The sequence below is a fragment of the Bufo bufo genome, chromosome 2 (assembly GCF_905171765.1).
Source record: "Bufo bufo chromosome 2, aBufBuf1.1, whole genome shotgun sequence".
In the NCBI taxonomy this organism is placed as follows: Eukaryota; Metazoa; Chordata; class Amphibia; order Anura; family Bufonidae; genus Bufo; species Bufo bufo.
Window position 1 is genome coordinate 452,506,446 of NC_053390.1, and position 72,089 is coordinate 452,578,534.

The following is a 72,089-nucleotide window of genomic DNA, read 5'->3' on the forward strand; positions in this document are numbered from 1 at the left end:
CGAACGGGAAGGAGCGGTCTATGACTTCTAACGATTCCCGAAGCAGCGGGGTTACCCTTGCTGGACCTGCCTGGGACTTACCACTTGGTCCTACCTGTGCACTAAGAGTAGGCCATTAGTTTTAAGCGTCCGTATTAAGGCAGTCCGTATAAAGGAAGGAGAGAATAAGAGTATACAAGAGTAAGTTGCTACATTTTTGGTTAAGTGCAATGTTAAGTGCAATTGTCACAAACAGTGCAGGAAGATCACATTGCGGCACCTGGAAAAGAATACACACAATGGGCATGTTATCTTAAACGTTGCATAACCTGTAAACTGGTAAAGAAATTAGTGCAAAAACATTATGCAAATATCAATGCAATAATACACTCAAATATGACTTGAGTCCTTTTCCTTGAAGTGCTTGACTGTGGACAGGAACAATAAGTCCATAAGTCACTTGTAATCCACAGGAACAATAAAAGTGAATTGTAATCCAATGGAACAATAAAGTTAATAATAATTCACGCAAGGTAGTGGGTAATTGCTACAGTGGGTAGTTTTTCTCACAGGAAAGTCTAGAAAACATCCTCCTGGGTCCCATATTTGAGGACGCAAAAGTTCTTTCAACTGTATGCTGTCAGCAGCTGTAATTCCTGCAGAAGCTTTATCTGCAATCTCCTGGTGGTTTTCTGTGGCATAACTTGGAATTGCAGGATCACCTTTCTCTGGAAAATCTGTAGGCGACAGGTTCTCAGGATAGCAATAAAGGATAGACCCTTGGTCTTTCATAGCAAAGATCTCCGGATTTGGTGCTGGTTCTGATAGAGTCATATCAGGTGTGCTGTCTTCAGCAGGCGGCTGAGAAGAAGACTTGGAGGCTTCATCACTAAACATCCTCTGTATCTTTTTCCGTTCTTCCGCTCTTTTTAGAAAGTCCTGTACATAGGCGTGCGCAGCCTATTGCATTAGGGTGTGCACCCTAAAGCACAAACACACACACACGCCGCGCGCATGTATGTATATATATATAATTTACCCACAGATCCTCCATAACAGTGTGTCCGTTTTTATTGTACTAACCTAATACTTAAAAGACAAGCTTTCAAGAGTTTTCCTTTCTTCCTCGGTACGCTGGAGTATTCAGAAACAATCTATTCCTAAGGCTGGGTTCACGTCTGCGTTATCCCATTCCGTTATAGGTTCTGTTTTAAACGGAATATAATGGAATGGCCAGATGGAATGCAAAACGGAAACCTTTAAGAGGCATTCCGTTTTGCTCTGTCCTAATAGAAGTTTATGAGAAAGCATAACGGATCCGTCTGGGTCCCCTTATGCTGTTATCCTGTCGACAGGACTTTGTTTTCCGTCTTGTAAAACGGGAACTTGCTGGATCTGTTTTGATTCCCATAGACTTTTATGAGGACGGAGAGCAAACGGAAAGCCTCCTGCAGAGTCCGCGCTGTACGAGAAAGATAGCAGTGGCTGTGAAGGCGAAGGTTCCAGAGCACAATGACAGCCCCAGAGCCTTTCTGCTGCCCGACCAACCGTATGCTGCCACAGCCCAGCCTGCAGGACATCAGAGAGGCCTGGGGGCCACATTATAGCACCACCACATTTACTTATTATCAAAAAGCATCATACATAGCTAAAAAAAACAACAACAATTTTTTACTGTCCCTTTTAGCAAAAGCCAGAATATAATAAAAGACAAAAAATAAAACAATTTACTTACAAAAGAAGATGTTCAGTCGTCTGCTGTGCCGTCCTCTGCTTGCTTCCGCGAATTCTTTGCCCACTTTTCTGTCTCTCCTCAGTGCGCAGGCGCAGTGTTATGGGGGATCTGTGGATGACACACTGTTATGGGGGATCTGTGGATGACGCACTGTTATGGGGGATCTGTGGATGACGCACTGTTATGGGGGATCTGTGGATGACAACCTGTTATGGGGGGATCTGTGGATGACACCCTGTTATGGGCATCAGTGGATGACGCACTGTTATTAACAGTGCGTCATCCACAGATCCCCCCCATAACAGTGTCCTCCACAGATATCCCCTTAATAGACTGTTAGACCTTAATAGACTGGCACTGTTATGGGGACATCTGTGTGGAATCTGACACAGATGCGGGGGATCTGTGAATGACACTGTTATGGGGGGCCGGGGGGATCTGTTAATGACACTATTATGGGGGGCTGGGGGGATCTGTTGATGATACATATATATAGCAGCATCTTGTGCGATATATGTGTCATCATCCACAGATATCTCCCCCCACCCCCCATAGCAGTGTCCCTGACAGTGACTGACCCCCAATAGGGGGTGAAGGCCGGCAACTATTGTACGACCCCACGGTTCCTCATGTAGGTGAGCTTGTAATTAAACTTGTGCAGAGTTGTGCTGCTATCTAATAATCTACCACTGACGTACTGGCACAGTCAGGACTGCCGATAGTATTCACATCAGTTTATCTTTTTCACAGTGCACAAAAGACCTGACCTTCACCATCCATTCACTGGGCACTTGGCGGGCTCCCTCTCTTCAAACATTCATACTAGGCGGCCGGCAGCAGCGTAGCGTGACGTCACTCACTCCGTCACACCGCTCGCGCATGCTCCTCCCACTTAATGAAGCAGGCGGAGCAGGGGCGTGACGTCGGAGTGAGTGACATCACGCGGCCGGCCGCCGGGAGAAGGAGTCACGGAGCACAGGAGCAGTGTGGATACACTACAGTATTATACTCGTCGTCAGTCGATGTATGTCAAATTGAAGCTGTGCGGACAGTGCGGGGCTGGCAGCTGGGGCTCAAGCGGCACTGCGGCAGGCAGCAGCGCAGGAGGCGGAGCACAGGGGTGTGATTAGGGTGTGCCCAGGCACACCCGGCACACCCCGTGCGCACGCCTATGGTCCTGTAATTTACTCCACCTGCGGGCTTTCCATTGGGCAAGATCATCCTGCCAAGTGGCCTCTTCATCACTGCAGGAACTGTTGAGGAACACAAGAGGGTGCTCTTGCATCTTGTAGTTTAGGCTGGCTTCTGTGATGGAGCTCCACTGACCTCTTGTGGCAGTTTCTGGTACTGTCTGGGTAGTGAGGCTGGTCAAAGCTGCGGTGAGCTGCTGTACATCGGGAACTCCTGCCGGGGCAGAAGGACTCAGAACTCCTGGCTGTGGTGGCTTTGGCAAAGGTATCGCCTGTGGTGGTGATGGCAGGTAAGGAGCGCTCTCTCTAGGCAGCGGAGTGGCAACCGGCGTGATGAGGGACACCTTAAGGACCTCTCTGGGTAAGACGTGCCCCTGTACTCTGAGATTCAAAGTCATTACTAAGTTATTTATTTGCCCCACCTGTAGATTTGAGGCAGCAGGGAGTTCAGGGATCACTATGGGAACCTCCGGGTTCAAGTATCCCACTCTGGCAGTAGTTGCGCTGGGCGGCGGAGTGGAAGTTCCGTCCGCCTCCACCGCACCAGTAGGTGTCCTTGGCGGAGCAGGCCTAGGCCTGTTTGAGTTATTGGGACCCGCGGGAAGCGGTGCAGGGGCAGCTACGGACCGGGCCTGGGCCTCAGGGAGCGCGTCTGCTCCTACCTGTTGTCGCGGCCGGGCGGCCAGTTCCGGTGCCTCCTGGTAGTCATCGCGGGCTTCAGGTGCCGAAGCTTCGGTCACTGGGCCAGGCGGTGAGGGTTCAAGCATAGTTGTCCTCTCCGGAGCCTTGTTAGTCGGAGTCGTCGCCTCCGCAGAAGTGGGCTTGAGTCCGGTGGCCATGTTGGTTTCCGTCATGGTGCATGCAGGATGTAAGGGTGGAGCCCAGAGGGAGGAGTCTGCACTCCCTTGGCTCGCATTGCAAAGTTCTTGGTGGGCAAGCTTTAGATTTCCCGCTTCTAGGGGGGCGTATTCGGCATCTCCGCGCTCTTGAGAGGGCGTTCCTGAGTTTTCCCGCTTCTGGGCATGAAGAAGCAGCGTCATTTTGCGAATATGGTGAATTAACCCTTTGAATGCTGGAGCGCACGTTTAGCGCTTTCTGGCACAGCAACAAAGCAATAAAGTCAATTTTCAGGGTTTTTTGTACAATTCTCAGAACTTGCAGTACTGTGAAACATGCAATTTGATCCGGTTAGGCACACAATTGGATCTGGTTCTGTTGGCACACAGCTCGATCCTGTTGGCACACAGCTCGATACTGTTCCAGTGACGCCAAAAAATGCAATGAGCAGGACTGTGGTGCGGTTACACGGACGCCAAAATATGCAGTGGGTCCGGATATGGATATAGAAGTCTATAGTTTTTGTTCGTGACGCCAATTGCAGCGTGCGCAGGATACAATCTCAGGGCCCTTTAAGGTGTTACAACTCATGTACCAGGTGAGGAATGCCAGAATGGTATAATGTCTCTGTGTGGTAGTAGGTATAGTGTCAACGGTGTCTCCTACCTGGGTACGGCTGGACGCCTGGATCCTGGCTCACTTGCAATAAATGAGAGTGTTGCTAGTAGGAGTAATTGAGGGATTTGGTAGCAATAAATGAGATCCAGACTTGGGATATAATTCAACTTGTCTTTACTGGAGGCAGCATTAATCCATACGAGATACAGCAATAGTCTTGGGTCCCAGCAGGTATTGGCAATGTATGGCAGGGATCAATATCTCTTCTGCTTCTATCATGTGCCTGGAGAATATGGCAGGAATCTATATCTTCTGCTCTGTCTATCTTCTGGTGTGTATGGGACTGACTAGCTGAGGAGGAATTTGGCTTCTCCTGGTCTCTGGATGTTACTCACAGTTATGCTCACAGGGATCGGTTCGTCCTGGAGTTCTGGAGGTGGCTGCTTGCTTGTCACCAGCTGAGGCTGAAGGCTCAGGCTGGGAATGGTAATCTTTGGTCTCAATCGAGACAAGATGCTGGCTTGGATCCCTATATCTGGGAGCTCCTACTTGCACAGCCTTCCCCTAGCCGTGGTGGCTGGCACACACACTGAACTTCCTTCCCCACCCATGAGGAACATTCCACACCTCATCAAAGAAGGGGGAGCTAAACTGGAATGTACTATTCCAGTTTAGATATGCTAAACTGTTACTAAAGCCCTGGTAACACATTGCTGCCACCTGCTGGTGTACATGGAAATTACAGCAAAATACATGTAACAGGCTTAGGATATGCACATTTTTGAGGAATATTAAATAAATTCACATTAGATGACAAGGCACATGTTACCAACAAATAGTAGCGGGGAAAAAGAGTTTAGTAACATAACTCTGGGATGTTACATGAGCACCTATGTGCATCTGCAGATAACAAATCTGTCTCTTGCATAAAAAGAACATCACAATGGGACTGAATGGCATCCCACCATAACTGTGCTTGTTTAAAGGGGGAGTTTAATCCCTTAACATTCAAAGAGAGAACCTTCAGTCCCATTGTGTGAAGGAGGTAGATCTACTGAGGTAGCAGCATTCCAGATAAGCATGTACATAGTGCACTTAAGATTCTGGGCCACATGTCTAAGTAACAGAGGATGGTAATACCATATAAAAGAACATATATAACAGGTCAGAAAAGTAACAAAAAAGAAAACATGGAAAAAAACAAAGAAGATACTCAGCCTATAGGGTGGCAGAGCTAGAAGTCCTAAGAGACACTTCCATGAGTCACACCTAGAAAAGGGGTAAAAGCGGAACCAAACGGCGGGTCCATAACACACCCGTGGAGATGGCAAAGAAAATGGGGAGAGCCACTTATAACAAATATCTTGAAGTGTCCTCAAACAGTGTCCCATTCAGGAGAGACCTTGTCAGGCTTGTCTTGTTGGACATCAAGGTTTCGGGTTGATTGAGATAGGAAGCCCATTCCTGGAGCCGCAGATAAATCAGGGAAAACAGAAATTCAGCGGAAAATATCCGCCAGCATAGGGGTTTGGCGTAATGCACGCAGAAAGGCCTCTTTGATCTGAAAAAAGTGCACTCGGGCCAATACATCCCCGGGTGTTTTTGGGCCTAGTCCCGATGGTTTGGGGATTCTGTGGATGCGGTCGATGGTGAAATCCATATCTGAGGCTGTGGGGAGTGCGGCCTTCAGCATGTCTTTCAATAGAGGCTCCAAATCGGCGGACCCTACCGTCTCCACTACGGAGGCGCACATTATTGTGGCTGTGTCTGTTCTCTATATCACATATCTTGGCAGACAATCTACTGACCTCTTCCTCCAATGCTTCGTTTGCGTCAATGAGAGCGTTGTGTGACGAGGCCAGCTCCACCATCTTGTGCTCCACGTGGGATGTGCGGTCTACGAATTTGCTGTATTTCTTGCCTCATTTCCTGTATCATCCCTCGCATGTCGTCTTTGAGGGAAGCCCTTAGGGAGTCTAGGAGTGAGCATAGCGTACCCTCCATGAGAGGATGAGGGGACAAGCCCAGGCGATCGTCTGCCCCAGACCCTGAACGCAGGCTTGACGAGAACGCAGGTTAGGCCGGAAACGCAGGTGGTGAGGCATGCAGTAGGCCCGAGTCTGGGATCGCCGCTTTACCAAAGAATTTGGTGAGTTTATCCGGGTCTGGCCTCCTTTTTATCTTCCCCATGGTGTGGGTCAGCCGCTTTTAGGAGTAAAAAGAAAGGTTTACTCAAGTGCACAACATGTAGACGACACCATAAATCTAAGAATCCTTCATTGAAAAACTGGTGTTACATATTGAGACCAGTTTATAATTTACATAATGCACATTTTAAATGAAGGCAACCAATTCTTACAAACAACATCACATGTACAAAAAAACAATAGAAAGTAAGCCCTCAACATGACCACAGCATTTCCTGTAGTAGAGAGAGGCACATAGTGCCTGCCAATAACAACAGTTGTCTCTTCAGATAGTTCATGTCAATGGCGTTCACCGTCACAGTGCCGACATCAGTCATAGCTTTACGATGGGTATACAATCTGCAGGATCTACAAATCCTGTCTACACAGTGTAAACTTAAGGCTCTTTTAAGCCTCATGCAGACGTCCGTGGAACACGGTCCGTGAGATACCGGACTGGCATTGCAGGAACGCACGGCGTCAACCAATGGCGCCATGAGCTCCTGCAATGCCAGTCCGGTATCTCACGGACCATGTTCCACGGACGTTTGCATGAGGCTTTACTCAGCTCAATTGAGCAGATGATTGTCAGGAAGAAAGCATTCCTTCCAGACAAATTTCTGCTCGCTAGCGGAGGACACAGTATGGGGAGGAGTGATCGCTAGTGCCATCTCTCATCCCCATACAGCATCATTATTTGCCAGCAGCAGATGGTCTTTAGATGGCACGATCTGCCGCCGGCAATTGATGATTTAGATGACCACACAAACGATCTTATTACCTGATGAATGAGCTTTTTGCCCGTCCATCGAGTAATTGCTGCGACCTTTTATTTGGCAGATCACCACTAATGAGCATTCGTACAAACTCCTTTTAGCGATTATCTGCTGATGTAAATGGGCCTTTAGACTAGGCTTGTGCTGTATAATAAATTGGGTGCACCTTGCTAGATATGTTTTAGACACTTTTGTCAAATTTTACACCACCTGTCAGTCTTATGTTGCACTACAATTTTGACACAATATTGGCATATTGTCACATTTTAATGTCACATTTTAAGCCATGACCCCCTCCCACCAATCGCTACTCCCTTTTCCTTTAGGCCCTCTCATCTAGTTAGGTGCAAAAAAAGCCTGAGATACATAGTAAATGAGCTTGTACTCCAGCTCTTATGCACATTCTGGTGCCTTTAGTTAATCTCCTCCACTGTGTATGCATCTTGCATTTATTGGTGTTATAAAATTAGAGATTTGAGTTTATCCACTGGAACATTGTAAAACGCACAGAACTTAAAGGGAGTCTGTCACCTATCTGACCGGTTTCAAACAGGTGACATTGTTCAGTGGGGCACAAAGACATGACACAGATGTTACCCTTGTTTAGTTCTTCAGATGCTTCAAATCGCCCAAAAAGTCGTTTTTATCATATGCTAATGAGCTGTCGCAAGTGCCCAGGGGCGGAGAGTTTTCAGAAAGTGCCCAAGTTCCTCTGCCTCACTCGTGCCTAACTCTGCCCCTCAGTAAGCTCAGGCCAGCCCTGTGGCTCTGTGACATCATATTTCCCTATAGGCTGTTCGCGCATCACTGCCGGGCCCGGGCATGCCCTTGCATACGGTCAGGTGCAAGAGGCATTAGGGCGCCTTCACACACTGCAGATTTTGTTGCAGAATTTTCCATTACTGAAAATCAGTTCTATTCACTTGAATGGGGTTTGCAGAAATCCATGTGCTTGCTCCCCCATTGAAACTAATGGAACCGATTTTCCGCAGCGCACGGGCGTTGCGGGTGACGTGCGGGAAAAAATGAGGGATGGAGGGGTTAAAAATAATAAACAAATTTAACTCACCCCATCCACTTGGTCGCGTAGCGGATCTCCTCTTCTTTCTTCAGGACCTGGGTAAAGGACCTTTGATGACGTCACTGCGCTCATCACATGGTCCATCACCATGGTAAAAGATCATGTGATGGACCATGTGATGTGCGCAGTGACGTCACCAAAGGTCCTTTTCCCTCAGGTCATCAAAGAAGAAGAAAGAAGAGAAGCCGGGCTACGCGAACAAGTGGATAAGGTGAGTTTTTTTTTAACCCCTCCATCACTATTTTACTTAGCATTCTGTATTAAGAATGCTATTATTTTCCCTTATAACCATGTTATAAGGGAAAATAATAATGATCGGGTCCCCATCCCGATCGTCTCCTACCAACCATGTGTGAAAATCGCACCGCATCAGCACTTGCTTGCGGATGCTTGTGATTTTCACGCAGCCCCATTCACTTCTATGGGGCCTGCGTTGTGTGAAAAACGCACAAAATCGAGCATGCTGCAATGCACAAGTGATGCGTTAAAATCACCGCTCATGTGCACAGCCCCATTGGAGTGAATGGGTCCGGATTCAGTGCGGGTGCCATGCGTTCACCTCACGCATTGCACCCGCACGGAAATCTCGCCCGTGTGAAAGAGGCCATATATGGTGCCTTAGAACGGTAGCAGCAAAGAAAAAGGGGGTCAGTCAGCAGATCTCAATGCGCAGGTGCGCGCTGCCATTGCTAGAAACATAAAAAAGAAACAGCACTCTGCAAACAAAATAAAGTACAATAATGCCATAGTAATAGAAAATATTCTGGGGCTAATGCTACGCCTCCATTAAATTCAGGGAATGCAGGTACCAACATGCATGCTGAGCCCACTCTATACCTCTCCTGGTGCCAGACGGCTTCCAATGAATGCAACGAGAGTCCACTCTCCTTGACGTGTGGCAGACGGGCCCAAATAATTTTGTACAAAATGTATTTGCCAAGAATTTCAAATTTACAAAATAGGTGTAGAATTAGCACCAGAATGTTTTCTATTACTATGGCAATAATGTACTTTATTTTATTTGGTTTGCAGAGTGCTGCTGCATTGTGTTTTTTTTCCTTAGAACGATAGCAGCCACTAACCATAAATAAGCGATTGTCAATTTTTAATGACTAATATGCAGAGCACAGCCATGTGGTTTTCACCCGAATTGCGGACTCGCCAGCCACCACATCTGGCCCTCATTGAGCCACTTTATTGCTCTGGATTGGTTAATCATTGGTCTAATCTGTGATACACAAAGGCCCCTTTCACACGGGCGAGTAATCCGCGCGGATGCGATGCGTGAGTTGAACGCATTGCACCCGCACTGAATCCCGACCCATTCATTTCTATGGGGATGTTCACATGAGCGGTGATTTTCACGCATCACTTGTGCGTTGCGTGAAAATCGCAGCATGCTCTATTTTGTGCGTTTTTCACGTAACGCAGGCCCCATAGAAATGAATGGGGTTGCGTGAAAATCGCAAGCATCCGCAAGCAAGTGCGGATGCGGTGCGATTTTCATGCACGGTTGCTAGGAGACGATCGGGATAACATGGTTATAAGGGAAAATAATAGCATTCTGAATACAGAATGCATAGTAAAATAGCGCTGGAGGGGTTAAAAAAAATAATAATAATTTAACTCACCTTAGTCCACTTGCTCGCGCAGCCCGGCTTCTCTTCTGTCTTCTTCTTTGCTGTGTACAGGTAAAGGACCTGTGGTGATGTCACTCCGGTCATCACATGATCCATCACATGATCTTTTACCATGGTGATGGATCATGTGATTGATCATGTGATGACCGGAGTGACGTCACCACAGGTCCTGTTCCTCCACACAGCAAAGAAGGAGACAGAAGATATGCCGGGCTGCGCGAGCAAGTGGACTAAGGTGAGTTAAATAATTTTATTTATTTTTTTAACCCCTCCAGCGCTATTGTACTATGCATTCTGTATTCAGAATGCTATTATTTTCCCTTATAACCATGTTATAAGGGAAAATAATACAATCTACAGAACACCGATCCCAAGCCCGAACTTCTGTGAAGAAGTTCGGGTTTGGGTACCAAACATGCGCCATTTTTCTCACGCGAGTGCAAAACGCATTACAAGGTTTTGCACTCGCGCGGAAAAATCGTGCATGTTCCCACAACGTACCCGCACCTTTTCCCGCATCTGAAAGAGGCCAAAAGGTTGCAACACATTAAAAATAACAGACATGAATAATGTCCAATCGCTCATGTTTTTGTTAACGTTCCGTATGGCATCCGTTTTTTTAGCAGATCCGTTTTTTTTTGCGGATCCATTGTGATAATGCCTATCCTTGTCCGCAAACTAGAAAAAAATAGGACATGCACTATTTTTTTTGCGGGGCAACGGAACGGACATACTGATGCGGACAGCACACGGTGTGCTGTCCGCGTTTTTTTGCAGACCCATTGAAATGAATGGGTCCGCATCCTATCCGCAAAAATAACAGAACGGACACGGAAACAAAATACGGTCGTGTGCATGAGGCCTTAAAGCAACACTCCAGCATTCTCTATGAGGTATAATAAGCAATGAAATCCCTCATTCCTCCCCTAGCAAGGCAGATGCTTGCACCTACTGGATGAGTGATTAACCTGTGTCTCTCCAGCTGCTGCAAAACTAAATATCCCACAATGTCCAGATAGCCATAGCCTGTTGGCGCAGGATGGGAGTTATAGTCTTGCAACAGCTGGAGAGCCACATGCTGGGGAACATTACACTAGACCAGGGATGGCCAACCTGAGGCTCTCCAGCTGTTGTAAAACTACAACTCCCAGCATGCCCAGACTGCCTACAGCTATTAGCCTACAGCAGGGCATGGTGGGAGTTGTAGTTTTACAACAGCTGGAGAGCCGCATGCTGAGGAACATTACACTAGACTGTGCTGTTGTCTATTACAAGGGTGAGCACCATGTTAGGCTGCAGCTTCCTTCCATATTGCCACCAGAGGGAAACAGTAGTCTGAAAGTCACAGCGGCATATCTGAAGTGACCATCTCTAAACAAAAACTTTAAAAAAAAACATTGATTTTGAGAGCCCTGTACTTCTTAAAAGATTTCCTAATAATGGCGAAACAGTCAAGAGATATGCCATCATTCCTAAACCCATGCTAGACTCAGGCCTGGAGTTACTTTTATGTTGATAATTGAGCCACCCTGAGCATAACGTTTTGACTACTTTTTCCGAATGATTTCCATATGTCGAAAAAAAGGCTACAGGGGCTGCTTAAGTATAGCAGCTAACCCAAATGCCATATTTTTACAATTTATTTAAAGGGGTTTTGGGGTCTTCCATATTGATGACGCATCCTCAGGATCTGATTGGTGGGGGTCAGACTACCAGCATACCCGACGATCAGCTGTTTGAAAAGGATGCGGGGCTCACTCTTAAGGCCAGTGATGTCACATTCATCAGTCACGTGGCCTAGTTCCATTCAAGTGAATGGGGTAAAGCTGCAATACCAAGAACAGCTACTATACCATGTGCTTGATATGTTGCAAGTAGGCTTGAGCGAATCGAGCTTCGAATCATAGCTCCGAGGTTGATTCGTTACAAAACTTTGTTTATAATGCTGTTTCCGTACAGCATGAAAATGTATGGGCTCCGTGTAGCAAAACTTGGCTGAAGCTGCATGAGACTTTGGTAAATGACTTCGGTATTCCTATCTGCGTATTTAAAAGCATTTTAAAATAGGAATCTGAAGTGGGTTTTGGTACTGGCTGGATTCCTATTTTAAAATGTTTTTAAATACGCAGATAGGAATACCGAAGTCATTTACTGAAGTCTCATGCAACTTCGCTCAAACCTAGTTGTGAGGAAGGCTACTTTCACACTGGCGTTTCGGCTTTCCGTTTGTGAGATCCGTTCAGGGCTCTCACACTGGGTCCAAAATGGATCAGTTTTGCCCTAATGCATTCTGAATGGAAAAGGATCCGCTCAGAATGCATCACTTTGCCTCAGTTCACTTTGGAGAGGGACACCAAAACGCTGCTTGCAGTGGGCTATGATACGCACAATTAACCCCTTCAGGTGTGGCACCTGAGGGGTTAATTGTGCGGATCACAGCCCCCTGTAAGAGATCGGGTGCTGCCAGGCAGCAGGGGGCAGTCATGTACACAGTTCTTAGTATATTCTAACTAGAAGCGTCCCCATCACTATGGGAATGCCTCTGTGTTAGAATATACTGTCGGTTCTGAGTTTTCACGAAGTGAAAACTCAGCTCTGAAAAAGCTTTTATGCAGACGGATCTTTGGATCCGTCTGTATGAAAGTAGCCTACGGACACGGATGCCAATCTTGTGTGCATCCGTGTTTTTTCATGGACCCATTGACTTGAATGGGTCCGTGAACCGTTGTCCGTCAAAAAAATAGGACAGGTCCTATTTTTTTGACGGACAGGAAACACGGATCACGGAGGCGGACGACAAACGGTGCATTTTCCGAGTTTTCAACGGACCCATTGAAAGTCAATGGGTCCGCAGAAAATCACGGAAAACGGAACAACGGCCACGTATGCACACAACGGTCGTGTGCATGAGGCCTAACAAAAAAAAAAATAGATTAGAAAATAAAAAAATATATTATAGCATTTATAAAGCACATGCATAAAATTGCTTAAAAGTGTTCAGGGTTAAAACATTTTGAAAGCACTTACATTTATGGATATTTTACGAAAGGAAAAATTTATATGGCACCAAAACTGTTCCTGTAACATTGTTTATAATTCTAGTGTAGTGTAGATCTATGTTTGCTGTGGTGAAAGAAGGCTGCCTGTGGTACTGCAAGCCCCAATCATCAAGCTGTATTTTTGGTATGTGCGCTCTATGACAGTATCCTCCAACTAAAGTGGTAGCACGCAGTGACATTTTGATCATGATGCCTAGTACTAGTCTGATTATCAATGATAACAAAACATGAAGCATATAGGGTTAAATAATTCCGCTTACCTTTTTTTATTTTTATTATTCAGGACCATAGTTTTCCCCGCTGTACATCATTTGTCAACAAGCTTTAGAGGTGGTCTCTGTAGAAGAACCATTCATAGCAATGATCCTGTTACAGTCTTGAAGGATTCCCAGTCTACAAACTCGGAGGTCTACAAAAATGAGAGCAAATAAAGAAGTCATGTTTGAAAAGCCTTCCCCCCCCCCCCCCAACACATGCAATAAATGAGAATATTTCTAAAAGTATGGAAAACTTATATCTCATAAGGCAGTGCACCCTAAGTCTCTGTGGAGACTGATCTGATGTTTCATATGCCGGTCTTGGTGCAATGTGTGACAAGATGTGACAAATTTATCTTTTTGTCCTATCTTTTTGCAGAACGGCCGGATCGTGGACCCATTAAAGTGAATTGGTCCGCGATCCGCTGCGGCTGCCCCACGGACAGTGTTTGTGCATTGCGGCCCGCATTTTGCGGACCGCAGCACGACCACGGGGCGCACACGTTCGTGTGCAAGAGGCCTTAGGACTCTGGGAAGGCGGGGAGTGAAAAACGAAAACGCAAAAATGGAAAATCTCAGGGTCTTCTAAGGGTTAAGATATGCTATGGTGCCATAACTACTGTGTGGGGGCACTGTAGGTGAACAACTACTGTGTGTTTAGCACTATGGGGGCATAAATACTGTGTGGGGGCAGTTAGGGGCCATAACTACTGTGTAGGGACATATCTATTGTGTAGGGGCAGTAAGGGGACATAACTATTGTGTGGGGGCAGGAAGTGGATATAACTATTGTGTGTGGGCAGCAAGGGAACATAACTATTGTGTGGGGCAGCAAGGGGACATAACTATTGTACGGGGCAGCAAGGGAACATAACTATTGTGTGGGGCAGCAAGGGGACATAACTATTGTGTGGGGCAGCAAGGGGACATAACTATTGTGTGTGAGCAGTAAGGGAACATAACTATTGTGTGGGGCAGTCAGGGGACATAACTATTGTGTGGGGCAGCAAGGGGACATAACTATTGTACGAGGCAGTAAGGGGACATAACTATTGTACGAGGCAGCAAGGGGACATAACTATTGTGTGTGGGCAGAAATGAGACATAACTATTTTGTGGGGCAGTAAGGGGACATAACTATTGTGTGTTGACAGTAAGGGAACATAACTATTTTGTGGGGAAGTAAGGGGACATAACAATTGTGTGGGGTAGCAAGGGGACATAACTATTGTGTGTGGGCAGTAAGCGAACATAACTATTGTGTGGGGCAGTAAGGGGACATAACTATTGTGTGGGGACACAACTATTGTGTAGGGATAGTAAGGAGCATAATAAGGGGACATTATTGTTTAGGGGCAATAAGGGGACATAACTATTGTGGGGGCAGTAATGGGACATAACTATTGTGGGGGGGCATAAATAAATGTGTGGAGGCACAAAGGGCACATAATAACTATGTGGTGTGGAGGCAGTAAGGGGGCATAACTAGTGTGTGGAGGCATAACTAGTGTTGGGCACTATGGGGGAATACATACTGTGTGAGGCAGTACGGGGTCATAACTACTGTGTGGGGACATAACTATTGTGTGGGGGCAATAAGAGGACATAACTATTGTGTGAGGACACAACTATTGTGTAGAGACAGTAAGGGGACATAACTATTGTGTGTGGGCAATAAGGGGACATAACTCTTGTGTGTGGGCAGTAAGGGAACATAACTATTGTGTGTGGGCAGTAAGGGAACATAACTATTGTGTGAGGCAGTAAGTGGACATAACTATTGTGTGTGGGCAGTAAGGGAACATAACTATTGTGTGAGGCAGTAAGGGGACATAACTATTGTGTGTGGGCAGTAAGGGAACATAACTATTGTGTGAGGCAGTAAGGGGACATAACTATTGTGTGAGGCAGTAAGGGGACATAACTATTGTGTGAGGCAATAAGGGGATATAACTATTGTGGGGGCATAACCACATGTGTGGGGGAACAAAGGGGACATAATTACTGTGTGGTGTGGAGGCAGTAAGGGGGCATAACTACTGTGTGGGGTGACAACTACAATTTGGGGGCACAAAGGGGGAAAAACTGCCTTTGGGGGCGCTAAAGGGGCATAACTACTGTTTGGGGGCAATAAGGAGGCATAACTACTGTGTGGAGACGCTAAGAGGAAATAATTACCATGTGGAGGCACTAAGGGGACTGGTAGGGATTGGGCAGGTATAGATAGGCACTGAGGGGAGTTAGAGGTGTGCCTTAGTGTAAGGCCTAGTTCACACGAACGTATGGCTTTTATAGTCTTTTGCGGTCCGTTTTTCACGGATCCGTTGTTCCGTTTTTGAGTTCCGTTGTGTTTCCGTTTCCTTTCCGTTTTTCTGTTCCGTTTTTCCGTATGCCATGTACAGTATACAGTAATTACATATAAAAAATTGGGCTGGGCATAACATTTTCATTAGATGGTTCAGCAAAAACGGAACGGATACGGAAGAAATACGGATGCATTTCCGTATGTGTTCCGTTTTTTTTGCGGACCCATTGACTTGAATGGAGCCATGGAACGTGATTTGCGGGCAATAATAGGACATGTTCTATCTTTCAACGGAACGGAAAAACGGAAATACGGAATGCATACGGAACACATTCCGTTTTTAATGCGGAACCATTGAAATGAATGGTTCCGTATATGAACCGTATACGGAACACAAAAAAACGGCCCGTACACTCGCAAAAAAAAACGTTCATGTGAACTAGGCCTAAAACAATTTGCAGCAGCGTGCACAGCTGATATTGTCCCTCCTTGGACTTTTTTAAAAGTGGGGAGGTATGGTGTTAGCAGGGGTGTAGCTATAGGGGGTGTAGAGGTAGCAGTCGCTACCTGGCCTAGGAGCCTGAAGGGGCCCAAAGACCCTTGTGCTATATAAGAAGACACTGGTATTATAGAAAGTGAATGCAGGTCAAGTTACACCTCTGGCTGGAGGGAAGGGGTTAGGTCAGGAATTTGGAATGGGGGGGTGCCATTAAATTTTTTTGCCTCAGGCAGCACGAAGGCTAAGTGCTTCCCTGCCCCTGGCCACAAAGCACTGAGGGAAGGGGGGGCCAAGCTGAACTCCAGGGCCCATGAGTTTTTAGGTACCCCCCTGGGTGTTAAGCCTGGGAAATGTGGCCGTCACACATGGTGAGTGTTTCCTGGACCAAACACTCTGGGGTGAAACTGGCCAAAGGCACATTTGAATTGGAGGATGTTCGTCAAAATGGATGCAATCCATTGCCAAATGGCTGATCAAAAAGCTAAAGACAAGCCCTCGCTATAATGGAATTCAAGAACCCATTATTCCATTCCATACATAGTGCATATCAGGATCCAGCCCCTTCCTCACATGAATATGCACATAACAATCACTAGGACATGCAGGACAGTGTATACCCTTAGGGTAGGGAGTAGATTTTGATGTGTAGGAGGGGCACTGATATGGTTATAAATATACAGGTGAAACTCGAAAAATTAGAATATCGTGCAATAGTAATGCAAATTAAAAGGAATTGCATTAATGCAGCTTAAAATTAGAGTTTTGTGAAAAGGTTCAATATTCAAGGCTCAAAGTGTCACACTGTAGTCAGCTAATTAATCCATACCCCCTGAGCAAAGGGGACCTCAAAATCGTGACTTTGGGGTTTCCTAAGCTCTAAGCCATAATCATCCAAATGGTAACAAATTAAGGCTTGACATATCTCGCTTTGCATGTAATGAGTCTATCTCATATGTTAGTTTCACCTTTTAGGTTGCATTACTGAAATAAATGAACTTTGCTCGATATAACAAATTAAGCAAATAAAAGTGAAGCATATTCATAAAACACTTACAAAAACACTTTGCAACTTTATTTGTAATAAACATATTTATAACTTGTCAATCAACCGTTCCAGTTTGGCCACACATCCAGGGGGCTCCTGTGACACATCCAAAGTCTAATCTCTGGGTCAATACAATTACAACTATACCACATATGTATAATTTTTCTTGCATGTTCTTGGGGTGTGTATGACTTTTTGATCACTTTTCATAAAAAAATTTGTGGGAGGTAAAGCAACCAAATAACGGTGAATCAGCCATTATGACTTTTTTTCAGTTCCACCGTTTGCCATATGGGATAAATATTCTTATGTTTTAATAATACGGGTGTTTTTGCGGTGATACCCATGATGTTGTTTTTTTATGCATTTTTATTTTTATTTTGGGAATGGGGGGGTGATTTAAATTTTTATATTTTTTCAAAAGTATATATATATATTTTTTTATATAGTTACACTAGGGAACTTGAACAAGCAATCATTTGTTTCCTTCTCTCACAGCCTCGGATCATTAAGGAGGACAGAGGCTGCCGCACACCCTGATCCTCACTAGGGGGAGCCAGTGCACGGCCTGGAGTGCGCAGTCCCAGTTTTTAACCTCACAGATGCAGTGGTCACATTTGACTATAGTATCTGAGGGGTTAAATGTGTGCAATCTACGTTATCACTGATCACATACATTACCCCCGGGTGTCTGCTGTTTAAAACACCAGGCACCTGCTGGCTATGGCGCTATCTTTAAATACCTGACACCATAGGTTATTCCTTGCCCCCCGCTGTCGGAAGCAGCTGCTTCGGGGCCCGGGCTGACAAGGGACCCGGAAGCAATGTCTCACACACTTACTGTGTGTACATACTTTTAAATTTTCAAATAGGGACCGGCTCAAGCTGGCAGCACGCTATGTTAATTAATCTCATCAGGTAGCGCAGTTGCATCCCGCCCACCAAGTGAAGTCCTCCTCAAGGGGTGCAGCAAGCAGGCGAGAGGAGCAGCAGCACAGCAGAGGGCAGAGGGAGGCACAGCAGGCATGCACAGCACTTGTTTTTTTCAGGTATGTGCCTGGGCCCCCCTTTGCCTTGCCTACTGCTGCACTACTGCACAGTGGTTCTGGGGCCTCCCTGGGCACGAGGAAGGAGGAGGGCAGAGTCCAAGTGGTTCACCCTTCCCTCCTGAACTTCACAGACTGGGAGAGGAGCGGAGAGGAGAGGAGGAAAGGCCAGGTACAGCAGCAGGCAAAGTCACAGGCTGCCAACCCAGTCCCACCAGCCTCCTATATAATAAAAGGCATGCATCTGTTATAGTACAGGAAGCTGGCAGAGGCTGGGATGGCCACCTGGCAGCTGCATGCTCAGGCCTTCAGCATGCAGCTGCCAGGTAGCTGAATTACACTCTCTGCCCAATCCTTTCTCTGCCAGCCTCCTGTACTATAGCATGCGGTACATGGCAGCCTCCCATCTCTGCTTGCTGTTCCGCCATCTACTAGTGCTTATTATGGCACTCTTAAGTTACATATACATACATGTGATGCCAGGATGGTCCTGGGCGGGCAAAGGGTGTGTGCGTATGTGTGCCATAATAAGCACTAGTACATGGTGGAGCAGTGGAGGCAGAGAGGGGAGGCTGCCATGTACTGCATGCTATAGTACTGGAGGCTTGCAGAGGAAAGAGTGGGTAGAGGTTGGGATAAAAATTCCAATCACCCCACTTTCCCAACATTTTAAATAAAGATAAATAAACATAAAAAAAGCATTGCCATGTCCAAAAGTGTCTTCACTATTAAAAAATAAAAATAATTTTCATGCACGGTGTACGCAGTGACTAAAAACATTTAAAACACGATTCAACATTTTTTTGGTTTCCGTGTCCCCTCCAAAAATTTAATATTAGTGATAAAAAATTGGACCAATAAAAACTACAGTTTATCGACCAGAAAAAAAAGCTTCAGCTCTTTAGGCAGAGTGTTTCTCTCTTTCTCAGGTCTGAAGCAATACAGAGGAAGAGGAAAACTCTTGAAAGCTTGTCTTTTAAGTATTAGATTAGTACAATAAAAAGGCATCCCTGCATCCGCAATACTCTCGTATTTTGTAATCTTATTTTTTATACTTATTTCGTTTTTTTCAGTAGTATGTTCCTAGAGTCGCCACTGCCTGACCCTCAACGTAACTTTATGTCAGGGGGTCGGGAAGGGGTTAATAAATTTGGCATATTCTGCACCGACAGACTTGAAATACTGTATAGGAATATGGTGGCTCACTCTGACGATAGCTGTGGACTGGGTGAGCCTGATGACTCACCCAGTCATAGAAAATTGAATACAAAAAGCTAGAAAGGCTGAGCACTCACCACCTGGACCACACAGAGAGACGTACAAAGGCAGGCAATGGTGTCTATAAATATTTTAATTTTACACAGATGCAGATATGACAACTAAAACATATAATATTTAAAAGACATTGTTGATTAAAATATACCCATATATGACAACTATAATAAAATATATGAAACTAAAGTAATGACTGAGGTTATAAGATCAGCATACAAATACACTGCTCAAAAAAATAAAGGGAACACAAAAATAACACATCCTAGATCTGAATTAATTAAATATTCTTCTGAAATACTTTGTATGGATAGATGTTTGTCCATCAGCTGATGTGCGGGTCTTCAAACAACCAAACGCGTTTCGGGGTCTTTTCCTGGCCCCTTCCTCAGTGGTGACACATCAGCTGATGGACAAACATCTATCCATACATTTTGGAATTGCACCCCTGTTTATGTGGAACTCTCGATTATAGAAGTTCGACTTCTACCTGGTATAGAAGCAACGCCTCGATTTAATTATTCGGTCCCGTAATCGTGAGATTTGATTCGGATATTTCCCACGGTTAGAGACAGTTCGTAAGGTAACTGGAGATCGTGAATACAAGAGACCGCAAAACCATCCGAGCCGTTCCAGCTGATATTCTGTAACCAGGTACTGCCACATCCGATATTATTAGCCACGTGGGACGCCACTGTGTGCGCAAGAGATACGGCAATTGAACTATTCCACACTAGCAGGTGTAATCACAGCACCCCAGTTAGCGAATGTATGTCGAACTGTTGATAATATACATACAACCTAACTGAGAACACTATATGTGGCTTGAATCAGACTGCTATTTTTGAATATCTACTGGCCACATTCGAATATCCACCGCCTATTTCAATTGGCGAAAGTTTTATTGATTTTTCCATCATAATATATAATCGAATGGGTAACAATCCATGCCATACAAGATATAATCACTAATATTTATGCATTAATGATGTTATATTCTATAGTTTTTAGATGCCATTGTCATATATTTGTATGCTGATCTTATAACCTCAGTCAATAATCAACAATGTATTTTAAATATTATATGTTTTAGTTGTCATATCTGCAGCTGTGTAAAATTAAAATATTTATAGACACCATTGCCCACATTTGTACGTCTCTCTATGTGGTCCAGGTGGTGAGTGCTCATTCTTTCTAGCTTTTTTTAGACTTGAAATACTGACTGGCATATACTAAGGCTACTTTCACACTAGCGGCAGGACGGATCCGACAGGCTGTTCACCCTGTCGGATCCGTCCTGCCGCTATTTCGCCGTGTCGCTCCGTCCCCATTGGACAATCAGATACACATCCTTCATCATATCAAACACGCACCCCAAGAGCAGAAACCGCTCCTCACTATCCGGTGGGGGTGTAGATATCTCACGCTAGCACAATAATGCTTTAGCAGACTGCTTATTCATCTACGGGCAGCGCGGTGGCTCAGCCTTGATGAAGGATTGTTTCATTCAAAATGCGTAGCTGGTTTATATGTGATGATTTATGCTGGAATCTTTTGATTTTGGATAATAAAGCGGACATTTTATTGGATTTCTTCATTGTGCTAGGATTTATTTGTACCTCGTATTAACAAGTTTCTCCAAGCCACCCCTGCTCCAAGATATATCCATTGTATGGCTAGATATTTAGTATGTACTGTGTATACGTGTGTGTAGCATCTATAATGTACACTACTCACAAAAAGTTAAGGATATTTGGATTTCGGGTAAAATGTATGTAAAACGTAAAAAGTAAAAAAAGTTCATGCTACAGTGATATTATATCATGAAAGTAGGACATTTAAGTAGAAGCATGTAATGGTGATTTCCTCACCTCAAACAATTTTTTGAAACAAAAGCCAACAACAGCAGTGGGTATACCCCCACAAAAATGTCAATGTCTCAAAACTTGTGCTGTGGCCTTGAGCATCAATTACAGATTGACAACGACATCTCATGCTGTTCACAAGTCGACTTATTGTCTGCTGAAGCATGGCATCCCACTGTTCTTGAAGGGCAGCCCTCAGGTCATTGAAGTTCTGGGGTACAGAGTTACAAGCCACTACACAGTGACTCAGCTGATCCCATAGGTTGGCAATGGGATTCAGGTCTGGAGAAAGTGCAGGCCACTCCATTTGAGGTGCCCCAGTCTCCAGCAGCCATTTTCTAACGATGCAACCTCGATGAGCTGATGCATTGTCGTCCATGAAGATGAAATTAGGTCTGTGTTGTTCATGCAGAGGCACAATGACTGGATTAATTATGTTATTTAAGTAGTATGGGCTTGTCACTGTACCATTCACAAAGTGTAGGGCAGTTCTGTACTGACTAGACACACCTGCCCACACTGTAACACCACCCCCAACAAAGACTTGTCTGTGGCTAATGCATACCGCTCTCCTTGACGTCTCCAACATCGTTGGCAGCCATCATTTCTGCTTAGTGTGAATCGACTTTCATCAGTGAAGAGCACTGAGGCCCACAGGTCCCTCATCCAGTGAAGTCGCAATGACGCCTGTGGTCAGGTACCCTTGCAGGTCATCTAGTACGCAGAGCACGCTGATGTAAACGGTCTGACGTGACATATTTTTGCCCTACGTTTAAGGCCTCTTTCTCACTTGCGTTGTCCGGATCCGTTGTGCACTCCATTTGCCGTAGGTGCCCGCCGGATCCGTAACACCGCAAGTGAACTGAAAGCATTTGAAGACGGATCCGTCTTCAAAATGCGTTCAGTGTTACTATGGCACCCAGGACGCTATTAAAGTCCTGGCTGCCATAGTAGTAGTGGGGAGCGGGGGAGCAGTATACTTACCATCCGTGCGGCTCCCGGGGCGCTCCAGAATGACGTCAGCGCGCCCCATGCACATGGATGACGTGATCCATGCGACACGTCATCCATGCACGTGGGGCGCCCTGATGTCACTCTGAAGCGCCCCGGGAGCCGCACAGACGGTAAGTATACTGCTCCCCCGCTCCCCGCTACACTTTACCATGGCAAACAGGACTTTAGCGTTCTGGCAGCCATGGTAACCATTCAGAAAAAGCTAAACGTCGGATCCGGTAATGCGCCGAAACGACGTTTAGCTTAAGGCCGGATCCGGATCAATGCCTTCCAATGGGCATTAATTCCGGATCCGGCCTTGCGGCAAGTGTTCAGGATTTTTGACCGAAGCAAAAAGCGCAGCATGCTGCGGTATTTTCTCCGGCCAAAAAAACGTTCCGTTCCGGAACTGAAGACATCCTGATGCATCCTGAACGGATTTCTCTCCATTCAGAATGCATTGGGATAATCCTGATCAGGATTCTTCCGGCATAGAGCCCCGACGACGGAACTCTATGCCGGAAGACAAGAACGCAAGTGTGAAAGAGCCCTAAGCTACACATTGGGGAAGGGGGGGGGGAGGATGCAAAAGCGCACTATCGTATGTTTTTCTATCCCGCAAAAAAAAAAAAAAGTATACGTTACAATATATATATAGAAAGATATAGATAGTGTGTGTACATATATATATATATATATATATCTATATATATATATCTATATATATATAGACTGCTTTTTAGGTGGCACACCTTCACACATGGGCACCTCTACCTGGCACTGGGCGTCTCCCCGTGTACCTGCTCCCACGCCGGATGCTTTGAGGGAATTTGCTCACATTTTGGGACTGGCAGGAAATACCCATCCGAAGGAATTCGGAGCTCTTTGCCCATATATGGGGATTTTTATCGTCAGCCAATAGGAGGCGGTGGGCGGGGCCTGGACGCAGACATTGACTCAATCAGAGGAAGCTGATTCAGACAGACGGGGCTCTGAGGTTGGGGAGCGGACCAGACGCCGGCAGCAATGAGCACCCAGTTCAACAAGGGCCCGTCCTACGGCTTGTCTGCAGAAGTTAGGAACAGGGTAAGCTATGGGTGCACCCTCCTGTCTCTCCCTCCTGAAGCTGAGGAGTCTCCATCTCTGCCTTGCCCCATTTCCTGACTCTCTAGATGTGTCTGTGAGATAAGGAGACATCTTCTAGTTCTCCTCTTCTGGTTGTCCTGCTCCTCACAGCTTCTGTCTCATTTCTTCTACTATGGGCATTTCTAGACCAGCACCATATACTTCTGGGTGAACTTCCTATCTTTTTCTGGTACCTGGTTTCATATAATGGGTTCATCATTTTTGAGGAAACACCACCCATAAGAGCGACAAGATAGAACCACCAGATTTACTTTGTTGGTCCATAGACCCCTCTCCGCAGAGAAGAGGGACAGGTATCACCTTACTTACATTTGGGGGTGGCGCAGCCCCTGGACCTCAGAGATCATATTTGTCATGCCTCATTGATATGTCCTACCTACAGTATCTAAAGTTCTCCTTCTTTGGTCAAACCGAGATGTGGATGAAGTTTCTCAAGGTTTAAACAGCTTCCTAGGGGGTAATAAGCCGCTGTCTGTCCGACACCTCTGGTGGCATCTGATCTCCCCAAGAAAAAAGGATTGGACATGTTTAAATCCAACAGCCTAATCCTTTCTTCTTCTCAGTGTTTGCTTTCAGAGGAGTCAGGACACAGTAGATGGTCAGCTGGTCCTTCAGAAAATGGAGGCTTGGCTGACGACGTTATCAGGTTATTGGTGGAGGAGGGCTATAAAAAGGATATTGGTCAGAAATCTGGGAAAACACAGATGCTATGACACCAGTGTGCCCAGAATCTTAGGTGGTGGCAGCTTTAACAACAGCCCCAGTTATGGGATATGTCATAGAGTGCTTGAGGAGTGCTGCCTGAGGTCACAAAGTGCTATAAAGAGAGTTTGTACAGAGGTTTAAAGGTGCTGTCCGTGAATTAGTAGCACATCTCTGCTGAAGCCAGTCATTGGTGACAGTGGAACCTGTAACCAAGCTGGAGACCAGAAGATGGACACATTGGAGCCATCGTGGTGGACCGGAGCAGCGGGGTGTAGGAAAGTATGAATCTACCACTTACTGAGGCAGGCTGCCAGCATTAAAGGGGTTTTCTGGGAATTTGATATTGATTACCTATTCTCAGGAGGGTGGTGGACCCCCGCTGATCTGATATTGTTAAGAATAGGCCATCAGTATCAACTACCTCGATAACCCCTTTAAGTAAAGGCCTCTTATTCCTTGAGAATCCCTCTAAGCAACAACATTTTGAAGGTTCCTATACACCTTCAATAGCCTTTCAGGAACAGCTATTTCTCCTGACTGCCCCGTACATATGCATGCTCGGTTTGGTTAAACGTGTATGTATTTCAATGGCAAGAGAGGAGAACAAAAGGATTGACTGTTAAAATTCCACATGTCAGAATCCTTCATTCACTTGATGTCTACTGTCGGGGGATAGTCATGATGCCCTCATACCAGCAGTAATCTGATGTGTATGGTGGCCTTAAGCAGGACCTGTCACCACTCCTGACAACTGTCAGTTTTAATAATTACTTGCATTCCCCATGTAATAATTCTGGATCATCTATTCTTATGATTCTATGTTGTGCCTTTCCTCTGTTATTCCTACTAGAATTGTGAATGAATAGATTGCAGTCGGTAATAAAGGTCCAACTGGGTTCTTACAGTTGGGGTTGTGTCCCTGCACAATCTGAGGCCCCATGTACACAACTGTGTTTTTGGTCTGTATCCGATCGTGTTTTTTTTATTTTTTTATCACGTATATGGCACACACATGACATGCCTTCCTGCCCAATGTGACATTGGATGTGGAGAGGTACACCTGCACACTGGGCATCCCAGTTGCTGAGTGCCCAAAGACTATTGGGGGTCATTTATCAAACTGGTGTAAAGTAGAACTGGCTTAGTTGCCCCTAGCAACCAATCAGATTCCACCTTTCATTTTGGACAGCTCCTTTGGAAAATGGAAGGAGGAATCTGATTGGTTGCTAGGGCCAGGTTCTACTTTACACCAGTTTGATAAATGAGGATAAATTCTAACTGGGACCCCTGCATGACGCTTGCTGGGCATCAAATGGTTGTCTCCCACCCAGTGCCCTGTTGTTGTGAATGGCGTACATTCAATGGACCAACAGTATGGCTGCGGCGAGCCTTTGTGTTGCCTTTCATTGTACTATTACTATTTGACCTTTTGAGGAGTATGCCTTTGTATGTGAGCGTGATACAGTTTCTCAGGTTTTCCTTCAAGACGTGATGTGGCATCTGAGAATGACCTATTCTTTAAGATGTTATGCTAAACATCTATTTTCTTTAGAAATTCCTTACATTTTCTATTTTCACTGTATTTAAAAAGAAATGACTTTTTAACACCATTTTTGATAAATCTCCCCCATTGGCTTCTATGAGAGAGGTTTCTAGGCATGCTCTGTGACCTGTACAGAGGACAGGAGGGAGGAGCTAAGCTGTGATATCATCTATTGGGAATGGTAGATCCTGTTATCTCTACAAAGATTATCTGTAATCCTGCCTGTGAAGATAATGTGATGACTGCTGAAAGGTTACCTGTACAGAACAGGACACCTCAACATTTTATTAGGCCTGGTAGCCAGTGCAAAAACTGCACAACTATATTTTATTCTAACTATAAATAGTGACAGAAAAAAACCAAATCACCAATAATTCTAACAAATGTTTACCATGAAGACATTCAGACAATAGGTAATTTTCTGATGGTATATTCCCTGTAACAAAATCTTTTAAATGTCCTCCTCTGTCCTACTGTACAGTTTACAATGTGTTTTTTTTTTCCAGAAGTAAAATACTGATGACTTATCTTCAGGATAGATCATTAAAGGGGTTATCCAATTCCAAAAATGCCCCCCAGAATGCCCCTCCTATAAATCATACTTACCGCGGCACCCGTGGCACTCTGGATCCCTGCCCTGTCGTGGCTTGGGGGAAGGGTCTGACCATTGGGGCCCCACCGATCACAAGAACAAGGGCTCATGCTCCCCATGTGAACAGAGCAGCAGCGGAATTTTGGTGTCACTGTCTGTGCCAAAATTCTGCTCCAAATCCGCTGTCTGAACGGACCCTTGATAGGGGATTCATGAATTGAAAGAGTTGTCCAGGCTTTTACTATTGAATATCAGATCGGCGGGGGTCTCCTCATCAGCTGTATGAGGGGACGGCGCGCGCAGTGCGCAAACTCTGCCACCTGCCTTTGCCATAGACAGCAGTGTTGATGATAGGTCATCAATAGTAAAAGTCTGGACAACTACTTTAAATCATGAATTCCCTAACAACTAAAGCACGAGCTAGGAAAGCTGACAGATCCTCTTTAAAGGGGTTTTCAGGGACCCAGTGGATACCGCAAGTCCACCCGAATTACACAGAACATACCTGTAGGTGAAAGTTTCTAATACACTCACTATGTCGCTGTTTTGCGGATCGGAAAACCGGACACCTAACACCTCTCTTCTGACAGACCAGCCTCCGCTGATTTATCAGGTCTCCACCTTGGGCTGTGGTCAGGACATCGCTACTGTTGTGGACGGAGCCTGAACTATTCCACTTCCTGGCACATGCACAGACTTCTGACTCCACCTTATCTGCGCATGCGCCAGAGAGAGGAGTAGTTTTAGCCGCTTTTCACAGAGGAGGGGACGTCCCTATCCTATTACAGACTGGAGACCTGGTAAAGGATGTGACATCAGCGGAAGCCGGGTTGTCGGAAGAAGAGCGTCACATGACTGGATTCCCAGGAGGCCGTTCCAGCCAAATTCAGAACAGTAAATATATTTGAAATGTTATCCTTCCGGTGTGTTCTATGTAAGTAAGGTGTGTGTATGTAGGTAGGTAGATCGGTCTCCCGTCTGGACCTAGGTTAGCCACAGTGCTGGCTCAGATGGTGGCTGTGGTGTGAAAGTCTGAATAGGTTATCCTTCCAAAGTTCATATAGTAACCTTGTGGTTTTTATTTTTTTATTTTGCTAATGAATTTTTTCTCTTTTTCCGACTCCATTACAATTTCTAGCAGTCTGATGTATCTTTGCTAATGTCATGAGATTATGGTAACGACGTGTTGATGAAATTCCCCATGCTCTCACATGATCCCCTCCTTTCCTAGCTCTTGGCATGACTGTACATGTAAAGTCAAGTGACTGATATTACCATTACCAAGACGTCTTATGACGAGAAAAGGGACAGTGTGCTGCTGTGTTACACACCCTGTGCAAGTCGGGATTACCACCCCCAGGGACAGTGCTGGCTAATTGGTTACCCATCCCAATGACGATTACATTGTGAAACATTTTTGGCATCAAAAAGCAGTTTCCGGTGGTGGGGAGTGATACTATTATATTGTAGTGTTATTGTGTATGAAAGTTATATTGTAGTAATAATCCCCACTACCCTAATTTAATAAGTAAATACTTTATTTTTCATCTTTTTCTCCAGTTGGCACAGAAATATGATCCTCAGAAGGAGGCAGAACTTCAAGTCTGGATTGAAGAGGTCACTGGAATGTCCATTGGGCCAGATTTCCAGAAGGGGTTAAAAGATGGCGTCATTTTATGCGAGTAAGTATTGAATGACAATGACCACAAAAGAATACTAGTTTATACAGTTCATTAATGGTCTTTTTGCTTTTCTCTTTATAGACTTATGAACAAGCTGAGGCCAAAGACCATCCCAAAAATTAATGTCTCCAAGCAAAACTGGCATCAGGTAAATTTTTCACTTTGCATATATGGGGTTTGGCTCTGGCATGTGAGCCATGCTGCTGCTCTAACAACCTGGACTGGCAGGAGCACCGATCTGGGCTGTTTAACCCCACACATGCTGTGGGCAGTGGCACCTGCCACATGTAAGCGGTTACAGAGGGAGCGGACTCCCTCTTTCGCCCATCAAACCCTGCAAATGAGATTGCGCGGTGCTGATGCGGTTGCAGGCAGGCTGAGACCTGGTGTAGGCCCCAGCGTTTCACAGTAGGTTGTGCCTCTCTGGCGCTGCCTGCTGGTCAATGTTAGTATAGCACTGACTTTAAAATGCAATACACTATAGAAGTAATAATAATCTGTATATAACGCTAACACATTCAGCAGCGTTTTAGTGCAAAGTATTTTAGAAGCAATCAAAATGTTATATTAGTCTCCTTTTGGGACCAGTAAATGGTTAAAAAAAAGTTTAAAAAAATTGCAAGTAAAAAACAACAACTTTTTTTTCCCTCTGAAAAAAAAAAAAACTCCTCCACATATTTGGTATCGTCGCATCCGTAACGACCCACATTAGGTAATCATGTAATATATCCTGTACGGAGAATGGCATAAAAAAAATAATACCAGAATTGCTGCTTTTTGCTTAGTCACCACTAAAAAAAGCTGAATATGAAGTGATCAAAAAGTGTTAAGTACCCCTAAATGATACCAATGAAAACTACTAGTTGTTATGGGTCTTGAGATGTGGCAATGCAAAGAACATTTTAAAAAAAGTTGTTTTTTTTTTGGGCAAATGTAGTAAAGCGTAAAAAAAAATATGGATTTGGTATTACTGTAATCGTAATTTTTATGCCTAAAAAAGAACGCTGCAAAATGTATAACGTAAGAGTTAATAAAAGGTAATCAGTAAGTTATGTGTACACCAAAATGGCGTGCCAGTAAAAACTACAACTTGTCCCGCAAAAAACAAGCCCTCATACGGCTACATAGACGGAAAAATAAGTTATAGCATCTTGGAAGGTGACTGTGAAAAAAATAAAATAATCTCCTGACCCAAAACAGGCTGGTCATGAAAGTATTAACCCCTTCCCCCCCCCAGTGCTGTAATAGTATGGCACTGGGAGGGTCTTTAAAGATGGCGCCCGCTCCTGAGCGCTGCGGGCGCCATAGCCACGGATGGCCGCCTGATTCTTATAGCATACACCTGCGGCTCATGTCCGCAACCAGCAGTAATGCTGATTGTGGACATTTTTAACCCTCAGATGCCGTGGTCAATCCTGACCACGGCATCTGAGCACGTGAAACACCGGAAGCGCGCGCTTCTGAAGGTGCTCCGACTCCCCCGTGTGGCGAACGGAGGAGCCGGAGCTTGTGTGCAGCAGCCCCTGTCTTTGTGAATGGCAGGAGGCTGCTGCATTGTATTTCCTATGGAGCCCTTGCCTGTAATAGGGCTCCATAGGAAACTAGTAAAATCATCATAGATTCAAATGCAAGTGCATTGGAATCTATGATAATAGCAATCAGATGATTGCATTGAACTATAAAAAAGTGTAAAAAAAAAATATAAAAAAACATAAAAATTCAAATCGCCCCCCTTTTCCCAAAATAAAAATAAAATTATTATTATTTTTTTTTTTAAATACACATCATGGGTGTCGCAATATGCGAAAACACCCATAATATAAAAATATATTCCCCATACGGCAAACAGCGAAACGGAAAAAAGCGTCCATTCACATGTCCGCAAATTGCGTATCCATAAAACTTGGACACCGGCCATCTTGCGGACCACACATGGCTGGCACTATATAGAAATGCCTTTTCTTGTCCGTGTCTGCGGACAAGAATAGGGCATGTTCTATTTTTATGCGGGGCTGCGGAACGGAAGTGCGGAGGCGAACAGCACACTGTGTGCTGTCCGCATGTTTTGCGGCCCTGTTGAAAATTAATTTTGCAGACATGTGAATGGACCCTTAGGTAGTAAAAGAACTTGAGAAAGAAAGAAGTGAGTCCATCGGGCACACTGAGCAGATGAAGTATAGCACAGTAGACCTTGCGTCACTGGACTCATCTCGGGTAACCAGTGCCTGTGATCAGTACTCTGCTTTTGAGATCATTACCAAATGACATTCCTACTGATGTGCTATTTTGTTTTTGCCTACTTGCCTGAAAGACCCCTTCCAGATAAAGAACGTTTGAGTTAGTTTTGGAGATGCCACCTTTTTATAGTTTGTTTCCTCTGTTCCTCAGCTTGAAAATCTTTCCAACTTCATCAAAGCCATGTCTACTTATGGAATAAAATCTGTGGATCTGTTTGAGGCAAATGACCTTTTTGAAAATGGGAATATGACTCAAGTCCAGGTGTCTTTGCTGGCGCTGGCTGGGATGGTATGTTGGTCCACTCTTACTTCTGTGTTCTTCAGGGTATATTTACACGGGGAACATTTGTTGCAGAAATATCTGAATGGGGCTCCAAGAATCATTGTGCGTGCTGCAGAAACAACCCCATTCCAACGTATCGGTGTCAATATGTGTAATTTTTTAGGCATACTCTAAATATATGAAAATTGTCCAACAGCTGTTCCTCTCAAGTTTCTCCCCAAACACATGCACACTCCTCTGAGCTGAGTGTGCACGTATTCTCAGGGATTAAGCAGCTGCCAGACACCCTTGGTGGCAGCTTGTCACCCATGAAAATAAAGGATTAGTCAAGTAGGATTTTACATCTGCCTTTTTGGCAGAAGCCTGCGCACCCCTGTAGATGGTCGATTAGTCCTTCTAAAATCCCCGGTTTAGGCTGACATTCATTTAATATTTATGGCCTGTAGAAACAAATGAGAGGTTTTAAAGAATGAAGTCCAATTAGGCTGGGTTCACACGAGCGTGTCCGGATTAGTTCCGGATGCGTCCCGGTGTGTTGCGGCAAACCCGCGCGAGTAGGTACACAATTGCAGTCAGTTTTGACTGCGATTGCGTTCCGATGTTCAGTTTTTATCGCGCGGGTGCAATGTGTTTTGCACGCAGGTGATAAAAAACCGACTGTGGTACCCAGACCCGAACTTCTTCACAGAAGTTCAGGTTTGGGTTCGGTGTTGTGTAGATGTTATAATTTTCCCTTATAACATGGTTATAAGGGAAAATAATAGCATTCTGAAAACAGAATGCTTAGTAGGTGATCAATTGTTTTCAGAATGCTATTATTTTCCCTTATAACCATGTTACAAGGGAAAATAATATAGTGAATAGACTGTTACCTAGCAACCATGCGTGAAAATCGCACCGCATCCGCACTTGCTTTTTTCACGCAACCCCATTCACTTCTATGGGGCCTGCGTTGCGTGAAAAACGTAGAATATAGAGCATGCTGCGATTTTCACGCAACGCACAAGTGATGCATGAAAATCACCGCTCATCTGAACAGCCCCATAGAAATGAATGGGTCAGGATTCAGTGCGGGTGCAATACGTTCACCTACCACATTGCACCCGCGCGGAATACCCGCCCGTGTGAACGCAGCCTTAGTGACCTAAATAATGCCTGAATCTTAAGGCCCCTTTACAAGCCAATTTTGCAGGCGATTGTCAGGAAGGAAGATTCCTGACAATCAACTACATGTCAGTGGAGGAGATTGCTGCATTTACATGCAGTGATCTCCTCCACAGTATGGTCGCTAATGCATCACTTTTCGCCATACTGACTTGTACTGCTGCCGGCAAACCATGATTTTTGTGACCACGTGAATGATGCGATTACCTGATGAACGAGCGTTTGGCTCGTTCACTGCATAATTGGAGGCATCTAGGGCTGCAGCTATCCACTATTTTTGTAATTGAGTATTCTACCGATTACTCGAGTACTCTTATAACAAATGAACAATTAAAAGAACGTTTTCCTTTATAAAAACTCATCAGCCCCCCCCCCCCCATGCCATCAGGTTCCCCCCAGTGCCACCATCTCCCCCTCCTAGCCATGTCCCCAGCGCCAGTGAAATAAAATACTTACCTTTCCTGTAGGGGCACTGAAGACACTCCAGAAATCTTCCATCCTCTTCTTCACGCGCTGCACTGGTCAGGTCATAGTGCGCGCCTATGTGCACCACATCCTGACGATGTGGGTACGTCAGCTTCTAATGCAGCATGGTGTGGGCCAGCGGGGGACCACGGAGCGCGAGTAACAGCAAGCGCTTTACTCACGCTCCATGGTCACATGACACAAGTGAATCCTCGATGCAATTTGCATTGAGGATTATTTTGCGTCGAGTTACTCGATTCAATCGAGTAGCCGTTTCAGCCCTAGAGGCATCTTTACACTGCCAGATAATCGTTAATGAGCGTTCCTTTGTTTGGCGATCATCTGGCGGAGGATCGACCCATTTTACAACTGTGTGTCTCTGCAGTTTATTTTGTCTCCCGCTTACTCATCTGATCTTATATTTAGGCCAAGACCAAAGGTCTCCACAGTGATGTGGATATTGGAGTGAAATACTCAGAGAGACAAGAGAGAAACTTTGATGACAACGTAAAAAAAGCAGGACAGTGTGTTATAGGACTGCAGGTAAGTGTTAATAGAAGCACTTCTCACCAGAGCAGACCCCATTTCAGATGTGTAATGTACCACCAGCCAGACTAATAATTGTCCTTCCTGCACAGATGGGCACTAATAAGTGTGCCAGCCAGTCTGGAATGACTGCCTACGGAACAAGAAGGCATCTGTATGACCCAAAGCACAGTATCTTGCCACCTATGGACCATTCCACAATAAGCCTTCAAATGGGCACTAACAAAGGAGCCAGTCAGGTAAGGCGTTCATGCTGCCATCTTGTCAGTATCTGCTTTTTTTCTGAAAAACCTGCAATAATACACCAATCCTAAAACTGGTCATTTGAATATGGTATGGCTATAATGCAGTGTATGTTGTTATAGGTGGGGATGACCGCTCCTGGGACAAGAAGACACATTTACGATACAAAGACAGGCACTGAAAAGTGTGACAATTCTTCCATGTCCCTGCAGATGGGATCTAATCAGGGAGCCAACCAAAGCGGCCAGATATTTGGCCTAGGCCGTCAGATCTATGATCCCAAATATTGTCCAAAGGGCAATCCTGACAGTCTGCCGAATCAGTACGAGGACCAGGATCACCAGGAGTATGGCTACAATCAGGAACAAGACTTGTAATTCTAGTGTGTGGGCTGCTCAATGCAAGATGCCACAAATCAGACCAAACTGCCTTGTCAGAACCTCCAATTATGTGGATTAGAAATGTACCTAGTGTTTTTTATTTAGAATTTGTTCATTTTTATTTTATTTTTTAAACTGTAATTGAGGAACAAGATTTAAAGTGCCTGAAGGGGAAATGTCATTCAGCCATTGTATAGAGTGGTATGTTTTAACTTTACCAGTGCCTTATAGCTCTCAGGGCACACAATATTACACATACCCTTTCTTATGGGTCCTCGCAAAATCACGACAGTGTACCCCTTGTTTGGAAGTACTTTTGATGTATTAAACGGGTTGTGCCAGTAATAACACTAAGTGTTTGATTGCTGGGGGTCTAACTGCTGGGCCCCCCGGGGATCATGAGAATGTGGGTATGGAAGCATCACTGAAGTACCCCCCATGCGTCCTGACCTTCGTTCACTTCTATGGCACTGCTGAAAGCGCTGTACTATGCAGTGCCATAGAAGTGAATGGTGTACAGGAGACACAGGTGCACTACCTCTCCATTTTTATGGGACAGTTCAGCGTAACTTCCGGGCCCCCTTCTTGTGATCACTGGGCGCCCCAGTGGTCCTATGGATAAAGCATATATGTTCTTAGTGGCACAACCCCTTTTAAAGAAGTCACACAGCTGAAGTACATGTATTTTCTACGGCAGAAGTCCAAGGCTGACCCTTCGATTTCTGCCATGATGTTGCAGTTTGCCCGGCCATGGATTTTGCCCATTCATTTGGGATAATTTGTGGGTGTGGCAAGAATTGCCTTTTTTTTTTTTATCCAAATCTTATGAACTATTAGGCAGATTCCTATTTAAATCCATGGGAAAGTTATGTGAGGGTTTTTTTTTGTGTGTGTGTGCAGAAAATCCTTGTTACAATAATGCCATGTGAACATATGCCCTAATATATTCAGGGAGGGATGCTCTAAATAAGACCTCATGGACATGACCGCTGTGTCCGTATCCGAGCCGCATTCGGACCCATTCACTTCAATAGGGCCGCTAAAGGTGTGGATAGCACTCCGTATACTTTGCAATTTAAAGGTAATTTTATTTAGTGATTTTCACAATAAGAGGTTCATGATCCAGTTTATAGGAAATGAAATGCTGCGTAACCACTATCCATATATGAGCTGGACGTTTCGGTCCATAGGGACCTTCTTCACAGACTTGAATTTCTGTGGTCAGAAATAAAGGGATATCTGGATCCAGATATCCCTTTATTTCTGACCACAGAAACTCCAAGCCTCTGAAGAAGGTCCCTATGGACCGAAACGTCCAGCTCATATATGGATAGTGGTTACGCAGCATTTCATTTCCTATAAACTGGATCATGAACCTCTTATTGTGAAAATCCCTAAATTAAAATGACCTTCAAATTACAAAGAATATTCTGTGTGTCGCATATTTATACTATTGTTGGATGACCGTTGGATCATTGCTGGCACCGGGAAGAGTGAAACAGTATGCGGTACTCCATCCTCTAATACTGTTGCTCCGTTCCGTGGCCCACAAAAAAAATATATAACATGTTCTATTCTTGTCTGTTTTTCGGACAATAATTGGCATTTCTATAATAGGCCGCCCGTTTCGTTCCGCAAATTATGGCATTTGTGTTTTGCAGACTGCAAAACATGGCACGGTCATGTGCATGTAGCCTAAAGCTGATTTCGGCATTGCAGCCCTTCATACACCACCACAAATGGCACTTTCTGCTTTGAAAGGCTCCATCCGTTCCTCTTTATCATTGGCTACTGCTGCAGGCCGGATTCAGTTCCAGGGTATATGATAGAATTGCCTAATATATCGGTATACCTCCAAGTCAGAAGCGCACTTTCATGCTCTAACTTCAGAAGCATTTTGTCGGAAAGTAACCAACGCTTTTTGTTTTGTATGTGAATTGGTGAAGGAAGTTTGAAGTTTGCTAACTGCACATGCTCTCATCCTATCCTGCAGGGCAGGACGCCTATGTGGTTGGACTATTTTCCAAATGCTCGGTAGACGGAATTGGTGTAGAGAGCTGCCATATTGGGAACATTTTAAGTAGCCTTTTTTTAATGTAATAATGATGCTGTCTTTTTTATTATTCTAGTGACCAAAGAACTTGTTATACCTCCTTGTGTATTAGGTGGGCAGCATAGAGCTTCTTTATACATGTCCTGTGCCGTCACAGAGAATATGTATAGTTCTATATGTGATATGTACTATTCAGGCTTTAATGGGTATTTTTTATTATACAGGTAATGGACTATTTGACATTTTGTCTTAGATGCTAGAAATTATCTTTTTAGATGTCCGGCTTAGTTTGGAATATGTAATTGGTAATGTCAAGTCAAGTGTTGGCTAAAAGATGCCTCCAGCAACCAATGTGATTCTGTTCCAGTCTGCTATGGTAGCACACACAATGGCTGTTACTAAAGCTCTTAGGCTCCATTCACACGTCCGCAAACGGGTCCGCATTAGTTCCGCAATTTTGCGGAACGGGTGCGGACCCATTAATTTTCTATGGGGACGGAATGGATGCGGACAGCACACAGTGTGCTGTCAGCATCCGCATTTGCGGAGCGCGGCCCCGATCTTCAGGTCCGCAGCTCCGCAAAAGATGGAACATGTCCTATTCTTGTGGAGCCTTAGGAGGGTTGTCCAGGATTTTTTAATTCCCCCCTCCACTCCGCAATAGACTTGTGAAGAGAGCTAAATTTGCCTGCTCCCTGTTGCTCCATGGCTTCTTGGGTGTCCTTCTGGTCCCTGCCTGTAAACTTCCCGCACCTCTGCAATATGTCCCCAAGCTGCACATCAGCCTCAGTGACGTCACCACTGAGGCTAATCACTGGTTACAGCGACGTACATGATCCCCTCCATTTACGAAGCTTACAGTGTAGACAAGCTTGAAATCCACAGAGCCTGATCGGGGTCTAGTGGAATGGGTAAACATAGCTCCTTTTACAGATTCTATTTGGGGGTGGGGGTAAAAAGAGAAAAACAATATTCTAGACAACCCCTTTAAGGCTGAACTTTCTTTCACACAGCCTGCTGTGTGTCAAAACTGCAGCAGTTTTCTATGAATTGCGCCAGTTTCTTGGCAAATACAGGTGAAACATTCTGGAAAAACTGTGGCAATTAACCTAAGGCTGGGATTCCACGTTCAGAGTTTTTTAACGCAGTTTTTTAAGCCAAAACCAGGACTGAATTTCCAAAAGGAAATGTGTCCAGTCTATGATCCGTTCTTGGCTTTGGCCTCAAAAACTGCATAAAAAACTTGACTGTGGAAACCTAGGCACAATATTCTGCTAATCCTGTATTTATTTAGTTAAGTACAGAGCTTCATGTGGTTAAATAGGGATATAAAATAGTCACATAGGGATTTGTTTTGCTGTTTAGCGTACCTTTTTAAAGAGGGCTTCCCATCACTCCTGACATATTAGTCTTAGTAATATTCTGAGGCATCTGTTCTTATTATTCTGTTGTGCTGTTCCTCTGTTATTCTTGCCGGAAGCTTATTAATAAAGGGGTGGGGGTCTGAACAGTCTGACACTATACAGTCAGTGCTGCCATTGTCAGACTGTGCATTAACACCCAGTGGCAATTCCTTCATAAACTTCTAGTGGGAATAATAGAAAAATTGCACAGCAAAGTAATATGAAAAGATGAACCAGATCTGTTGCTTGGGGAATACCAGAAGTAACGGGCATGTTGGGAGAGGTGACGGGTCCAGTTTAGGGCAGAACTTTCTGCTGCTGTTACAGTCATCCTGCTCTGTTCCATTTTTTTTTTTAAGTCTGTGTATTGAAAAATGTTAGCAACTTGGGTTAACCTACCTGAGAGACTATATGTGAATGTCTTCAAAATGTATTTTTTATGTAATAAAACGTGTAACTGGATAAGTCTTTGAATGTTTTGAAGCCAGGTGGTGATGGGTTTGACAAGACTGAGTCCTTACACATTAGTGTATTTATCTGCTAAAGCCACCGAGAACGTCCAGTTCGGCCGGCAATACACTGATCTGTATGGGAAGCTCCCGACTCTCCTGACAGATGATGTCAAGGGAGAGAAAGATCGGGTGTACTGAATATTTTCATCCGATCCTTTGGTCTCCCAGGAGATAAGCCACCACCAGAGGTGTCTGGCAGCAGCGCTGTCCTCATTCATCATGTATGTGGAAGTCGCGAGAGATAGCTGTCAGCTGAGAGCCATTGATTGTTATGGCCGGCTTATGGGTGAGTTCACACAGACAGTAAATATCGTAAAGAGTTATGGAAAAAACACACAACTCTCCATCAGTTGTGGTCCCAGACTGAATGAACACATTGCATGGAAGAGGCACCAGGCCAACTACTGGGTAACAACATGGAGTGCGCCGCCAGAAATATCCATGTGTTTTGAACTTCCAATAATTAAACCATGCTTAGGAGTGTGGTTTTACAGAAACTTAAAGGGATTGTCTCACCTGAACCATTGGTGGCATATTGCTAGTATATGCCACCAATGTCAGATAGGTGTGGGTTCTGCCTCTGGGACCCTCGCCTATCACTAGAACAAAGCTCCCAAAGAGAATGAGAGCACATCACACATGCTGACCACCCTCCCTCCATTCATTTCTATGGGAGTACTGAAAATAGCTCAGCTATTTTCGGAACTCCCATAGAAATGCACGGAGAGCGCACCAAGCAAGCGCTGCCACCGTTCCATTCACTTTTGATGAACTGCTAAGTGGTCGAGCAAGAGCTAGAAATTAAATGGGAGGGCGAGCATGCCATTCTCCTTGGGAGCTTAGTTCTAGAGACAGGTGCGGGACATACCCCTGGACCCGCACCTGTCTGACCTCGGTGGCATTTCCTAATGATATGCCGCCAATGTTCAAAGTGACACAACCCCTTTAAGGTGCACCAGTTTGCACCAAAATGTGGACAGTGATTTCTGTTGCAAAGTAATAAGTAAAAGACAATAAATGGTAGGTTATTCAAAAGTGTCTACCTGTGCACGAAAATGTATCAACCAGTCTGAGCCCCTTTGATAAATTTGGTGGATTTTTAGACTGTCTAGCCGGATCCTTATCTCCCCTAACATCAGCCATCAGGACAGATTCGGAACAACCTGCCAAAATTGTCGGATTCAGCTGACACAGATCTAACATGTATGGCCTGTCTTTTGGACAGAATTAGTATATCTGCCCCACTGGTGAAGGAGCCCTAATCGGGCTGCAGCGATAGACTTCAAAAACTCTCAAAAAGCAGCGTGTGACACCGTATAGGTGGCATACCTCTTACATTAGGTGATCGTGTTTTGTGGGGTTTTTCTTCTTGTTTATTCGCTACACTTTTAGGCATACTGTAAAGAAGTTTTTCAAACTTGTAAGCTTTTTTTCATCCAGTAAAACTGTTAACAGTTTCGTAAGTGCTCTGAATAGTTTCTGGGAGTTTTTAGAAAATACTACTACAGTCCTCCAACCTCACGTTCCAGTACCCTGTAACATAGACTACCCCATGTAGAATAGACTTTACACAATTCATCTTCAAGTATGTTTGCTGTGAAAGAGCCCTTCAGCTTCTCTTCATCCACCTGAGTCTGATCTCTGCACCCCCACATGGCATTTCTGGAATTTTCTGGCAAGGTTCCTTATATGTTCCTCCAAGTGCTCCAACATGTTGAAATGTACCTTTCTCTCTGTGCAATTAATAAAAATGTGCATAAGTAATACAATTGTGGTGGACCAGAGTAAATATGTCCAAGACAAAATAGGCAACTACCTTAATTACAGAGATGGTTGTTTCAAGTTACCATCTCTCCACAGCAAAAGGGATAACTATTAGATCATTTCAAAAGGACATGGACACTATACACCTCGGAGTCCACTGGAATGAATGGAGCGAAAGGTCGGGCTTGCGCACTGCCGTTCCATTCTTTACAGGAATTTCGGAGATAGTCTACTACAGTGCTCGGCTATTTCTGGAGCTCCTATAGAGAGGCAGTGCCCATGCCCAACCTGCCACTCCTATTCATTTTTGAGGGCTCCAAGGTGTATGGGATCTCCATGCTTGTGATCTTTGGGAATCTCAGGTAGTACCCCCACCAGTCTAATAGTTATCCCTTATGCTGTGAATAGGTAGTAACTTGCACCAACCAGAATACCCTTTAAGGATCTTTGGGCCTTAAAGGGCTTTTTCCATGATTATATTTTCATTATTAATGAGAGGGTTTTAAAATTGGGTTTCTTTAAAGGCTATGTACACCTTTGGCTGCAATATATATATTTTTTATTATTGCATTATACTTATTTTGAGCTAAAAATCATTTTTTTCAATTGGTCTTTATTAAAAATATGGAATCTTTTTTTCTGTACAGAGCTGACATGCTCTACTAGCTGTCTGTGGATTTTTTGTCCTTTCCATCATCTGAGAAGCAGACAGACATCATAAACACTCATTATAGCTCAATCCTTATCTTACTAATAAGGCCGAGTTCACACGAACGTGTGGGACCCGTGCCCGTGCTGCGGCCCGCAAATTGCAGCCCGCAATGCATGATCGCCGGCCGTAGGTCAGCCGCATCAGATCGCGGACCCATTCACTTTAATGGGTGCGCGATCCGCCCGTTCCGCAAAAAGATAGGACATGTTCTATCTTTTTGCGGAACGGAAGTACGGGGCGCAACCCCACGGAAGCACTCCGTAGTGCTTTCGAGGGGTCCCGTTCCGCAATTCCGGACCCATTGAAGTGAATGGGTCCGCATCCGTGATGCGGAATGCACATAGAACTGTGGCCGTGCATTTGGCCACGGATCACACACGTTCGTGTGAACTAGGCCTAAGAATGTGGCTTAAAGTGTTTATGACCTCTCAGTAGTTTATAAAAAAGGGTAATTAGATGACTCACAAAGTGAAAATGAAAGTACCAGTCACACAGTTAGAAAAACAGTTAACCCTTTGTGACTGAACAGCTCAATATTTTTCAAAAAGGCCAATTGAAAATATGATTTTTAGCCAAAAATAAGTTAAATGCAATCATAAAAAAAAATAATACTCCAAACGTGTACATAGCCTTTAAAGTCACGAAAAAGTCCTTTAAAGGGGTTATCCAACCTGAATCATGCTCCCCAAAATGCCCGGACACCTCATACAGGTTATAATTATCCTGTCCCCGACACCTGCGTCGCTCCTGATGCCCAAACGGCCGCCGCTGTGTCAAGGGTGACGCTAGGGAGGCTCGTTCCAGTCGCGGCCTGCTATTGGCTAACCCCCCTCATCGCCGGATGTTTTGATCCACACGAAGGGGAGATGCAGCGGCATCATGAGTCACGAGGGTGCCGAGAAGCGGGGTAAGTATAACCTGTATAAGGCGCCCGGGTATTTTGGGGGGCATAACCCCTTTAATGGTTTAATCAGCTGGGATTATTACTGTGAGGGGGGCACAACGGGGAATATTACTGTGAGGGAGCACAGCTGATGCAATCTAATCAGCCATATTTTCCATCAATAGTTCATGGTGAGAAATTAATAGTACTCACTCATTAGAAGTGCGATCTGCACATTCAATTTATTTATTGATTCTCGTATTTCTTGGCTAAGAATTAGATTAGATTGCATTGACTGTGAGAGCAGGGCCAAAGTGAGGCTTTGAATCAAACTGTAGTGGTTCCACACTTGGGAGCCGATTGGATTGATTGCAGGGGGCACAGCTGGGAATATTACTGTGAGGGGGCACATATCTGGGCATAACTACTCTGAGGGGGACATATCTGGGCATTACTACTGTGAGGGGGGCACATATCTGGGCATATCTACTATGAGGGAGGCACAATACTGGCATAACCACTGTGAAGGAGGTACATATCTGGGCATAACTACTGTGTGGTTGCATAAAGGGGAAATAATTACTATGTGGGGGCATTTAGGGAACTGGGTGGGATTAGGTGTTTAGTTATGTTTGGGGCGGAGTTAAAGGCGTGTCCCAGTGCAGAAAAAATTTGCGCCGCACATAGTGTCCCTCTTCCTTATTTTCAAAAGTTGGGAGGTATTGTTGCACACAAGGCATCATATGACAATACTAAAATTTCCAATTTCAAATTCTAACCTGAAGGTTAATGTGCCTACTTACTGTTTTTCTCGAAGAGAGCACAGCACTTTAGTAATGAGAGTGTGCTGTTGACTGTTTGTCTGCTCTTTGATAATCCTGACCAGCTCTGATATTGGAAGCTGCAGTTCTTCTAGGCCCAGCCATGATGTGTTCTCCTGAGGGAAGAAAGCAAACATAAGGTCTAAGAGCAAAAATATTTACAGAAGGAAATTGCAGAACTTAGTCTAATATGCATGGCAGCTGAGTTCATGTACTATTTTTTGCAGGTGGCCCTCAGTCAAGCGCAGTCATCAAGAAAGAAAACAGGATAGTTTTTTTTCTGTCCAGAAGCCAGAGGAGTAGAGTACCAGAATTGCTGTATACTGCCAGAGCCCATGGGTCCTCATTTACTGTGATGGGGTCTGTCGGGTGTACGGCAAGAATGCCAGTTTTCTCCTGCAGAAAGAAAAAGTAGAAAACTGGAAACCCAAGAGATCCCATTATAGTGAATGGTGATCCAGCGAGCCCTGGCAGTAATTCTGGTGCTCTGCCCCTCTGCCAGGACAGACTATTGGAATACTGTAAAGTAGATCTGAACCTAGCCTAATAGAGTTATAACATATAACTATACTAAAATATAAATATAAAACATAATAGATATCGTGGAGATTAAGCTTATCCATGGCTGTAATTACTACAATGTACTATTACGGCACTGTCCAGCTGGTAAAAAAAAGTGTTCAAAATAAATAAATGAATGAATAAATGAATACCCACGATTCCTGCCACTCCTGTCCTGATGCCTCCCAGGATGATTGGCAGTGCCGTCATATTTACTTGTCAAGAGGGACGTGAGAAGAATCAGAACATTAGAGGCGGGGGATCAGTAGGGTATTACTTTTTTATCTTTACATTTGCTTTAAAACAATTGTACCAGCCAGACAGCATTTTATGCAAACAATCAGTAGTGTGAATGCAGTATCAATAAAAATTCTGTCAGATCAGCGCAGGACACTACTGTCAGAAAGGTATTTTTTGATTCATAATAATCACAAAATGCGGATCGGATGCGGAGCAAAAATACTGTTGTGTGCATGGGGCCTTAGAGTGATTTGGAGATGTAGCCTATGTGTTGGGGGAGAGGGGAATGCTAAAGATGAGGATCCTTTGCATTTCTACTTCTTTGGATTTTTTTTTCATTATGATGGCAACCTTGGGAACTACATTGAGTTTGTCAAGGTTTTAATACCGATGACGTGTCATCAGCTGTTGGAATAGAAAGCTGCGCTCTGTGCAGGCGCTTCCTTCCCTTCATTATTTACCTGCTCGCTGACGACATCGCAGCGGCAAGCAGGTGTAATTCCAAGCTATACAAAGAAATGGCCAGCTCACAAGAAGTTAATTGCATACAATTTAATCCCAACCTATAAAATTGTGCACGGTGTTGGCCAATCATACAGACATATATACGTTCTTATGCTGACATAGATGCACCGTATGGCAGCATACAATCAAATACACTATTGGATCGAAAATTGACAATAAAAATAAATGCATAAAAACATAAAAAATTATTAATAATCACGGTCCCTCCTTTACACTAAGCTGCGGAGCTCTCGGAGCTTGCTCTATAATATATGGACTGCAGCCCTACGTTGTTTTCTATTCAATTTTCTTAATTGGTGTATTTTCCATAAGATGGTAGGATATTCTATGGAGCGTATATGAGTGTCCAGTGTCTCAATTCACACTGATGGGTGCGTTAGATGGTTAACAGTAGTGATGCGCAAGTCCACTTACGGGTGCGGACTTGCGCTACAAAAGAAAATCACCCGCTACACTAAAAGGCAGCGAAGCGTCCGCACCCGTAAGTGGACTTGCGCATCACTACTGTTAACCATCTAACGCACCCATCAGTGTGAATTGAGACACTGGACACTCATATACGCTCCATAGAATATCCTACCATCTTATGGAAAATACACCAATTAAGAAAATTGAATAGAAAACAACGTAGGGCTGCAGTCCATATATTATAGAGCAAGCTGCGAGAGCTCCGCAGCTTAGTGTAAAGGAGGGACCGTGATTATTAATTTTTTTTTATGCATTTATTTTTATTGTCAGTTTTCGATCCAATAGTGTATTTGATTGTATGCTGCCATACGGTGCATCTATGTCAGCATAAGAACGTATATACAGTGGGGGAAATAATTATTTGACCCCTCACTGATTTTGTAAGTTTGTCCAATGACAAAGAAATGAAAAGTCTCAGAACAGTATCATTTCAATGGTAGGTTTATTGTAACAGTGGCAGATAGCACATCAAAAGGAAAATCGAAAAAAATAACTTTAAATAAAAGATAGCAACTGATTTGCATTTCATTGAGTGAAATAAGTATTTGAACCCCTACCAACCATTAAGAGTTCTGGCTCCCACAGAGTGGTTAGACACTTCTACTCAATTAGTCACCCTCATTAAGGACACCTGTCTTAACTAGTCACCTGTATAAAAGACACCTGTCCACAGAATCAATCAATCAAGCAGACTCCAAACTCTCCAACATGGGAAAGACCAAAGAGCTGTCCAAGGATGTCAGAGACAAAATTGTAGACCTGCACAAGGCTGGAATGGGCTACAAAACCATTAGCAAGAAGCTGGGAGAGAAGGTGACAACTGTTGGTGCGATTGTTCGAAAATGGAAGGAGCACAAAATGACCATCAATCGACCTCGCTCTGGGGCTCCACGCAAGATCTCACCTCGTGGGGTGTCAATGGTTCTGAGAAAGGTGAAAAAGCATCCTAGAACTACACGGGAGGAGTTAGTTAATGACCTCAAATTAGCAGGGACCACAGTCACCAAGAAAACCATTGGAAACACATTACACCGCAATGGATTAAAATCCTGCAGGGCTCGCAAGGTCCCCCTGCTCAGGAAGGCACATGTGCAGGCCCGTCTGAAGTTTGCCAATGAACACCTGAATGATTCAGAGAGTGACTGGGAGAAGGTGCTGTGGTCTGATGAGACCAAAATAGAGCTCTTTGGCATTAACTCAACTCGCTGTGTTTGGAGGAAGAAAAATGCTGCCTATGACCCCCAAAACACCGTCCCCACCGTCAAGCATGGGGGTGGACACATTTTGCTTTGGGGGTGTTTTTCTGCTAAGGGCACAGGACAACTTATTCGCATAAACGGGAAAATGGACGGAGCCATGTATCGTGAAATCCTGAGCGACAACCTCCTTCCCTCTGCCAGGAAACTGAAAATGGGTCGTGGATGGGTGTTCCAGCACGACAATGACCCAAAACATACAGCAAAGGCAACAAAGGAGTGGCTCAAGAAGAAGCACATTAAGGTCATGGAGTGGCCTAGTCAGTCTCCGGACCTTAATCCAATCGAAAACCTATGGAGGGAGCTCAAGCTCAGAGTTGCACAGAGACAGCCTCGAAACCTTAGGGATTTAGAGATGATCTGCAAAGAGGAGTGGACCAACATTCCTCCTAAAATGTGCGCAAACTTGGTCATCAATTACAAGAAACGTTTGACCTCTGTGCTTGCAAACAAGGGTTTTTCCACCAAGTATTAAGTCTTTTTTTGTTAGAGGGTTCAAATACTTATTTCACTCAATGAAATGCAAATCAGTTGCTATCTTTTATTTAAAGTTATTTTTTCGATTTTCCTTTTGATGTGCTATCTGCCACTGTTACAATAAACCTACCATTGAAATGATACTGTTCTGAGACTTTTCATTTCTTTGTCATTGGACAAACTTACAAAATCAGTGAGGGGTCAAATAATTATTTCCCCCACTGTATGTCTGTATGATTGGCCAACACTGTGCACAATTTTATAGGTTGGGATTAAATTGTATGCAATTAACTTCTTGTGAGCTGGCCATTTCTTTGTATATCTATTGTTTAGCTATTGAGTGGTAGCAGGCCGTGTTCGATTTTGGTGAGCTTCCTATAACTAAGTTTTTTGTCATTCCAAGCTAGCCTTCTCTTCAACTAGCTGATCGTCAGGGGTGCCAGGTGTGATAATGATGACCTATTCTGAGGAGAAGTCATCAATGAAAATGAAAGTCTTCTTTATAAATAAGGCCCCTTTTACACGGGCGATAATTCCGCGCGGGTGCAATGCGTGAGGTGAACGCATTGCACCTGCACTGAATCCGGACCCATTCATTTCTATGGGGCTGTGCACATGAGCGGTGATTTTCACGCATCACTGGTGCGTTGCGTGAAAATCGCAGCATGCTCTATATTGTGCGTTTTTCACGCAACGCAGGCCCCATAGAAGTGAATGGGGCTGTGTGAAAATCGCAAGCATCTGCAAGCAAGTGCGGATGCAGTGCGATTTTCACGCATGGTTGCTAGGAGACGATCAGGATGGGGACCCGATCTTTATTATTTTCCCTTATAACATGGTTATAAGGGAAAATAATAGCATTCTTAATACAGAATGATAAGTAAATTAGGGATGGAGGGGTTAGAAAAAATATATAAAAAATTAAACTCACCTCATCCACTTGTTCGCGCAGCCCGGCTTGTCTTCTTTCTTCTTCTTTGAGGACCTGGGAGGAAAAGGACCTTTGGTGACGTCCCTGCGCTCATCACATGGTCCATCACCATGGTGATGGACCATGTGATGGACCATGTGATCAGTGCAGTGACGTCACCAAAGGTCCTTTTTCTCCCAGGTCCTCAAAGAAGAAGAAAGAAGACAAGCCGGGCTGCGCGAACAAGTGGATGAGGCGAGTTTAATTTAATATATATTTTTTTTTAACCCCTTCATCCCTAATTTACTTAGCATTCTGTATCAAGAATGCTATTATTTTCCCTTATAACCATGTTATAAGGAAAAATAATAAAATCTACACAACACCTAACCCAAACCCAAACTTCTGTGAAGAAGGTCTGGGTACCAAACATGCCGATTTTTCTCACGCACGTGCAAAACGCATTAAAACGCTTTTTCCCGCAACGCACCCGCATCTTGTCCGGCCCTCACACGCGACACCCGTGTGAAAGAGGCCAAAATGTTTTCCTAGCTGCACTTTATCCAATTGATGTCAAGTAGGAAAATGCTCCAAAAATGTAAGACAGTTAAGGGCTGCAGTATGAAATGCTCTTTCTTATAATGCCGTAACAGTTCTGTCAGAACAAACGTATCCAGATATCGTCCAGTCCACTGGTCTGTGATATAGCTGCCAAGGAATCATCTCTCTCATGGGCCAGATATTGGCTTGATCATTGGATCAATTAGAAAAATCAGACCACGGACAATTTTAGCATACCTGATCATTTACAAGCGGTGAGTTTCTCTATCAAATACGTGTTCTCAGCTCAGATTCTCCTGGTTCTACAGTTCTAAGTCCTTTTTTGCTGGATTCTCGCTCAGTGTTTTGCATTTTTTTTTTTTTTGCATTTTTGTTGGTGTTTTAATGGCATCCTTTCTTGTTTTTTTTTGGCTACATGTTACTTTAAATAATAAATTATATATAAAATGCACTACATAGATTTTGTTTTTTGCTGCATTTTATTTCAAACTTGCTCTGAGTAGGGCATGTTTTGTGTTGAATATATTAAGTGTTACAACATAAAAAAATATTCCACCAAAATCCTAAAATTCATACTTTTTATCAATTTTAAAACACTGAAAAGTTTGTAAAGAAACTCTTAAAAGTGGACCTGTCGCCTCTCCTGACATGCCTGTTTTAGAAACGACTTGCATCTTCCATGTAATAACTATTTATCTTTATGACTATGTATATAGTATATACTATGTTACTATGTTGTGAAATTCCTCTGATATTCCTACTAGAAGTTCTGAAGGATTGCTAGCAGTTTGCAATGAGGGTCCAAGTGGTTGTTACGGTTATATCACCGCTCAGTCTGACACTGACAGCACTGATTGGATAGTGCCAGAGTGACATGCTTCTAACTGGTAATACCCATCTGGACCTTCATTACAAACAGCTAGCAACTCATTCATAACTTCTAGTAGGAATAATAAAAGGATAAAAGAAGGTCGCAACATAGTCATAAGAATAGATGCTACAGAATTTTTATTACATGGTGAATGCAAATAGTTACTAAAACAGACATCTCATGATAGGTTACTGGCTCTCTTGAATGGAGTTATTCATCCCTGGGGATCTTTTCTACAGCCCCCCCCCCCCAAGTGTGGCGGACCCACAGTGGTAATCATACTTACCTGATCTCTGCCGCTGGGTTCTGGCTCCATCACTGCCCCTCCGGTTCCTGGCTTCAAAATCCGGTGATTACCACTGCAAGTCCGGCCATGCCGGGGGGTCTGTAGAACAGGTCCCCAGGAGTGAGCAGCCCCTTTAAGTAGATTTTTTAGTCAGTGCTAGATTTTTGGTGGGGCATATTTATTGCATTCTTAGATTAACCTGAATCCATACTTACATTGAGTGGAGGCCTTTGTTCTTTAGACATATTTTGTGAAGGTAATTTTTTCAGTATGATTTGGGGGAAAGAGACCGGAGAAGTGACAGTGAATTGCTGTTCTTTATCAAAGGTAAATGTTCCTGTGTTCACTTCCACCAGCTTTACCCTCCGTTGACTCTTCTGTGCAGGTTTCGATTTCTGCTCACAGCTTTCACAGTTCTGTAATATCGGAAGAGAGATGCTGATAGCTTTTGAGTTCCTTCGAATAGAAGATTCTTCAAGACTGACATATCTTCTGTTCAATCTTTTCTCTAAAAGTCCTGATGTAGAAAATGAACTTTTAGCACTTTGTGAATCTTGTTCTGGAAGTTGCGATGTCGACGGTGAATAAAGTTCTCCATTTAATCCTTGATCTGAGAGTGCTGCTGTAGAAATTGAATTACATTCCTTCTCTGTGTCTGACGCATCTTCTTCATATAGGTCAATAGCCTCTCGCAAAACTGGTCGAAGATCAACTGTTATCCTGCGAACTACAAGCTGCTCTTGGACAATGTGTTCAGGGGCTGCAGTACATTGCACTTTATGAGGGTATCTGAAATCATTTTTCTAAACAGAATATGGAAAGAGCTTCAGTATGTATACTTAAAGGTAACCTGTCAGCACCATAACCCGCCAGCAGTACCTTACAGATGTTAAAATTAGGTTTCTAATGATGTTCTTGTGTAAGATGTCCGAGGTGCATGATCACTGTAACAACTTTTATTCCCCGCAGGTTGTTTGAAAATTAGGTTCTCGAAGTCAAGGGGGCAGCGGCTTTCATACTTAAAGTCAAGTTCACTGCACCCCCATCCTGCTCCATCGCATCTGATTGATGTCCTTTTGGATTCTTTCAGGCGCGATTCTATCCCGACATTTCACGCATGAGCAGTATGATCATGTTTCCGGTGACTGCGCATTGATCCCCACTGTAGTGTTCTCTGAAGTGCTTGACCTTTGACTCGCTGAAGGCCAAGTACACTACAGTGGGGATCAATGCTCAGGCGCCGTAATTGAAAAAAATAGAGCGAATGCGCAAAATATAGGGATGGTATCGCACCTGAAAGAATCTAAAAGGCCATTAATTAGATATGATGAGGCGGGAAGGGGGTGCGCTGAGCTTGATTTCAAGGGTGAAAGCTGCTGCCCCCTTGACTTTAATTTGCATTTTTAATTTTACAGTGAACACGCACCTCAGACATCTTACACAAGAACATCATTAGAAACTTGATGTCAACAGCTTTATGGTACTGCTGGTGGGTTATGGTCCATTTTGGTGCTGACAGGTTCCCTCTGAAGTGATGCTACATCTTTAACTATTATATTAGGAAACTGTGTTATAAGCCATTGCCTCATATATAAAAATTACCAGAAAATGCTACCTTTCAAATCAACCCATAATAACGGCATGGAATTCAAACTCAATGCAGTTGCCAACCAACACTTCTTCAGCAGATTTCAGGTGCCCTTTACAGCCACTTAAATTAATAATATCTATTGTACATTGTTTTTGAGCCCTTTGCTGTTACCATATAGCCAAGCCTTAAAGCGTTGCTTGCCTGGCACAGTACTCCCCCGGCGCATGCACTATGGTGGGGCCAGGACAATGAGTTCTACTGTGCATGTACCGAGGCTGTACACTATGGTGCAGGCATGGGACTATAGATCCAGGCAAGAGATGCTTCTGTTGCCTGTCCCTGTCAATACAGTGGAAGGACTACGGTCTATGGCTGCAGAGTGGAAACTCTAACATTTTTGGCTCTATACACCACCACAATGGATTTGAAATGAAACGAACAAGATGTGCTTTAACTGCGGACTGTCAGCTTTATTTGGAGGGTATTTACATCCAAATCAGGTAAACGGTGTAGGAATTACAACACTTTGCATATGTGCCTCCCACTTCTTAAGGGACCAAAAGTAATGGGACAATTGGCTTCTCAGCTGTTCCATGGCCAGGTGTGTGTTATTCCCTCATTATCCCAATTACAATGAGCAGATAAAAGGTCCAGAGTTCATTTCAAGTGTGCTATTTCCATTTGGAATCTGTTGCTGTCAACTCTCAAGATGAGATCCAAAGAGCTGTCACTATCAGTGAAGCAAGCCATCATTAGGCTAAAAAAACAAAACAAACCCATCAGAGAGATAGCAAAAAAACAACTGTTTGGAACATTCTTAAAGGGTTTCTATCACTTCATATCACATATTTAGGTGTCAGACACTAGCGATCCGCTAGTGTCTGCTCTACCGAACCATCCTAATATGATAGGTTTTGGGGCGGCCGTTTTGTTAAGATAACAACTTATATCTATATGCTAATGAGCCTCTAGGTGCTATGGGGGCATCATTAGCACCTAGAGGCTCGGTCTACCTTCATAAACTGTCGCCGCCCAGCGCGTCCCTCCAGCCCGCCCATCTCCTCCTGAATGCGATCCTCTCCGTGCGCATCTCTGTTCTGCGCATGCGCAGTGAATGTCTGACCGCTTCCCTGCTCAGACATCTCCACTGCGCCGATGACATCATAGTGCTCCGAGGAACAGGCGCAGTGGAGCTGTCTGAGCAGGGAAGCGGTCAGGCATTCACTGCGCATGCGCAGAACAGAGACGCGCACGGAGAGGATCGCAGATCATCGCATTCAGCAGGAGATGGGCGGGCTGGAGGGACGCGCTGGGCAGCGGCAGTTTAGGAAGGTAGACGGAGCCTCTAGGTGCTAATGACGCCCCCATAGCACCTAGAGGCTCATTAGCATATAGATATAAGTTGTTATTTTAGCAAAACGGCTGCCCCAAAACCTATCATATTAGGATGGTTTGTTAGAGCAGACACTAGCGGATCGCTAGTGTCTGACACCTAAATATGTGATATGAAGTGATAGAAACCCTTTAAAAAGAAGGAACGCACCGGTGAGCTCAGCAACACCAAAAGACCCGGAAGACCACAGAAAACAACTGTGGTGGATGACCGAAGAATTCTTTCCCTGGTGAAGAAAACACCCTTCACAACAGTTGGCCAGATCAAGAACACTCTCCAGGAGGTAGGTGTATGTGTGTCAAGTCAACAATCAAGAGAAGACTTCACCAGAGTGAATACAGAGGGTTCACAACAAGATGTAAACCATTGGTGAGCCTCAAAAACAGGAAGGCCAGATTAGAGTTTGCCAAACAACATCTAAAAAATCCCTCACAGTTCTGGAACAACATCCTATGGACAGATGAGACCAAGATCAACTTGTACCAGAGTCATGGGAAGAGAAGAGTATGGAGAAGGAAAGGAACTGCTCGTGATCCTAAGGCCCCTTTCACACGGGCGTTGCGGGAAAATGTGTGGGTGCGTTACGGGAACACCCACAATTTTTCCGCGCGAGTGCAAAACATTGTAATGCGTTTTGCACTCGCGTGAGAAAAATCTTGCATGTTTGGTACCCAAACCCGAACTTCTTCACAGAAGTTCGGGCTTGGGATCGGTGTTCTGTAGATTGTATTATTTTCCCTTATAACATGGTTATAAGGGAAAATAATAGCATTCTGAATACAGAATGCATAGTACAATAGGGCTGGAGGGGTTAAAAAAATAAATAAAAATTTAACTCACCTTAATCCACTTGATCGTGAAGCCCGGCTTCTCGTCTGTCTCCTTTCCTGAACAGGACCTGTGGTGAGCATTAATTACAGGAAAAAGACCTGTGGTGATGTCACTCCGGTCATCACATGATCCATCACCATGGTAAAAGATCATGTGATGGATCATGTGATTACTGGAGTGACGTCATCACAGGTCCTGTTCCTGTAATTAATGCTCACCACAGGTCCTTTTCAAAAAAGGAGACAGACGAGAAGCCGGGCTTCCCGATCAAGTGGATTAAGGCGAGTTAAATATTTGTATTTTTTTTTTAACCCCTCCAGCCCTATTGTACTATGCATTCTGTATTCAGAATACTATTATTTTCCCTTATAACCATGTTATAAGGGAAAATAATAATGATCGGGTCTCCATCCCGATCGTCTCCTAGCAACCGTGCGTGAAAATCGCACCGCATCCGCACTTGCTTGCGGATGCTTGCGATTTTCACGCAACCCCATTCACTTCTATGGGGCCTGTGTTGCGTGAAAAATGCAGAATATAGAGCATGCTGCGATTTTCACGCAACGCATAAGTGATGCGTGAAAATCACCGCTCATGTGAACAGCCCCATAGAAATGAATGGGTCGGTATTCAGTGCGGGTGCAATGCGTTCACCTCACGCATCGCATCCGCGCGGAATACTCGCCCGTGTGAAAGGGGCCTAAGAATACCACCTCATCAGTGAAGCATGGTGGTGGTAGTGTCATGGCGTGGGCATGTATGGCTGCCAATGGAACTGGTTCTCTTGTATTTATTGATGATGTGACTGCTGACAAAAGCATCAGGATGAATTCTGAAGTGTTTCGGGCAATATTATCTGCTCCTATTCAGCCAAATGCTTCAGAACTCATTGGACGGCGCTTCACAGTGCAGATGAACAATGACCCAAAGCATACAGCAAAAGCAACCAAAGAGTTTTTTAAGGGAAAGAAGTGGAATGTTATGCAATGGCCAAGTCAATCACCTGACCTGAATCCAATTGAGCATGCATTTCACTTGCTGAAGACAAAACTGAATGGAAAAATGCCCCAAGAATAAGCAGGAACTGAAGACAGTTGCAGTAGAGGCCTGAAATAGCATCACCAGGGATGAAACCCAGTGTATGGGGATGTCTATGCGTTCCAGACTTCAGGCTGTAATTGACTGCAAAGGATTTGCAAACAAGTATTAAAAAGTGAAAGTTTGATTTATGATTTTTATTCTGTCCCATTACTCTTGGTTCCTTAACAAGTGGGAGGCACATATGCAGACTGTTGTAATTCCTACACCGTTCACCTGATTTGGATATAAATACCCTCAAATTAAAACTGACAGTCTGCAGTTAACCACTTGCTGCACACTTAACGCCCAAAGGCGTCAGTGCGGCGGCACTCTCAGGGCTCAGCAACGCCTATTGGCGTCATCTCGTGAGACCCGAGATTTCCTGTGAACATGCGCTCACAAGAGCGCGCGTTCACAGGATCGCGCAGTTCACAGGATCGCGCAGTTCACAGGATCGCGCAGTTCACAGGATCGCGCAGTTCACAGGATCGCGCAGTTCACAGGATCGCGCAGTTCACAGGATCGCGCAGTTCACAGGATCGCGCAGTTCACAGGATCGCGCAGTTCACAGGATCGCGCAGTTCACAGGATCGCGCAGTTCACAGGATCGCGCAGTTCACAGGATCGCGTAGTTCACAGGATCGCGCAGTTCACAGGATCGCGCAGTTCACAGGATCGCGCAGTTCACAGGATCGCGCAGTTCACAGGATCGCGCAGTTCACAGGATCGCGCAGTTCACAAGTTGATCTACAGCCTGCCAGCGCTGATCATTCCCTGGCAGGCTGTAGATGTTAAAAAAATCGCATCAGAAAGGTATATTAGACGCTGTTTTGTTAACAGCGTCTGATATACCTGCTACCTGGTCCTCTGGTGGTCCCTTTTGCTTGGATCGACCACCAGAGGACACAAGCAGCTCTGTAAGTAGCACCAAGCACCACACTACACTACACCCCCCCTGTCACTTATTAACCCCTTATTAACCCCCGATCACCCCATACAGACTCCCTGATCTGTCCCTATATTCCAATGAGTACTTTTAGGATTTCACAGGGCATTTTTACGCATTTGGATTCCAAACTACTTCTCACGCTTTAGGGCCCCTAAAATGCCAGGGCAGTATAAATACCCCACAAGTGACCCCATTTTAGAAAGAAGACACCCCAAGGTATTCCGTGAGGGGTATGGTGAGTTCATGTAAAATTTTATTTTTTGTCACGAGTTAGTGGAATATGAGTCTTTGTGAGAAAAAAATAAAATTTCCGCTAACTTGTGCCAAAAAAAAAAAAAATCTTCTATGAACTCGCCATGCCCCTCACGGAATACCTTGGGGTGTCTTCTTTCCAAAATGGGGTCACTTGTGGGGTATTTATACTGCCCTGGCATTTTAGGGGCCCTAAAGCGTGAGAAGTAGTTTGGAATCCAAATGCGTAAAAATGCCCTGTGAAATCCTAACGGTACCCATTGGAATTTTGGCCCCTTTGTGCACCTAGGCTGCAAAAAAGAGTCACACATGTGGTATCGCCGTACTCAGAAGAAGTAGGGGCATGTGTTTTGGGGTGTATTTTTACATATACCCATACTGTGTGTGAGAAATATCTCTGTAAATGACAACTTTAAAAAAAAAATTATACAAAGTTGTCAATTTACAGAGATATTTCTCTCACCCAGCATGGGTATATGTAAAAATACACCCCAAAACACATTGCCCTACTTCTTCTGAGTACGGCGACACAACATTTGTGACACTTTTTTGCAGCCTAGGTGCGTAAGGCTGCGTTCACACGGGCGAGATTTCCGCGCGGGTGCAATGCGGTAGGTGATTGCATTGCACCCGCACTGAATCTGGACCCATTCATTTCTATGGGGCTGTTCAGATGAGCGATGATTTTCACGCATCACTTATGCGTTGCGTGAAAATCGCAGCATGCTCTATATTCTGCGTTTTTCACGCAACGCAGGCCCCATAGAAGTGAATGGGGTTGCGTGAAAATCGCAAGCACCCGCAAGCAAGTGCGGATGCGGTGCGATTTTCACGCATGGTTGCTAGGTGACAGTCTATAAACTGTATTACTTTCCCTTATAACATGGTTATAAGGGAAAATAATAGCATTCTGAATACAGAATGCATAGTACAATAGGGCTGGAGGGGTTTAAAAAAATAAACTCATTAACTCACCTTCTCCTCTTGATCTCGAAGTTCCCGGTCTCTTCTTTACTTGAGTTGTGGGCTAAAGGACCTTTGAGTTGAGTTTACTGATGAGTTGTGGGCTAAAGGACCTTTGGTGACGTCAGATCTCATGCTCCAATCACATGGTACATCACCACGGTGATGGAAACCCCCTGGAAACCTCAAACTCCAGATTGCCATCAACCAAAATCGGAGGAGGAGGCAAAGAGGAGGGTACCGTGGGCTGGACATATGGTTTTAAGAGAGATCTGTGAAATACATTATGTATCTTCCAAACCCGTGGAAGATCAAGACGGAAGGCAACAGGATAGATGACTGACAAGATTTTATAAGGGCCAATAAACTTGAGACCCAATTTCCAGGAGGGAACCTTCAGTTTAATATTTCTTGTAGACAACCACACCAGATCACCCACATTCAGGTGAAAGAAAACCAGAAAGAGCCCCTCCCGAGAATGTCCCAAACTGCGGATGGAACCCATATGCACCAAAGAATGGTGACTTATCAGAAGATTCCTGACGATGGTTGTTCAGAGCAAACTCAGCAAGAGGGAGAAATGAACACCAACCCTCCTGGTTCTCTGCCACAAAACAGCGCAAATATGTCTCCAGAGTCTGATTGAGGCGCTCAGTCTGACCATTCGACTGCGGGTGAAAAGCAGAAGAGAAGGACAGCCGAACCCCCAGGCGAGAACAGAAAGCCTTCCAGAACCTGGAGACAAACTGCGTGCCTCTATCAGAAACAATATCAGAGGGAATGCCGTGCAATTTAACAATATGGTCGACAAAAGCTTGCGCCAACGTTTTAGCATTGGGTAAACCAGGGAAAGGTACGAAATGAGCCATCTTGCTAAAACGGTCCACCACCACCAGGATCACCGACTTCCCCGAGGAACGAGGAAGATCCGTGATAAAGTCCATGGACAGGTGTGTCCAAGGACGGGAAGGTATGGGTAACGGGAGAAGGGAACCTGAAGGCCGTGAACGAGGGACCTTAGCGCGAGCGCACTTCTCACAAGCAGCCACAAAACCCTCCACCGACTTACGAAGAGCCGGCCACCAAAATCTCCGAGCAATGAGATCTACCGTGGCTCTACTCCCGGGGTGACCAGCAAGAACCGTATCATGATGCTCCTTGAAGAGTTTGTGACGTAGCTCAGGAGGCACGAACAACTTCCCAGAAGGACAACGGGCAGGTGCCTCAGTCTGGGCAGCCTGGACCTCGGCCTCCAAATCGGAATATAGAGCAGAAACAACTACCCCCTCCGCCAAAATGGGACCCGGGTCCTCGGAGTTTCCTCCTCCCGGAAAACAGCGAGAGAGAGCATCAGCCTTCACATTTTTGATCCCAGGTCGGAATGTAACGACAAAATTTAATCTGGAGAAGAACAGAGACCATCTGGCCTGTCTCGGATTCATACGCCTGGCCGACTCCAAGTATGCCAGATTCTTATGGTCGGTAAAAACGGTGATAGGGAGTTGTTGGCCATCAAGTTGGCTTTCGAGGAATGGCGCCATTGGTTGGAGGGGGCCAGGCACCCTGTCTCCCACATCATAGTTTCTCTCTACTAGAGCCCTGTCTGGTTCATCATAGAGGGTACCTAGGGCCTGAAAGAACCCCTCCACAGAATATAAACAACTGGCGCCAGCAGGTAAAGAGAACGCCCAGTCCTGGGGATCACCCTGTAATCGGGAAATGGTAATGCCCACGCGTTGACTCTCGGGGCCAGAGGACACGGGGCGCAAACGGAAGTAAAGTTTGCAACTCTCCTTAAAAGAGAGAAACTTCTTCCGGTCTCCAGAAAAGGTTTCTGGGAGCTTAATCTGGGGCTCAAAATGCGGACTGGAGGCCTGAGGAGTGGAAGAGCCTTGCCCTAACTCAAAAGAGCTGAGTTTTTCCCCTAACTCCTGCACCATCTGCGTCAGATTAGAGACATAGTCAGTCAGGGTCACCAGAGGATTCATAATACAGTGGTTATTGGGCCTGTTAATCTGTAACGGTCGCGTACACACACACACAGGGGGGAGGGAAGTGACCACTGCGCTCCACCCTTACCCCTGGCCCTGCCTCGCGAGTCCTAATGACAGGGGACAACTGGACGGCAATCCCTAACTTGGAGTAAGTGCAGGGATGACAGACAGACAAACAACAGGACGCGAACGGACCGAGTCAATACCAGGAAAGCTGCAAAGTACAAATGGAGCAAGCAGAGAATTGTCAGGAGAAGCCGGGGTCATAAATACCAGGAGAGCAGAGAAGTACAAGAGGAGTCCTAAGAGAGTAGTCAGGTGGGAGCCGAGGTCACAATACCAGGACGGATGCGCAGTACAGGAGGATCAGGCAAAAGGATGGTCAAGGAACAGGATCAGGTAAGTATTCAGCAGTCCAACAAATACCAGGAACCTAGAAATTAACAGGCAACCTGTAGCCAGCAGGCTGCCTGTATTTATAGTGGGGAGTGAGGGTCATGTGACGTGGCCAGCGTCACATGACCGACAGACCAACCAGTCGAGCACCGAGTGATCAGCTCGGCGCTCAAGGCAGACTTAGGAGCAAGGAGCCACCCAGCTAGTAAAGCCGCCCTGGGAATGAGGTCAAACACAGAACCTCATTCCAAAAGCTAAGCAACAGTTCTGCGGGCAATGGGGGACCGAGTGCACCTTCGGAACCCCGTGACAGTACCCCCCCTTTTACGAGGGGCCACCGGACCCAAGACTTCAGGCGATGGCTTTTCAGGGTGTTCTAAATTAAATTTACGAACAAGTCTAGGAGCATGAACCTCCCTGGCAGGTACCCAAGATCTCTCTTCAGGTCCATACCCCTTCCAGTGAATCAGGTACTGCAAGGAATTACGCACCTTCCTGACATCCACTATTTTAGACACCACATACTCGACAGCATCATTAACAAGAACTGGCGGAGGCGAGGCTTTTGATGGTACTACCGGTTCAAAATATTTTTTAAGCAGAGATTTATGGAACACATTATGAATGTGGAATGACTCAGGCAGCTCCAACCTAAAAGATACCGGGTTAATCACTTCCGTGATCTTATATGGTCCAATAAATCGAGGAGCAAATTTTTTAGAAGTTACCTTGAGAGATAGATTCTTGGAGGACAACCATACTTTATCCCCAACCTGAAAGTTTACCCCCCTTGAACGTCTCGTATCGGCCTTGAGTTTTTGAGAACATTGAGCCTTTTCTAGGTTCGATTGAACCCGGGCCCAAACTGTGCACAGTTCGGAGAAGAGTTTATCAGCTTCAGGGTTAGAGGAGGAGACGGACGACCCAGAATGAAAACGGGGATGAAAACCATGGTTACAAAAGAAAGGGGAGACCCCAGCAGAAGAATTGACACGGTTATTCAGAGCAAATTCAGCCAACGGAAGGAATTTGACCCATAATTGCTGGTCATCAGCAACATACAAGCTCAGGAATTGTTCCACAGACTGATTAAGGCGTTCAGTCTGCCCATTACTCTCAGGATGGTAGGCGGAAGAAAAAGACAACGAAATTTTACATCTTTGACAGAAGGCCCTCCAGAATTTGGACACAAACTGCACACCCCTGTCCGAAACAATATTTTCCGGGATACCATGCAATCGAACAATTTCTTTCACAAAAATAGACGCCAGGGTTTTGGCATTCGGGAGTTTAGACAGGGGAATGAAATGGACCATCTTGCTAAACCTATCCACCACTACCCACACTACAGTCTTACCCTCCGCCAGCGGTAGGTCAGTTATAAAGTCCATCGAGATATGGGACCAGGGTCTACTGGGAATGGGTAGGGGTCGTAGGTTACCAGCAGGGCGAGTCCTAGGTGTCTTGGACCTGGCACAAACCTCACAGGCTGACACATAGGACTTGACATCCCTAGTTAGAGTGGGCCACCAATAAGATCTAGAAACCAGATCCTTAGTGCCCTCAACACCCAGATGTCCACAAAAGGCAGAATCGTGACACTCACCCAACAGCTGGAGACGAAATTGTACGGGAACAAACAACTTATCTGTTGGGGTGGATACCGGTGCCAGATGTTGTTCCGACCTAATGCGAGCCGAGATATCCTGGGTAAGAGCTGCTAAGAAGATTTTTGCTGGTAGGATGGATTCAGGTGGTACCTCAGTAGGTTGAAAAGCCTGGAAGCTCCGAGATAATGCGTCCGCCTTCACATTTTTACTTCCCGGCCTGAACGTGATGGAAAAATCTAAACGAGTAAAAAACAGAGCCCATCTGGCTTGACGGGGATTCAACCTCTTAGCAGACTCGAGAAACATAAGGTTTTTATGGTCAGTGACAACAGTTACACAATGCCTTGCCCCCTCCAGAAAATGCCTCCACTCCTCAAATGCCCATTTAATGGCCAGCAGCTCCCTATTCCCTATGTCGTAGTTTCTCTCCGTGGGGGAGAATTTCCTGGAGAAGAAGGCACATGGTCTCAGATTAGTGAGGCTGGCAGGACCTTGTGAAAGGACTGCTCCTGCGCCGTCCTCGGACGCATCCACCTCCACAATAAAAGGTTTCTCCTGATCAGGCTGGATCAGAATGGGAGCGCTACTAAATGCCTTTTTTAATTTTTCAAATGAAGAAATGGCCTCAGTAGACCAATTCTCCAAATCCGCCCCTTTCTTAGTAAGGTCGGTCAACGGTTTAGCAATTACGGAAAAATTCATAATAAATTTACGATAGTAATTGGCGAAACCTAAGAACCGTTGTAAAGCCTTTAAGGATGAAGGTCTTACCCATTCCTTAATTGCTAGTACCTTACCAGGATCCATCTTGAAGGCGTGAGGAGTCAGAACATGCCCTAGAAACAGAATCTCCTGCACACCAAAGACACATTTCTCTTGTTTAGCGGATAGCTGATTCTCCCTCAACACCTCTAATACTTGTCTAACATGAGACACATGGGATTCGAAGTCAGGAGAGAATATCAAAATGTCGTCAAGATAGACAATAACAAATTTACCTAAGAACTCCCTAAGAATGTCATTCATGAAGTTTTGGAACACAGCTGGGGCATTGCTGAGTCCAAAAGGCATCACCTGATATTCAAAGTGTCCTACCGGAGTATTGAACGCTGTCTTCAATTCGTCTCCCTCCTTGATTCGGATTAGATTGTATGCCACTTTAGGTCAATTTTGAAAAACCAGGTTGCCCCCAGGACCTGGTTAAATAAATCCGGAATCAATGGGAGGGAGTATCTATTCTGGACAGTGATTTTATTTTATCTCCGGTAATCGATACATGGCCTAAGACCACCATCTTTTTTCTTAACAAAGAAAAACCCCGCCCCCATAGGAGAGACAGAAGGTCTAATATGCCCTTTACCAAGGCTCTCCTTAATATAATCTTCCATGGCCTTGCGTTCGGGCATAGAAAGATAAATTCGTCCTTTAGGAAACTTGGCCCCCTCTACTAGCTCTATGGTACAATCATAAGGTCTATGGGGGGGGTAGAACCTCCGGGGTTGGTGATGAGAATACATCAGAATATTCTCTAACAACAGAGGGTAAAGTATCAGACTTTACTGAGACCCCAGCCTGTACCACGGACAGGCACGAGTCACACTTAGGCCCCCATCTCACCAACTCCCCATTGGACCAATCTATAGTGGGGTTATGTAGTCGGAGCCAAGGCAACCCTAGTACCACCTCAGCAGGTAGGTTCTCCAGGACTAGAAGCGAACATCTCTCTGAGTGGCACACACCCACGGTTAGAGAAATCTCCGAGGTACATAAGCTCACCGTACCACCAATAAGAGGAGTAGCATCAATAGCCATGACATGGATAGGAGTTGGTAATCTAACAGCATACTCAGAGTCAATAAAGCTAGCCGCTGAGCCAGAATCAATAAAGGCCTTACCCGGCCATTTATCTACTCCCAGAGAAATCGTAATGGGTACCGAAAGCTTACATTTAGAAAATTCAGGGTGTACCTGGTCTTTAGGTTGCCTTGCCTTAGGAGACTTGACAGAGAGGACCTTCTAAGGACACTGGTTGATCCAATGGTCAGAATCTCCACAGTAAAAGCATTCTCCACGTCTGCGGCGAAGATTCCCTCGGGTCATGCCAACCTGCATGGGTTCCTCGGTGGAGACCTCAGCATTGTCTCTGGGATAGGCCTCTGGCTGGACCACCATCTGGGAAGAGAACTGTTGTTCCTGTCGTCTCTCTCTAACCCGTCGGTCAAGTCGGACAACAAGGGTCATCATCTCCTCTAAGGTCTCTGGAAGTTGATAACTGACCAGAAGATCCTTTAATTTATCAGACAGACCTGACCTGAACTGACTCTTCAGGGCTGGTTCGTTCCATCCTGAGGGGACACACCACTTTCTGAATTGGGTGCAATAATCCTCCGCTGGTAAATTGCCCTGAACCAGTGCCTTTAGAGCCGTCTCGGCTACTAGAGCCCTGTCTGGTTCATCATAGAGGGTACCTAGGGCCTGAAAGAACCCCTCCACAGAATATAAACAACTGGCGCCAGCAGGTAAAGAGAACGCCCAGTCCTGGGGATCACCCTGTAATCGGGAAATGGTAATGCCCACGCGTTGACTCTCGGGGCCAGAGGACACGGGGCGCAAACGGAAGTAAAGTTTGCAACTCTCCTTAAAAGAGAGAAACTTCTTCCGGTCTCCAGAAAAGGTTTCTGGGAGCTTAATCTGGGGCTCAAAATGCGGACTGGAGGCCTGAGGAGTGGAAGAGCCTTGCCCTAACTCAAAAGAGCTGAGTTTTTCCCCTAACTCCTGCACCATCTGCGTCAGATTAGAGACATAGTCAGTCAGGGTCACCAGAGGATTCATAATACAGTGGTTATTGGGCCTGTTAATCTGTAACGGTCGCGTACACACACACACAGGGGGGAGGGAAGTGACCACTGCGCTCCACCCTTACCCCTGGCCCTGCCTCGCGAGTCCTAATGACAGGGGACAACTGGACGGCAATCCCTAACTTGGAGTAAGTGCAGGGATGACAGACAGACAAACAACAGGACGTGAACGGACCGAGTCAATACCAGGAAAGCTGCAAAGTACAAATGGAGCAAGCAGAGAATTGTCAGGAGAAGCCGGGGTCATAAATACCAGGAGAGCAGAGAAGTACAAGAGGAGTCCTAAGAGAGTAGTCAGGTGGGAGCCGAGGTCACAATACCAGGACGGATGCGCAGTACAGGAGGATCAGGCAAAAGGATGGTCAAGGAACAGGATCAGGTAAGTATTCAGCAGTCCAACAAATACCAGGAACCTAGAAATTAACAGGCAACCTGTAGCCAGCAGGCTGCCTGTATTTATAATGGGGAGTGAGGGTCATGTGACGTGGCCAGCGTCACATGACCGACAGACCAACCAGTCGAGCACCGAGTGATCAGCTCGGCGCTCAAGGCAGACTTAGGAGCAAGGAGCCACCCAGCTAGTAAAGCCACCCTGGGAATGAGGTCAAACACAGAACCTCATTCCAAAAGCTAAGCAACAGTTCTGCGGGCAATGGGGGACCGAGTGCACCTTCGGAACCCCGTGACACACACCCACCTCGGAAGCATCCACCTCAACAATAAAAGGTAAGGAAACATCGGGATGCACCAAGACGGGAGCAGACGCAAAACTCTCTTTAATCTTAGAAAAGGCTGCAAGCGCCTCCTCCGACCAAGAGGAAAAATCCGCCCCCTTTTTTGTCATGTCAGTAAGGGGTTTGACAACAGAGGAATAATTCAAAAGGAACTTTCTGTAATAGTTCGCAAAACCCAGAAAGCGCATCAATGCCTTCTGATTCTCAGGAAGCTCCCACTCAAGTACAGCACGGACCTTCTCCGGATCCATGCGAAAACCAGAAGCAGAGAGGAGAAAACCCAGAAATTGAATCTCCGATACCATAAAAAGACATTTCTCCAGCTTGGCGTACAATTTATTTTCCCGCAGAATCTGCAGAACCTGAAAAAGATGATCCTGATGGGTCTGAACATCAGGGGAAAAAATCAAGATATCATCAAGATACACCAATACAAATTTCCCCATTAAATGGTAGAAAATACTATTAACAAAATGCTGAAAGATGGCCGGAGCATTCATCAGGCCGAAAGGCATAACGAGATTCTCGAAATGCCCGTTAGGGGTATTAAAGGCCGTTTTCCATTCATCCCCCTCTCTGACCCTGACCAGGTTGTACGCGCCTCTCAAATCCAATTTGGAAAACACCTTGGCCCCAACAATTTGGTTGAAGAGGTCCGGGATCAGAGGAAGGGGATAGGGATTGCGAATCGTGATACGGTTCAGCTCCCTAAAATCTAGGCAAGGTCTCAGAGAGCCATTTTTTTTTTTAACAAAAAAAAAACCCGCGGCCACAGGTGACTTTGAGGAACGAATATGCCCCTTATCGAGACTCTCGGAGATATAAGTTCGCATTGCGATTCTTTCCGGTTGTGAGAGATTGTAGAGGAGTGCTTTTGGCAGCTTGGCGCCGGGAATGAGGTTAATGGGACAGTCAAACTCCCGGTGAGGAGGTAGCTCCTGAACACCGCTCTCGGAAAACACGTCCGAGAAATCAGAGAGAAATGATGGCACAGTTTTAGTAGACACCTCTGCAAAAGTCGCTGTGAGACAATTCTCTCTACAAAAGTCACTCCACTCATTTATTTGCCTTCCTTGCCAATCAATAGTGGGGTTATGTCTAGTGAGCCAGGGTAACCCCAAAACTAGAGGAGAAGGCAATCCGTTAAGGACAAAACAAGATATATCCTCCACATGAGTGTCACCTACAGCTAGCCGGATATTGTGAACAATGCCCTTCAGAGATCTCTGTGAGAGTGGAGCAGAGTCAATAGCAAAAACAGGTATATCCTTTTCTAATGTGCAAACCTGAAAACCATGCATGACTACAAATTGAGTGTCACTATCGACAAAAATCTCACAAGAAATTACCTTGCTCTCTAGCGCCACCCTGGCAGACAGGAGAAAACGGGAACTGCAGGTCAGAGGAAAAGCATCAATGCCTACATCAACTTTGCCCAAAGTAGCAGATGAAGCAGAATTTGATGATTTACCTTTTGAGGTTTTTCTCTTATTATCGCTCTTAGTACAGTTCAAGAATCTCCTAGACGGACAAACATTTGCCAAATGACCTATGCCCCCACAACAAAAACACACCATACTCTGAGGACTAAATCCTCTTTTATCAGGGGCAAGTCGACCTAGCTGCATGGGCTCCTCCTCAGAGGGGAGCGAGACAGGATGAGGCCCCTGCACACTGAATGAGTCCGCACCATTGCCCCTAGACTGACAATGGCTGGACAGAGAGGTCTTGTTTCTTTCTCTTAGAAGCCTGTCAAGGCGTACCGCCAATGACATGGCAGACTCTAAGGACGTTGGTCTCTCATGGAAAGCAAACGCATCTTTCAATCTCTCTGAGAGACCATGACAGAACTGACTCCGGAGTGCAGCATCATTCCAACCTGAATCAGCTGCCCATCTCCGAAATTCAGAACAATAAAGCTCCGCAGACAGTTTGTTCTGGCATAAAACACGTAAGTTAGATTCAGCCAGAGCAACACGATCCGGGTCATCATATATCTGCCCCAGGGCCACGAAAAATCTTTCCACGGATCGAAGGGAGGGATCCCCTGATGGCAGCGAAAAAGCCCAAGTCTGAGCATTACCCCTGAGCAGGGAGATGACAATCCTCACCCTCTGCTCCTCCTTACCAGAGGAGTGGGGACACAAGCAAAAATGGAGTTTGCATGCCTCTCTGAAGCGAACAAAATTCTCACTGCCCCCGGACAACGTTTCCGGAAGTGAGACCTTTGGCTCGCAACAGACTCCATGAGCCGGAGCAGAGCCCAATGCTTGAAGCTGAGTCATAGATTGACGGAGATCCGCTACTTCCAAAGAAAGACCCTGCATGCGGTCAACCAGGTCAGAAAGCGGATCCATGTCAAAAAAGGACGGTTTTGGTGGATTATAATGTCACGGCTGTATGTGAGCAACAAGAGTATACACAGTAGAAAGAGCTACTGACCGGACCCAAACTAGGGAGGATAAAGGGTGACCCCTGTCAGACCCTCAAAGCTCTCCCTATGCTGCTAAAGCACATGCCCGGATCCAAATGGCGGAACGAGGCATGCCCACGTACCTAAGACTGATGACCACTGTAACCCCTACAATAGTGGAAGGGGCACGGCCACCGGTGCCCTGCTCAGTATATTGAGGGAACCGTGGCCACCTCAGATCCAGTCAGAAAATAACCAGGTACACAACAATGTCTGCACACTTAGCTGAAGGTGCTGCAGCCGCAGAGAAGACGGATCCAAGGACAGCTGGCAATATCCGGAGTGCTTGCTGCAGCAGAACACAGGTCCAGTGAACTGATAGCTACAAGTGAAGATACTCAAGCAAGAGCTACAACTGAAATGGGAAATATAATCCACGCCCTACAATAGGAGGAGGGGTGATTTAAAGGCAGGGAAATCAACCGCAGGAGGAACAGCTGGGAGGAAGGAAACAGAAAGTAAAGACTTCATCACAGGGGCGGAGAAACAGAGCAGTGAGAACTCCTCCAAACTCTAGTAGTGACATCATCACAGGGGTGGAGAAACAGAGCTGTGAGAACGTCTCAAATCTCTGGTAGTGACAATGCCACTCTCCAGTGACATGCGGCGAGTGCTACGCTGTGGGCTCTTGCTGAATGAAGCTAGGACAGCCACTGATGTTTCTTCATTAGAGACAGATTTCATGCGTCCACATTTTGGCAAATCCAACACTGAACCAGTTTCACGAAACTTAGCAAGCAGTTTGCTAACTGTAGCATGGGAGATTGGTGGTCTCGTAGGGTGTCTTGCATTGAAATCTGCTGCAATGACCCGGTTACTGCGTTCACCAGACATCAACACAATTTTTATCCGCTCCTCACGTGTTAACCTCGGCGACATGTCAATGGCTGTAAACAAAGAGAAACTTGTAAATAACTCATGAAAGAATAAAGTTACGTTAAACCAAGCACACCATTGTTTTTCGTGTGAAATTCCCAATAAGTTTGATGTGTCACATGACCCTCTTCCTATTGAAAAAACAAAAGTTGGATTCAAAATGGCCGACTTCAAAATGGCCACCATGGTCACCACCCATCTTGAAAAGTTTCCCCCCGTCACATATACTAATGTGCCACAAACAGGAAGTTAATATCACCAACCATTCCCATTTTATTAAGGTGTATCCATATAAATGGCCCACCCTGTAGTATCAATAGAAAGTATAGATTGTCCCGCAAAAAATGAGCCCCCACTTAGCTCAGTAGATATAACTATAAAAAAAAATTATGTTTTTTTTTCAAAGTTTAAATTTATTTTTACACTATTTATTTTAAAAAATGTATACATATGGGGTATCATTGTAATCGTACTGACCCAGAGAATTAAGGACATGGGTCGGTTTTACCGCAAACACAATGCCGCAGGAACAAAACTCGTAAAACGGTGGAGAATTTTTTTTTTTTTTCCAATTCCACCCCATTTGGAATTTTTTTTTCCGCTTCCCACTATATTGTATGCCATAATTAATGGTGGCATTAGAAAGTACAAATTGTTCCGCAAAAAATAAGCCCTCATACAGCCATGTGAACAGAAATAAAAAAAGTTATGGCTCAAGGAAGATATGGAAGAAAAATTAAAACGAAAAAAACCTCCGATAGTGAAAGGGTTGAGGAAACTCCCAAGTTTATTATTATAGACACAATTTTATATCAGGAACACGGAGGCTCCTATTGCTATCTCTCTCTTTACTGAAAATCACAGCAGCAAAGAAAAAAACATTGAATATAGAAAAAAACATGGCAACAAGCCCACCCGTCAGTCCCAGTGTATATATATCGTGTCTTCCCAGTGGTGTTCTCCGGTCTCAGGGGGAAGTATCGGCGCCGCTTCTTTGCCCCTGGCAGGGGCTTTTTTCCTTACTACTGGGTCCTACCTGTTCCCGCGCTCCTCCTCCTGTTCTTTATCGTGTGCGCCATTTTGGGCGCTTAGCTGACCTGTTCCCTGCCGTCTTGTGCCCGAGATCTCGCGAAATCACGCGAGATCTCGGGGGACGAAGTGGCCTTTTTCATTCACGGCGCTCTTTTTCTCCCCATGTCGGGTAACCACGCCCCCTCGTCCTCCCGCTTCTCGTTGGTTATCGCGGCCGTTGTCTGCAGTCTCTGCCGGCCCTGCAGGCAAACGGTCTTCTGTCGCTTGGTGCCGCAGGCCACTAGCTGCCTTCTCTTCCCTACTGTGCCCCATTATTCGGGTAGGAGTTGTTCTGAAGGGTCCATCTGGCGAATCTGTTAGCCCCTTGTTTATTTAGTTTTCCTCTGTGGGGTGACTTACCCCCAAGATTAGGGATCATGTCTCACCAGCCCTCAAATGCTGCATCCCCCCCTGCAATACCCTCACAGGACCGTGTGTCCACAGGCCAAAGGTCCCCAGCCCATGTAAGGGCTATGGTGCCCGTGGCCTCAGAGGCACAAACCCTTGCTTTACAGCAATCCATTTCGAATGCCATAATGACAGCTATGGGCTCTATGTCCTCCGTCCTCACGCATTCTATCTCCCAAGTCCTGGTGGCCCAGCCCTATACCGCGCACCAGGGTGTAAGTTCAACACCACTACCAGCCCCTTCTGCCTCCAGAACCCATATGACTGATGGCTTTGATCCATCAAATGAGAACGCGCATGGATCGCGTAAGAGAGCCTGTCCGCGCCAGGCAGAACGTGCGCGAGGATGGAAGTCGGCACGGTCACAGCCCGAACCAGAGTCAGACTCCGATAGAGAGTCCGAGGAGGAGGCGCAGTCACACTCTCTGCATGGATCAGAGGAGGATTTGATTGATATTGAGGTAGACCAGAATTTAGAGGGCAATCCCTCCCCAAGTTTACCACCTACAGGCGCCTACCCAGTGGTAGCGTCAGGGTCGGCCGTTTCCCTTATGGATCCGGCAGGGGAGCCGATGTTTGACCCGGATTCTTTACATCATCCCCGGTCCTCTGAATGGCTCTCAGCCACACATGTGGCGCAGTATATGGAGGCCATGATGCGCAAGCCTCTCAACAAGGACGCCCGTAGCAAATTACGGGCGGAATGGCCTCAGCCTCTTATTCCGCAAAACATTTGCGAGACTCCGGTGGTGGACCCAAAGATGGTCCAGTTTTTGAGAAAAACGGGATTCAATCCCCGCAAAGGTCTAGACTCCGCCCTCAGGGCGTGTCAGGATAAAATCCTAGACATCACGGGGCCCCTGGCAAAATTTTTGACTTGGCCGAATTGGCCAGAACGGCCGGTAAACAGGTGGACCCTGAGGAGCTTAGTGGCTGTATCCAAAGGGCCATCTGTCTCACGGGTAACGCCAATACATCGCTCGCCATAGAAAGGCGGAAGGCGATATTGATGAAAATTGATCCCAAGCTGACCAACTTGGCGCTCTCAGAAGCAGGCAAGGATGCCCAAGGGCTCCTATTTGGGGACTCCTTTATTAAGGAGCTAGGGAAGTTTGTGGGTGCCTACACAGCCCTCGATAAGGCACAGTCGTCTATGCGGAAGGTCTTTCCGAACCGTTTCTCTGCCAGGGCCGGCAGTCCCAGGGGCCGTCTGTCCGGCCGGTCCTCCTTCCATACCCGTGGTTCGGGTAGAGGCTCCTTTGCTTATCGGCCATCATTGCAAGAACCGCGCCACCAACTTACATTCTTCCCAGCTCGAGGCGGTCCAGGACGATCCAGAGGATTCCGAGGACATCGTAGCGCCAGGAGGCCATGTGGTAAGGCACCATCTTCCTCTACTTTCTTCGGTCACTTACATAGGGGGCAGACTCCGTTTCTTTTCCCATGCGTGGACGAGGGTCACCTCCAACCCGTGGATGTTGTCCACGGTCTGCGGTTTCGAGATAGATCTCGTGACCAACCCGGTGGGTCTGCCTCCTCCACACCCCATGATGTTGTCCGGCCCGGCACGCGCACTCGTCCAAAGGGAATTAGCAGATCTATACCAAAAAGGGGCGATAGAACTTGCCTCCATGGATCGCGTAGGCGTGGTCAGCAACATCTTCTTAGTCCAGAAGAAAGGAGGCCAGATGCACCCTGTCATCAATCTAAAAATGTTAAACACGTTTGTCCAATATCACCACTTCAAAATGGAGGGCATACATCTCCTGAGGGACATGCTCCTCCCAGGTGAAAATAGACCTGAAGGATGCCTACCTGACGGTCCCTGTGGCACCCGATTCCAGGGATTTACTCCGTTTTCAATGGAACGATCAAATTTGGAGGTTCACATGTCTCCCATTCGGCCTCTCTTCCGCACCCTGGTGTTTCACCAAACTGATGCATCCGGTAGTGGCTTGGCTTCGCAGCCGGGGTGTGCGATTAATTATCTACCTGGACGCCATCCTGTTCATGGCCCACAGTCGGTCCAATCTTCAGGAACATCTAACGATGTCCACGGCACTCATTTCCAGCCTGGGATTCATCATCAACCAGGACAAACCTTGCCTGACTCCCTCCACTTCCATGGAATTTTTGGGTTTCACCATAGATTCTGTTGCTCAGACTCTCAGCCTTCCCCAGTCGAAAGTCCGGGCTATTCGGAAAGAGCTGAAACATTCCCTGACTTTGCCTCAGGTGTCCCTGAGACACTTAGCACGGATAATCGGTCTCTTGGCTTCGTCCATTCAGGCTATTTTTCCGGCACCTCTTCACTACCGTGCGTTGCAACACCTCAAGATCGCGCACCTGCGTGCAGGAGCGTCTTATGCCGACACCCTAGCCTTGGACGTGGAGACCAGACACGAGTTAAAGTGGTGGATCCACAACCTTTCGGTATGGAATGGCAGGGCTATCTTCGGACCCCAGCGTCTCCACCGGAGGCCCTTGGTCTCAGGACGAATCTCGTCTTCACATCAATTCCCTGGAGCTTTTAGCGGGTTCCTTGGCGATACGCAGCTTCGTCAATGGCACAGTCAGAGCCTGTATCAGGCTCCGTATGGACAATGTGTCGGCGGTTCGGTACATCAATTGCATGGGCAGCACGCTCTCCTACATTTTGCACCTTGCGAAAGACTTCTGGGATCATTGTTTGGCCAGGGACATCATTGTGGTCGCGGAATATCTTCTGGGCAGACTGGAGTTCGCATTTCATGTCCGACTCCAGCGATTGGAAACTAGATGTCACAATTTTTTCTGCCGTTTCATCTCGATGGGGCCCATTCTCCATCGACCTCTTCGCGTCGAGGTTGAACGCGCAGCTACCCAGATTTTTCAGTTGGCGGCCGGACCCGGAGGCGGAAGCGGTCGACGCTTTCCTCCAACAGTGGTCGGAAACCCATCATGTATGCGTTCCCGCCCTTCGCACTGATCCCGAGGGTTCTTCTACAGGTCAGACGTCAATCTGCCAAGGTGGTTCTGATCCTTCCTTTCTGGAGGTCCCAGTCTTGGTTTCCCCATCTGTTGGAACTACTCGTCGACGAGCCGGTCCTCTTGCCCGCTCACCCTTACCTTCTCGGAGGGCCGGCGGGTCAGCTTCACCCGTTGCTTTTAGAAGGAGTCTTGCATCTCCTCGCCTGCAGGGTGTCGGGGGTCCTGGGACGTCTCAGGTGTTTCGGAGACTACTAGGTTCTTACTGGAGAATGCATGGGCCCCTGGGACCAGACGAGCCTATCGAGCGGCCTGGGGTGCCTGGACTCGTTGGTGCCGCCCTCGGAACTTGGATCCCATTGAGGCACCTGTAACTGCTATACTGTCTTTCCTGTCGTCTTTGTTTGATGAGGGCAAGGCGTACCGCACTATAAACCTTTACAGGTCTGCAATCCCTCCAGGCATGATGGGTTTGATGGGTGCCCAGCTGGACAGCACCCTCTGGTTTGTAGATTACTCCGAGGCTCTCGTCTATCCCGCCCACCGAGACCTCGTTTTTCTATGACTTGGGACGTATCTACTGTCCTAAATTTTTTCATTAGCTGGCCATCTAATGGACAATTGTCGTTACGACAGTTGTCCGCGAAGCTGGTCACTCTATTATGTCTGATCTCTTGCAAAAGAGTGTCAGATGTTCGGGCATTAGACCATGATGCCCGCTCGTTTACTCCGGAGGGAGTTACGTTCAACATCTCCCGGCGTACGAAAACCAACATTCGTTCAGTATCCTATCCGTTTTTTCCCTCTTCACCGCAGTTGTGTCCAGTGGCTTGTCTGCAGGAATACGAATCAGGCACAAGTAGTTTGCGTTCTTCGAATTTACCTCATCTGTTCATTTCATTCCGCAGGCCTTTTTTCCCCGTGGCCAGCGTTACGCTCTCTCGGTGGGTTAAATGGATCTTATCCTTAGCTGGGATTGAGGTTTCTATTTTCACTGCGCATTCAGTTCGGAGCGCGTCGGCCACTTCCATGACAGTTTCTGGAGCTCGGTTGGAGGATGTCATGAAGTTGGCAGATTGGTCTAGGGTGTCCACCTTCCGGGAATTTTATTTTCGGCCACCATCTCATGCTTTTTCTTCTGTGGTGGCTCAACTTTAAACTTGCAATAGGAGCCTCCGTGTCCTGATATAAAATTTCATGATTTTCCTATTCCATGACGTAAAGTCATGATTTTATGAAGGACACGGAGGCGAGTATTGCCCCACCCCTTTTGCTGCCCTCCCTGCTTTGTCAGGAATTTTTGTTTGATACGCTGTATATTGCCTCCGTTACATTGGTTTTCTGTTTACAGTGACAGTTTTTTATATGCATTATGGTGATCCCTGTCGAATTTCTCAATACGTTTTATCCAACATTTCTCCATAGGTTGAAGACGTCAAGCCTTGGGGAGCATATTCCGTGTTTTCGATGCCGAGGTCCGTTCTTCCTCGTTCTCGAGTTTGTTGTTCCGGTTAGGAAAAGTTACCAAGGAAGTTCTCCGGTTGTTCCGGTTTGTTGTTTGCACCAGGAAGATTTAGGTCGGATGCTGACAGTACACAAAGAAAGAGGAGGATCCCAGTGGAAGACACGATATATATACATTGGGACTGAGGGGTGGGCTTGTTGCCATGGTATTTTCTATATTCAATGTTTTTTTCTTTGCTGCTGTGATTTTCAGTAAAGAGAGAGATAGCAATACTCGCCTCCGTGTCCTTCATAAAATCATGACTTTACGTCATGGAATAGGAAAATCATGAAATTAGAGCTGAGCTGACTTCTAGGTATAGAGGACAGCTAGCCAGTATCCTCTTTTCCCCACAACTTACCTTCTCAAAGTTGCTGCATATTCAATCATCTGGTAGCATCTTGCTGTTGTGTGAGCAGGTAATATTTGAATGTATGCATACAGTGGGCCCCCAAAATAAATTTTAC

The 72,089-nt window shown here is 45.6% G+C and overlaps 1 protein-coding gene across 1 annotated transcript; it reads left to right on the forward strand.

Annotated features, from left to right (window-relative positions):
• Positions 1-23,349: 23,349 nt before the first annotated feature.
• CNN2 (calponin 2) lies at positions 23,350-33,727 on the forward strand. Its single transcript, XM_040417582.1, has 7 exons — positions 23,350-23,469; positions 27,930-28,051; positions 28,133-28,199; positions 30,440-30,577; positions 32,627-32,743; positions 32,839-32,985; positions 33,112-33,727. Exons 1-7 carry the CDS (start codon positions 23,410-23,412, stop codon positions 33,364-33,366), a joined length of 906 nt encoding a protein of 301 aa, XP_040273516.1. The 5' UTR covers positions 23,350-23,409; the 3' UTR covers positions 33,367-33,727.
• The last annotated feature ends 38,362 nt before the right edge of the window (positions 33,728-72,089 follow it).

Excerpts from the sequence above, each read along its gene's own strand:
- CNN2 (XM_040417582.1), top strand. The coding sequence starts at position 23,410 with ATGAGCACCCAGTTCAACAAGGGCCCGTCCTACGGCTTGTCTGCAGAA. Across the intron at positions 28,052-28,132 it reads GATGGCGTCATTTTATGCGA|ACTTATGAACAAGCTGAGGC; the intron begins GTAAGTATTGAA and ends TTCTCTTTATAG. Across the intron at positions 30,578-32,626 it reads TGCTGGCGCTGGCTGGGATG|GCCAAGACCAAAGGTCTCCA; the intron begins GTATGTTGGTCC and ends TCTTATATTTAG.